The following is a 72089-nucleotide window of genomic DNA, read 5'->3' as shown; positions in this document are numbered from 1 at the left end:
AGCCAGGTGCTTCTCCTGGTCTCCCACGCGGGTGCAGGGGCCAGCCTCCACTGCCCTCCCGGGCCACAGCAGAGAGCTGGACTGGAAGAGGAGCAGCCGGGACTAGAACCCGGCGCCCATATGGGTGCCGGCGCTGCAGGCAGAGGATTAACCAAGTGAGCCACGGCGCCGGGCCCTCTATACATATTTTTGAGCATGTACTCTGTTACTAGCTTAGTGATGAGTATGAAAATTAGCAAGATGAATAGGACAAAGATCTCTGCTTGCAGGAACATGTAGCCCTATGAGAAGGCCAGACATGTAGCAGGTGTAATGACGTTCATAATGGATGCTTTGGGATGCTATGGGAGCACAGAAAATAGGCATCTAACTCAGATGAGAAAAGATGTTAGAAAATAATTTTTGAGGGGAAATTGATCTAGTTCTTATGGGTTAAGATGGAATTTCCCAGGTGAAGTTTGGAGGGAATAGATGTACAAAGACAAGGAAACGTGAGAGAACATAGAACATTGAGGTAGATGCTAGACATTTGAATAGTATGATATAATAGTATATTATATATATATATATATGCCAAATGCAAAGAAATAAAACTAGACAAGAAATTAAACTACTGCTCAAACAGTACTCTATACTTTGTGTGTCTGTGTGGGTGCAGTCTGTTGAAATCTTTACTTAGTATATACTACGTTGATCTTCTGTATATAAAGATAATTGAAAATGAACCTTGATGAAGAATGGGATGGGAGAGGGAGTGGGAGATGGGATGGTCATGGGTGGGAGGGAGGTTATGGGGGAAAAACCGCTACAATTCAAAAGTTGTACTTTGGAAATATTTATTTATTTATTTATTTATTTATTTGACAGGCAGAGTTAGACAGTGAGAGAGAGAGAGAGAGAAAGGTCTTCCTTTTTCCTTTGGTTCACCTCCCAAATAGCCACTACGGCTGGCGCACTGTGCCGATCCAAAGCCAGGAGACCAGTGCTTCCTCCTGGTCTCCCATGCGGGTGCAGGGCCCAAGCACTTGGGCCATCCTCCATTGCCTTCCCGGGCCACAGGAGAGAGCTGGACTGGAAGAGGAGCAACCGGGACAGAATCCGGCACCCCAACCAGGACTAGAACCCGGGATGCCAGTGCCACAGGCTGAGGATTAGCCAAGTGAGCCGCAGCACCAGCCAAAAATTGATATTTATTAAATAAAAGTTGAAAAAAAAGAAATTAAACTAGACAGGAAATGAAACTAGAAACAAAGGCATAGAGAACTTTCTTTGTCATATAAGAAGTTCTTGGATACTCTTACAGAAAAATTTTGAGTTATTTCTTCAGGGAAATAATATAATTGGGTGTTCATTTCAGACTTCTCTTATAACAGTGAAGAATATGGATTACATAGGGACAAGACTGTTGGCAGGAAAACAAATTAAGGGATTGTTGTAGTATACACAAACATGATGACAGCTTGAACTAAGGTAGTAACCATAGGAAGCAGAATTTGACAGGTTACAAAAATAGCTGAAAAAAACTAGAATGATCACTAACATGGTACTGATTTTTTTACTTATGTTAATTTATCATATATATATATATATATATATATAAATTCTTTAAGTACCTCTTTGAGGTAAGAACAAATATTATTCCCATTATATGTAAGACACCGCTATTTGAAGCAACTTTAAAAGATCAAACAGGATTCAAAATCAGGTGTTTTGGCTCCAATTGGTGAATCTTAAATTGATTCTCATAAAATTGTTTAAGATATACTCTATAGAATGTGGTAAGGGGTTGGCCATGGGGAGGGGTTAGATATGATGGGAAAATAGGGTTAAAGATAATTCTCAGATTCCTCACTTGGATGACTATTAAGTTATTTATGAGAGAGAGAGAGAGAGAAATATCTCCCATCTGCTGGTTCATTCCTCATCCTCAAATGCCTGAACTGGCCACAGCTAGGCCAGGCCAAAGTAAGGATTTGGGAACTCGATTCAGCTCTCTCATATTGTAGCAGAGACCCAATTACTTCAACCATCACCACTGCCTCCAAGGGTGTGTTCTAACAGGAAGCTGGAATGGAGAACAGAGTTGTGACTAAAAAATAGGTATTCTGATATGGGATATGGGAGTCCCAAGTGGCAGCTTAGCTGTTGTGCTAAATGCCTACCCCTGTGGGCCTGTGCTATAGTGTATTAGTTTAAGCCTCTGCCTTTGGTACCAGCATCCCAAATGTTAGCCAGTTTGAGTTCAGTCTGCCCTGCTTCTGATCCAGCTCTCTGCTATGGCCTGGGAAAGCAGTGGAAGATGGCCCAAGTGCTTGGGCCCCTGCACCCACATGGGAGACCCATAAGAAGCTCCTGGCTCCTGGATTTGGATTGACCCAGCTCTAGCCATTGTGGCCATTTGGTGAGTGAACCAGTGGACAGAAGAACTTTCTATCTGTCCCTCTCTTTGTCTGCAACTCTGCCTGTCAAATAAATAAGTAAATCTTAAAAAAGAAATTACCTCTTGGGTAACTTAGCTAAGGAGTAGAACAGACGTAGATTTTGGAGTATGCTCTTCAGCTCTGGTTTATACTCAGTACATTTGTGAATTGTCTATGTGAAGCTCCGTCTGAGAGCTTTAGGCTGAAGACAGATGTTTAGATGTTACCAAGCTATATTTGTGGTACATAAAACATAGATAAGCCTACCCATGAACAGCATGCATTAAAATTATAGAAAAGGGCAAAGGATATAAGCCCTGGGATCGCAAGTGTTTAAAAACAAGCAGAATAAGAGGGTCTCATGAAGAAGATTGACAAGGATAGCCTAGGGGTATGAAAGAAAACTGGGAAGAGAGGGATTGTAGAAGTAAAAAGAAGAGAAGGGTGTATTAAATGAGACAAATATTCTACAAGATAAAAACATACTATCAGAAATAGTGCTATATATACTGTCACTGATTGACTTTTTCCAGAATAAGTTCCAAGCAGTGGTAGGATCAGAACTCAGATTGCAATGGATTAAAGACTATATGGAGGAACCAGCATTGTTGTGCGGCAGGTTAAACCTCCATCTGTGATGCCAGCATTCCAAATCAGAGCACCAGTTTGAATCCTGGACACCCTCGTTCTGAACCAGTTTTCTGCTAATGCACCTTGAAGGCAATGGGAGATGGCCCAAGTAGCTGGGTCCCTGGCACCCATGTGGGAGACCAGGATGAAGTTCCAGGGTCCTGTATTCCACCTGGCCCAGCCCCTGCCATTGAGGCCACTTGAAAAGTGAACCAGCAGATGGAAGATCTCTCTTGATTTCTCTCTCTCTCTCTCTCTCTCTCTCTCTCATGAATAAATATTTAAAAAAAGCTGAGGGGCAGCACTATGGTGTAGTAGGCTAAACCTCCACCTATGGCACTGAGATCCCATATGGGCACCAGTCAGAGTTCCAACTACTCCACTTCTGATCCAGCTCTCTGCTATGGCCTGGGAAAGCAGTGGAGGATGTCCCATGTGCTTGGGCCGCTGCACCTGCGTGGGAGACCTGGATGAAACTCATGGCTCCTGGATTTGTTGTGGTCCAGCTCCAGCTGTGGTGGCCATTTTGGGAATGAATCAGCAGATGGAAGACTTTTCTCTCTGTCCCTCCCTCTCTCTGTCTATAACACTGCCTCTCAAATAAAATCTGAAAAAAAAAAAAAAAAACACTGACTAGACGTGGAAGAAATGGAGACATAATGTATAGACCACCATTGCTAGCAAGGTGTATGTTATAAAGCAGAGAAGAAGTTTTGAAGGATAGAGGGCATTGAGATAGTTTTTAAGATTGCAGATATTTGAGCTTTTTTGTACATCAAAAGGCAAGGACCAAGAGAGACAATTAGATATAATACAGATATGAGAATATACATGGTATAGCATTGCAAGAGTAACTAGAATGCAGAAAATAAGTCAGTTAACTTTTAAATTTCCTCTGAAAGATGAGAAAATGAAGGCTTAATGGGAAAATCATGACAATGGTATTTTACCAGTAAACTATGGGAGAATTCAAGTGGTAGTAATGCTTTAAGGATGAAACTTTCTGCGGCAACACAAAGCCAATCTGCCATCTCTAGAGGCTGCAAAACTGCTGGTTTTTATTACTACCATGTTTGGGAGGCTATTGGCTTACAAGGCTACCATGGAGCTGGGGAGAGGGGAATGGGCTTAATCCAAGTAGTCATGCTACAACACACATTGTTACTTTTTATAAAAACAAACACCACCACCAAAATAAGTGGCAATTTTTAAAGAAAAGATTTATTTGAAAGGCAGAGTGACATAAAGAGAGAGATACAGAGAGAGAATCTTCTGTCCACTGGTTCACTCCCAAGTGGCTGCAATGGCCAAGGCTGGAGCAGGCCAGGCCAGAAGCCCAGAACTCCACTCATGTCTCCCACATGGGTGGCAGGGGCCCAATTATCTGGGCCATCATCCACTACTTTCCCAGGCACATTAGCAGGAATCTGAATTGGAAGCAGAGCAGCCACGAGTTGAGTTGGGACTCAAATATGGGACGTTATTGTTGCAAATAGCGGCTTAACCCATTGTTCTACAACATTGCCCCCCTCGCATTGTTCTTAGCACAATTCAGAAATTTTCCTTGAATAAATATTCTTGAAATCATTGCAAGCCTTTGATAAATTTCCAGAGTTCTGACAAAATTTATTTTGACTATTTTTGCAAGTGCTTTCGATTTTTTAGAGGGGCAGAGTTAAAGTGGTCCCCTGCTATTCCACCTTTTAATGATTTATTATACACATTTTTATTCTCCTGACAATTTATATAGATCATTTCTAATAGATCAACTAGAACAACTTATACATTATACAGATGAGAAAACTGGGGCCTTGAGAAGGAAAGAGACTTGCCAGCATTATATGATGTTAATGTTATATCACTGGCTAAAGCAAAGATCTTATTATCCTAGTTATAAAATTTACAACTTCCAAGAAAGACAGGCCATTCATGGTCATCTCATCTGAACCCCTTCCTCTCTCTGGAAGGAAACAGAACTATTTACTCATATTTATTCATTTAGTCAAGTATCTGGCTGAAGCTCACATAGTGAAGCCTAGCATAGCTAAGGCTTGAATTCGTGTTTACTGACTCTTAGTTCAGTGTTCCTTTTTCCTTAAACCCAATTAGAAAAAAGATTCCTCTTTACATAATGTAAAACAAATAAAAATCTCTTTATATTTTAAATTATAAATTTCACAAGAACACATCACACTTCCCTGATGGGCCAGCAAATCTATTAGTTGTTGTCATGACAGTGTAATGGGCTAGTTTATAACCAGAAGTTTTGGGGTCAGACAAGCTGGACATCAAATGCAACTTTTTTACCTACTAGTTCTGTGACCAACGATAGTCATCTTATCTTTCCTTTTCCTCATCTTTAACATGATGTAACAACAACTTTATATCTTTTATTATTATTATGAAATTTCCAAAGATAACTTACATAAGTTGAATAGGCACTCATCATTATATTGTAGTTCTATTTGTTATTGGTATTATCAGTAATATCAGAGACAAACATGATCTCTAAAGTTCTCTAAAATCAATTTTACCCATGAGTACAATGAGACCTGGAAAGAAACATAACTTCTCCATAGCCACCTTGTATTTCTCCCTCCTTGGAACAATGGAGAATAATACATGATACTTCAGGATAGTAACTTGAAAGGTAGTCCAAGATCCCTGAAGAAGCCACTCCCTTCTCCTTCGAGAAACCCAGAAATCCATAATAGAAACAACTATGTGAATTAGTTACTATTAAGAGGCCCCTCTTGCAAATATGTCCTCCCAGTTTAAAAAAAAAAAAACGAAATGCAAGTGGAGGTTGCAGATTAGACCCTGAATAACCCTGAAAAGTTGAGGACCAGAGAGAAGGCTAATGATATTCTCAAGGTGCCCTTGGATAAAAGACCCAGAATTCAATTCTGTATACCCATAGGCCTAAACTCTTAACACAACAGAGTGTTGTCCAGGAACACTCTGAGAGCTCATCTGTGTCTGACTCATGTTTGCGTATCCAGCATGGCATAATCTGGTGCCAAGCCATAGTGAGTGTCCAGTGTTTATCAAGTGGGAAATGAATGTGTTTGAGTGATGTTCATTTCATGGAAGCTACACTGCCACCGATATGATTTACCCTCCCTTCTCCCTACTGCCACCCAAGTTAAATTTTGGGAAATGTTGGGATTCTTTCAAAGTCTCAATAACATAGATCCTTGCATTAGCATGCCCCTGGCACAAGTTCAGCCTGCATGCTTCTTAAAATAAAATTTGTTTATTTGAAAGACAAAGTTACAGAGAGAGAGATGGAGACACACACACACACACACACACACAGAGAGAGAGAGAGAGAGAGAGAGAGGCCTTCCATCCACTGGTTCACTTCTCAAATGACAGCAATAGCCAAAGCCAGGAGCCAGAATTCCATCTAAGTCTCTCATGTGGATGCAGGGGTAGAATGACTTGGGTCATCTTCTGCTTTCCAAGGCACATTAGCAGGGAACTTGATTGCAAGTGGAACGGCTTGGACTTGAACTGATTACCATATGGGGTGCCAGCATGGCAGGCAGTGGCTCAATCGACTATACCACAATGCCAGCCCTCTGTTTGCATGCTTTTTAAGAAGTCTTTTTACAAGTTTTATTTTTGAAAGGCCGAGTGACAGAGACAGACATCAACATCTTCCATCCACTAATTTACTCCCCAAATACCACAGCAGCCAGAGCTTGTTCCAGGGCAAAACCATGTACAAGGAACTTCACCTGGGTCTCACACATGCGTGGCAGGAATCCAAGTACTTACCCCATCATCTTCTGCATTTCAAGTGCATTAGTAGGAAACTAGATCTAAAGTGGAGACAAGATTCAATCCCAGGCACTCTGATAAGGAACACAGGTGTCAAAGGGGGCAGAGTACTTACTGTGGCGCAACGCCCACTGCAGGTTGTCTGCCTTTGGAAGAAGGGAAGACCAGACCTGTGGAATGGAGCCCTGGGCCTTAGCATACTTGTTGCTAATATGCCATTTCAGTTGTACATTATAGCAATAACCCAAATCCTTATCTTTGGTTGTGTTCCCTAGAAATAGAAAACAGATCCCCTCCCTCTGTCACTTATCCTTTTCAAATCCTGGTACAGAATTTTTCCCTCCCTTCAATCAGATACAATGTGTTCTGTTGAGGGTGGAGGTACTAGACAAGGCATGAGGATGCTTGCTTTCTATCAAGATCTAAGGCCTCGAAAATCCCTTTCCTCTCTTGGTCTCAGACCTTCCTGTAACTTGGTATTTTAATAGATATTCTTTAAGGGTCTGTCTAGCCCTTATGTTCCATGGGCCTAATTCCACATTCTTATCAGCCTTTTCACCATATTTACATTTTTCTGTTTCATTCAGAGAGGCCCAAATTAGGTAGCCATACTCTAAGAGGGGTAAAAGTCATTTTAGTATTCCCTATCTAACCTAGACAAGAGTCATACCAATTTGCCTCACCTGAAAAGACTTGAGGTACTAAGAATACAAATTCAAGGGGCCAGCACTGTGGCGTAGTGGGTAAAGCCACTGCCTGCAGTGCCGGAATCCCATATGGGTGCCAGTTCAAGTCCTGGCTGCTCCACTTCCAATCCACCTCTCTGCTATGGCCTGGGAAAGCAGTATAAGACGGCCCAAGTCCTTGGGCCCCTGAACCAGCGTGGAAGACCCAGAAGAAGCTCCTGGCTCCTGGCTTCAGATCGGCACAGCTCCAGCCGTTGCTGCCAATTGGGGAGTGAACCAACGGATGGAAGACCTCTCTCTGCCTTTCCTTCTCTCTGTGTGTAACTCTGACTTTAAAACAAATAAATAAATCTTTTTTTAAAAAAAGGAACACGAATTCAAACAAGATGCTGTTCTAAAAACCCTATTTATGCACAGTTCCAGAACAGATATTAATGAAAAGCAAAGACTGGTAAACCAAAGGAACAAAATATTATATCAAAAGAACAAATAATACAATCAGTAATTCTTATTAGGTGAAGGAAACTATTTGAAGCACAAATGTGCCTTAATACATTAGGGAAACGTAATGAAAAGCTGAATAACATAATGTGCATACAATTGTAGCCCTCAGGGGTAATCTGGTCCAATTTATCTATTTTACAAATGAAGAGACTGCAGTCCAGAGATGTGAAATGAATTTCCCAAAGACACCAAAGAAGGTTAAGGCAAAACTAGAGTCTCCTCATTCTCAGGCCAAAGTTTTAAATGTAATATGTAATTATTTGTAAAAAAGAATACTTCACAAATTTGTGTAATATCCTTGGACAAGAGCTGTAATATTCTACAGGATCCGGAACATTCTAATGCCAAAATCATTCTATAAAGGGGAGAGAAAGTAATTGATACTCAATTAACCTCTCCTTGTTTAAAACTGAAAACATTGTGGGGCTGACATTGTGACATAGTGGGTAAAGCCGATTGCTGTAAAGCTGTCCTCCCATATGGGTGCTGGTTCATGTCCTATCTGCTCTGCTTCTGAACCAGCTCCTTGATAATGGCCTGGGAAAAGTAGCAGAAGATTGTCCAAGTGTTTGGGCCCCTGCCACCCACATGGGAGACCTGGATGAAGCTCTTGGCTCCTGGCTTCAGCCTGATCCAGCCCTGACCATTGTGGCCATCTGGGGAGTGAACCACAGAATGGAACATTCTCTCTCTCTCTCTCTCTCTCTCTCTCTCTCTCTCTCTCTCTCTCTCCTCCTCCTCCTCCTCCTCCTCCCCATGACTCTTGACTTTCAAATAAATAAGCAAACCTTTAAAAAAAGCCCTGAGAACACTTACTGAATTCTGACCACTTTTGTAGCTTGCATTATCTTTATTTCCCAGGCAAGAAAACTGAAGATTAGAGTGGTTAACTGGCTTGTCCATGGTCGAATTCCAAGTTGCTGGCAGAATCAGGTTTTAAACCAAGGTCTGTCTAATCAAAACCTGTGGTTTTCTTAGAGAGCGCCATAGAACTCCCCATATATATGCATGCACCTTTATTGTACAAATGTGGGCACGTATGTGAACATGCAACCAGTAAATGGTGTGCAAGTAAGAGAAGCTTCACAAGTAACTTGATTTTTGGAATATTTATTTATTTTTGTAACTTGCTTCTGAACGTAATGTATAAGAGGCACTCAAAAACTTTTAGAAGCAGTCTAGTAAGGGACAGATTACCAGAGGTGGCCAGAATTCAGCTAAAATTTAGGAAATGACAGCTGTTTTTTTTTTGAACTTTTATTTAAAGAATATAAATTTCCAAAGTACAGCTTATGGATTACAATGGCTTTCCCCTCCCATAACTTCCCTCCCACCCGCAACCCTCCCCTCTCCCACTCCCTCTCCCCTTCCATTCACATAAAGATTCATTTTCAATTATCTTTATATACAGAAGATCAGTTTAGTATATATCAAGTAAAGCTTTCAACAGTTTGCACCCACGTAGAAACACAAAGTGTAAAATACTGTTTGAGTACTAGTTATAGCATTAAATCACAATGTACAGCACATTAAGGACAGAGATCCTACATGGGGAGTAAGTGCACAGTGACTCCTGTTGTTGACTTAACAAATTGACACTCTTGTTTATGGCGTCAGTAATCACCCTAGGCTCTTTTCATGAGTTGCCAAGGCTATGGAGACCTTTTGAGTTCTCCAACTCCGATCTTATTTAGACAAGGTCATAGTCAAAGTGGAAGTTCTCTCCTCCCTTCAGAGAAAGGTACCTCCTTCTTTGATGACCTGTTCTTTCCACTGGGATCTCACTTGCAGAGATCTTTCATTTAGGTCATTTTTTTTTGCCAGAGTGTCTTGGCTTTCTATGCCTAAAATATTCTCAAGGGCTTTTCAGCTGGATCTAAATGCCTTAAGGGCTGATTCTGAGGCCAGAGTGCTGTTTAGGACATCTACCCTTCTATGAGTCTGCTGTGTATCCCACTTCCCATATTGGATCATTCTCTCCCTTTTTTATTCTATCAGTTAGTATTTGCAGACACTAGTCTTGTTTGTGTGATCCCTTTGACTTTTAGTCCTATCATTATGATCAATTGTGAACAGAAATTGATCACTTGGACTAGCGAGGTGGCATTGGTACATGCCACCTTGATGGGATTGAATTGGAATCCCCTGGCATGTTTCTAACTCTACCATTTGGGGCAAGTCCAATTGAGCATGCCCCAAACTGTACATCTCTTCCCTCTCTTATTCCCACTCTTATATTTAACAGGGATCACTCTTTAGTTAAGTTTCAACACTTAAGAATAATTGTGTATTAATTACAGATTTCAACCAGTAGTATAAGTAGAACAAAAAAAAATACTAAAAGGGATAAAGTATTAAGTTGTTCATCAACAGTCAGGGCAAGGGCTGATCAAGTCACTGTTTCTCATAGTGTCCATTTCACTTCAACAGGTTTCCTTTTTGGTGCTCAGTTAGTTGTCACTGATGAGGGAGAACAGATGATATTTGTCCCTTTGGGACTGGCTTATTTCACTCAGCATGATGATTCCTCCATTTTGTTGCAAATGACCAGATTTCATTTTTTTACTGCTGTATAGTATTCTATAGAGTACATGTCGATAATTTCTTTATCCAGTCTACTGTTGATTGGCATTTAGGTTGATTCCAGGTCTTAGCTATTGTGAATTGAGCTGCAGTAAACATTAAGGTGCAGACCACTTTTTTGTTTGCCAATTTAATTTCCTTTGGGTAAATTCCAAGGGGTGGGATGGCTGGGTTGTATGGTAGGGTTATGTTCAGGTTTCTGAGGAATCTCCAGACTGACTTCCATAGTGGCTTTACCAGTTTGCATTCCCACCAACAGTGGGTTAGTGTCCCTTTTTCCCCACATCCTCACCAGCAGAAATGATAGCTGTTTAGTTAGTCAAAGAGACATAAAAAAACGAATCTGGAGAACAGCTTGAACTTTGTTGACTATCCTCTACAACACACACACACACACACACCACTCATGCATAACTCTCCTGATGTGTCCTTTACATTCTGACCATTGATAATGTATCACCCTATATCCCCTGCTCCTCTTGGACTGAAGAAGGGTTGAGGATACCTAAAGTGAACAAAGTTTGAAAATAAGAGTGTGTACAGTGGTCAACAGGAAGGGCAGAATTTACCCACCATCTGACTTTAGTAACAACCACAATAAAAATAAAACCTAGTTTCCCCTACTCATTGTCCCTTCTCCAACATATACCAGATCTTCAGACAAATGAGACATGTGTCTCTAGTAGAAAATTACTTTCAAAACCTTCCTATGAAAGTATAGCCAACACTGTGGTACGGCAGGTTAAGCTACTGTCTGCAACACTGGCATCCATATGGGTACCTGTTCAAGTCCTGGTTGATCTACTTCCCATCCAGCTCCCTGCTAATGTGCTTGAGAAAGCAGAGGAAGATAGCTCAAGTGCTAAAAAAATAGAGTAAGTTTTTAAATAAAAGAAAATATATCCTATAGATCCTGAAAGGGATTTTCCTAATATTATTTTAATTGTACATATTTATGGGGTAGAGTGTGCTACTTTGATAATTGAACTTGATAGATGATCATCAAATCAGGTTAGTTAGTATTTTCATCTTCTCAAACATTCTTTAAAAGTTTTGATTAACACGCCAAAATTGCACATATTGATGTGGTACAGTGTAACATTTCAACATATATACACAAAGTGTGTCAATCAAATCAAAGCAATTAAGTTTTCCTGTACCTGTCATTACTCTATGCTTGTAACCCTTAAAATTCTCCATCCATTCATAAAATGTATAATAAATTATTGCAAGCTACAGTCACCAGACTATCCTGTAGAATACTAGAATTATTCCTTTTATATGTGCTTTGATATCCATTAATTTTTTAAAGATTTAGTTACTTGAAAGGCAGAGTTACAGATAGGCAGAGGCAGAGAGAGAGGGAGAGAGAGAGAGAGATCTTCCATCCAGTGGTTCACTCCCCAGATGACTGCAATGGCTGGAGCTGCACCAATTTGAAGCCAATAGCTAGGAGCCTCCTCCAGGTCTCCCACACAGGTGTAGGGGCCCAAGGATTTGTGTCATCTTCTACTACTTTCTTACACCATAGCAGAGAGCTGGACCGAAAATGGAGCAGCCGAGACCCGCACCGGCGCCCATATAGGAGGACGGCATTGCAGGCAGCAGCCTCACCAGCTATACCACAGCGCCAGCCCCTGGTACTCATTATTTACCTGCTTCTATACTCCTTTCCACTTTCTCAATCCCTAGTAATCACTATTTTATATTTGTATTGATTTTTAGCTTCCACATATGAGAGAAAATATGTGATATTTACCTCTCTGAGTCTGATTTATTACTGCTAATGTGATGCTTTCCAGTTCCATCCATTTTGCTGCAAATAGTAACATAGCATTCTTTATTTTTGTGGTTGAATAAGATTCCATTGTATATATCTAAACACTGTCTTCATTCATTTATCTGTTGATATGCTTAAATTTATGTTGATCCCATATCCTAGCCTTCTTGAATAGTGCAACAATTAATATGGGAGTGCATGTATATCGCTGATATACTGATTTATATATATATATATATATACTTATATATATATATATATATAAAATATAAAGAAGTTGCATAGCTGGATCATAAGATAGATCTAATTTTAATTTTCTCAGTAACCACTATACTGTCATCCATAATTACTTATTAATTTACATTCCTACCCACAGTGTAAAAGAGTTTAGTTTTATCCAAATACCCTCAATTATTATCTTTTTTTTTTTGATGATTTCCATCCCAACTGGTGATAGATGCTATCACATTGTGCTTTTTATTTGCATTTCTGAGATGACAGATGATATTTTTCATATACTTATTGGCCACTTTTATATCTTCTTTTTCTGTTATTTTAAAATTTCATTAACAATAATTGTATGTATATGTTGGTTGCAGTATGACATTTCAGCACATGTATACAATGTGCATTAATCAAAGCAGGGTAATCAACATTTCCCCTCTTTGACATTATTTTATGATTGGAACCTTGGAGCTCCTTTCTTCTATTTTCTCAGCATATAATAATAAGTTTTCATGAGCTATAGTCACCCCACTCTATATCAAGTATATTGAGTCACCCCACTATGAACTGAGTATAACTGTAGTACATGTGCAATCTTTTACTGTTTCCAAATTACCTTTACTTTTGCTAGCTCATTACTCAACACAATATATCATATAAGGAGACAGAGAGGACTAATTTAAATGAGGAAGGGGAGTCTCAGAGAGGCTAAGGGAGATGACCAAAATTACGCTTCCAGAAAATGTGGGGCAGTAAATGTAGAAAGGTAGCTTTTCTTATTCTGAATGCACCATTCCTCCCTTTCTATTTGGTAGGGAAGCCCCTTCAGTCTCACTAGCCTATCTAAAGCTCACAGTTTACTCTGTTACACTTCAAAGGCATTTTCAGTGGTTTTGTCTTAAGTTTCATCATTAATTATCAATACATTGGTGGAAATCAGTTGACAGATTGGAACTAGAGCTGTAACCTGCAGAAGAAAACTTGTCCAAGCACTAAGGGGGGGGGGATAAGCAGAAACCATGACTAGGAGTGAGGAGGAGTGGTAGAGAATGAAAGGTCAGCATGCTGCTACAGCAAGGGGGCCATGGAGTTATTGATTCAACAGCCATTTCCTGCTTCTTGACTCAGGGCTATGACATTATTAAAAACTTCAATTTGGTGACAAATCCCTCAGAGGCTCCCCTGGGGCTGACCACGCAGGAGTGTCAGCTTCATGACAGACTGAAATTGTATTTGTCAGTTGAAGGCAAGCTATGAAGAGTGTGTGTACTCAGAGTACATCCTACCCCATCCTTCTCCCACTACCACCACACACATAAACTCACACGCACAGTCATATGGAGAACATTCTAATATCTCTGGAAAAGATATATTTCCTGAAAAGCTGAGGACTGGAAGGAAGTTGGATGTATGACTTGGGTAAGGCCCCATGAGTGCTCCAGAGAGACAATTAGAGAACCTGATTGATGCTTGGTTCCTTAGTCCATTCCCAGGGAATCTGTCTGGTCCCCTTCAGGCCTTTGAGGTCACCTAAGGGGAGAAGGGCGAGGGCTATAGAATGAATCAGGCAGAGAAGATAATTTATGGAAAACTAAGGAGAGATAGGTAGAGCAACACAAAGGGGAGAGTAAGTAAAGGGAATGGACACAGGGTCTCAGGAGAGAAACAATTGAAAGTGGGAAGTAGAGGAGGGCAGGAAGAAGAGGAAGTGATTCAGGTTTCAGGTGAGAAAGAGTTCATATTCATGGAAGACTTATGAGTGCCTTAGCTTGACCAAAGAGTTGCTTCACAGCCATGCATCTGACAGGGCTACAGAGGCAGGTTCTCTAATGGTCTCTCTGGACCTTTCTTTACCACAGTTTTTCAATCTGTAAAATGGAGACACTAATAAGAATACTTCATGGGCTTGCTTTGATAACTAAGTCAACCAATAACTGTAAAGTACTTGGATAACTTCCTGAGACATAAAAAATGTTAGCTATGAGACTGTGGGCAAGATGGTGGAATAGGAAGGGAGCACACTGATGGTCTGGGAAGAGACAGTTTAATAACAGTGGAGATACTGCAGGTTCAAGGAAGAGCAGGGGAAGAAACAGCAGAGGAAACACTTCCGGAACTAGTGATTCACAGAGGACCTGCATGGAGAGCGTGGGAGCCCAAGTTCGGGACACCAGCGGCAGACTCAACACACCAGCGCTGGAACGCGAGGTGAGCCGAACCTCAATAGCCTGAGACACCAGCGGGCAAGCGGAAAGAGGAGACTAGAGGGAACAAGGCTTGATACTCTGTGGGGAAAAGTTCACCAGGCTAACTAGAAGAGAGAGAGAGAGAGAGAGAGAGAGAGAGAGTGACTGATACGGACACGAGTTTCTCTCTATCCGCTCACCTCTCAAAGGCGAGCAAGACAAAGAGCAGGCGCCATTTTGGACATACGTCATAAGCAGGGCGACCTCAGGTCTGCACCAGCCCTGAGCCTAGCAGAAAAACCTGACTCTGGGGGGAGGGATGAAATAACAGGAGATTAGCATCTAACTTGGCAACCCAGTGGGAGACTGCAGGAGAATTTGAGCCCACGCTGAGGGCAGCACAGATTCCCTGTGTGGTCCTTGGAAAAGAGCTTCTGATCTTTGGCTCCTATGGGTATATCATTCGCCTGCTAACTACCTCCAATTCCTTTCAGCTGTGTGGAATTACTTCCCATTTGAATCAAAAAAAAAAAGAAAGAAAGAGAGAGATTTACCACGCCTAACCTGGGAGTGTCACCTTTGGCATACCCTCAACCCCGAGGAACCAAACAGAGCTCTCAGGCCACACTCATATCAAGCCTCTAAGGCTCCATTGAAAGCAGACAGCCCACTTAATCTATACTCACAGTATACCAAGAAAAAACACCACAGTGAAGAAACCAATTATCTCCAACATGCCAAACAACAAATGCAAAAACCGAGGTAACAAGAACAAGGAAGACACTATGACGCCCCCAAATGAAAAAGACACCCCAATTCAAGATTATGAAGATGATGAGATAGAAGAAATGCAAGAAGCAGATCTCAAAAAACTGTTAAGAACATTAAGAAGTTCTCAAAAACAAATTCTTGAACTACAGAAATCCTTAATGGACAAGATAGAAAATCTCTCTCGTGAAAATGAAATATTAAGGAGGAATCAAAATGAAATGAAACAACTAGTAGAACAAAAAACTGTGATGGGGATGAGAAATCATAATGAAAGGAAGAATTCAATAGATCAAATGACAAACACATTAGAGAGCCTTAAAAACAGAATGGGTGAAGCAGAAGAGAGAATATGAGACTTAGAAGACAGAGAACAGGAAAGGAAACAGGCAAACCAAAGAAAAGAAGAAGAAATTCGAAATCTAAAAAATATTGTCGGGAATCTACAGGATACTATTAAAAAACCTAACATTCGGGTTCTAGGGGTTCCTGAAGGCATGGAGAGGGAGAAACGATTAGAAGGCATTTTTAGTGAGATACTTGCAGAGAACTTCCCGGGTCTGGAGAAGGACAGAGACATCCTAGTACAGGAAGCTCATAGAACCCCTAATAAACATGACCAAAAGAGATCCTCACCACGACACGTTGTAATCAAACTCACCACAGTGAAACATAAAGAAAAGATTCTAAAAGGTGCAAGAGAGAAACGTCAGATTACTCTCAGAGGATCTCCAATTAGACTCACAGCAGACTTCTCATCAGAAACCCTACAAGCTAGAAGGGAATGGCGAGACATAGCCCAGGTACTAAGAGAGAAAAACTGCCAGCCCAGAATATTATATCCTGCAAAGCTCTCATTTGTGAATGAAGGTGAAATAAAGACTTTTCATAGCAAACAGAAATTGAAAGAATTTGTTGCCACTCGTCCTGCCCTGCAAAAGATGCTTAAAGATGTGTTACACACAGAAACACAGAAACATGGTCACCAATATGAAAGAAGGTAAAGGAAGGAAACCTCACAGCAAAAGCTCACAGGAAGCTCAATTTCTCTTTGACATAGAATTAAACTCTGATGCTCTGTTAAAGCAATGTGTTAAAGTAATCTATTATGTTCTCTTGATGTCTGTTAAATTCTAATTGTTCAAAAACAGCTGAATTTCTATTAAGAGCTATGGGTTATTTAAATATGTGCTTATTTTCAAAGATTTGAATAATCACCTTATAACAATGATCAAATTTGGTCTATGTTATGTCATGATTTTAAGGAATCTTATTTCAAGCAGATATTTTGGATTTTGAGCCTTCTTGGCATTCTTGACAGGCATTCAAAAAATCAAAGTTTCAAACAATCTGGACTCTAAAATTTCCAGTAAATCTTGGACTTTGGTTTTTCCAGTTTGGGCCCAACTAAAAAAATCGAAGGACCTATGTCTCTCATCTTATAGAGACACCAACTAATCAGGCTATTTGGATTATATTAGAAGTACTGTCAAGATGTGACATGGTACTAAATTTTAAGTTTCTATAATGGAAAATGCTATTAATACAAAAGTTTGAGAAATAAAAAGTCTAATGATTTTGTGTTACTATTAATGAGAAAGCCCAAGAGGCCTAAAGGGTTAAATACTTGTAAAATCCTACAGGTGCTTTCAAAAATACTGTGAAGTAAGCAAGTGCCTCTTATTGGGCACTATTGATGAGTTTATAATTTTAAACATGGCGACTTAAAGTCTTTTGTCATCCACAGTTATATATGATTTGCTGCTCATAAAATTAAAGCGTTGTTGGTTCTGTGTTTAGCTGTCCTCCTATAGGTTCTAAGGACTTTTTCCAGCCACTTCTATTGTATTCAGTACTTTGGGATGGCTCTGTAAACAGATGAAGCCAATAATGTATTAACAGTACCAACTGAGAGAAAGTATAGTTAACTGAGGTTACTAAAAACAAAAAGCAATTCAAATCAATTGACAATCAAAAAAAAGAGTTAAAGATTTTAAAAGCTATTATTAAAATTGCTATATTGGTCTATTATGTTAGGTTATATGTGTGTACATATTGTATGTCCACATGGGAAAATTTTATTAAGAATTTTATTTTAATTGGCTTCTAGATAAGATTGTCCATAAATTTAAGCTGCTAAAATTAATCAAAGATACATTTTAATTCGTGTGACCTGAATCTCTTTATCATATGTTTTAAACTTGTTGGCAGAAAGAAACTAAAAACATTTTATATGGTTGTGCTTAAGTTTACTGGTTAAACAAACTACACCATGTTAGATATTTAAGAGGTATTTTCAAATACATGATTCTTAAAATTTATAGAAGGCATTGGACCTTCTGGTAAATGTTTTCTTAAGTTGTTATCTAACGGTTGAAACTGTTTGCTAAGTATTCATGTGATATTGCTATTGTCAGCAAGCGATCTAGGACTTGCTCCCTCATTTCTCTATTCTAAGCCCAACTTGTTCTTCATTTCTCTATTCTCTTCAAGGTAGGAAACTAATTCTATTATGAAGGAATCTGTAGGACGCACAATTTAATCTTTAGACCTTATAAAAGAGATGGCTAACATTTTTCTGTAATAGCATAGCCAAAATAAGAGCTTAAATAATAATCTCATAGCTAGATTCACTTCGCCATCAGCGAAGTATACAGTAAGTAGAAAAAACATCCCTTTCAGACCAAAGGGAAAGAAAGTTTCAAAGTGAGAATATAATTTTCTTCATGGGCATTGTCTACCTTAGAAAAACTACTACAGAACATGCCTGTGACTATAGACTTGTAGTTCAGGCCACTGAAGATTAGAGATGGGACTTGGGCACTCCATTGACTTGCACCCTCTGGTCTGCTTTGACAAAAACCAGGAGGGAAAGAAAGCTAGGCATCAGAAGCAATGGGTGGCAGGCCTATTAATGGCTGATCTGTACAGTGATCTGCCCTCAAGGAGAACCAATAGGCCAGTCCACTGCAGTGGCTTTCAATGTGGTAAGCCTGGGCTTCAGCAGAATTCAGCTTGTGAAGAGCCCTGGCAGCTCTGCCAAGAGTTGGATCACTGGAAATGGACCTGCCCTGGAGTCGAAGGATGCCCAGGTCAGAGCCACAGATCTCATTGGCTCTAAGCTGAAAAGCCCTTCACTCAGCCCAACTTCCAAAGTGACCACTGCAGCTGAGGGGACGGCCAAGTAGGGTCAGCAACATTGCAGGCAGAACTGTAAATTTCTTGTTAGAGATGCCCCCTGCCTTTACCTGGCCAGCTCTCCTCCCAGGCCAGCTAAGTCATGAAAGTCAACAGAGTGCCTTCCCCCAGGAGGTTCACTCCTCCCTTAGGATATACCCCATGTGAAGAGATAGGTCTGGGCCTCTTTACTTACAAGGCCTAAAGCCCAACAGATTATTATCAAGCCCCTTCTGTCAGGTTCTATTTGCCTCTCAATCAGAAAACTTAATTGTAGCTTAGACAGCACCTTTCTTAGCTCCTCTAATAATGACTCTGTCCTTTGTTTCTAGACCCTGTCTAGTGCACTTGGGCCTCATTCCTTCTTAATCATAACCTCTACTCTACCTCCAATGGCTCTACTCCCAACCTGTGTGTACTGATGGTCCTCTTCCCCACTTAATGCTGTATAATTGTTCAGACCTGGTTAATGCCACTCTTAGGATCATTGGTTACTATCCTCACCCTGTCCTTTATGACCTTGTCTAAATATGATCAGAGTCGGTGAACTTGGAAGGCTTCCATAGCCTTGGCAACTCATGACAAGAGCCTAGGGTGGTTACTGGCACCATAAACTAGAGTGTCAATTTGTTGGGTCAACAACAGGAGTCACTGTGCACTTGCTCCTCATGTGGGATCGCTGTCCTTAATGTGCTGTACATTGTGATTTAATGCTATAACTAGTACTCCAACAGTATGTTTCACTTTGTGTTTCTATGTGGGTGCAAACTGTTGAAATCTTTACTTAATATATACTGAATTGATCTTCTGTATATAAAGAGCATTGAAAATCAATCTTTATGTGAATGGAAGTGGAGAGGGAGCGGGAGAGAGGAGGGTTGCAGGTGGGAGGGAAGTTATGGGAGGGGGAAGCCATTATAATCCATAAGCTGTACATTGGAAATTTATATTCATTAAATAAAAAATAAATAAATAAATAAATAAAAATTTAAAAAAGAAATATTGCATTGTACCCCTTAAAATGCGCAACTATTACATGCTAATAAAAAAATTAAAGTATTTGAATAGAAGGAAAGAAAGAAAATATTTTGAAACTATACAGAGGTGGCATTTGTGCAACACTGAAAAATTTACTAAGTTTCATGGAATTTTATACTTTAAAAATGTTAAATTGTATGATATGTGAATTTTACTTCAGTAAAAATAAATGCAAGAAAAAAAAAAACTTCTGTTTTTCTTTGATGCTGCATTACAGCAGCGAGAACTAAGACAGGAATTTCCTATGACCTTCTATTACTCCGTTAAGAAATGAAATAACTTCTCACAAAGGGTTAGTTTGTGGATAATTGAAGTGCTCCAAATCCTTTTTTTCATTTTTAATGAAGTATGTAATACTTTATAACTTAACAAGTATTTATTAAACATTGCTGGCAGATGTATAAAATACTACATACACTTTAAGAAACAGCTGTGGCGCAGTGGGTTAATGCCCTGGCTTGAAGCACCAGCATCCCATATGGGTGCCGGTTCTAGTCCTGGCTGCTGCTCTTCTGATCCAGCTCTCTGCTATGGCCTGGGATAGCAGTAGAAGATGGCCCAAGTGCTTGGGCCCCTGCACCCACATTGGAGACGTGGAAGAAGCTTCTGGCTCCTGGCTTCAGATTGGCGCAGCTCCGGCAATTGCAGCCATCAAGGGAGTGAACCATCCAACAGGAGACCTCTCTCTCTCTCTGCCTCTCCTCTCTCTTTGTGTAACCCTGACTTCAAATAAATAAATAAATATTTAAAATAAGAAAAAAATGTTAGCTATGGGGTGGTCATTTGGACTAGTAGTGGCCTCCAGTTCAAATGCCTACATCCCATATGGTTCCTGTTCCAGTTCCAGCTCCCAAACTTCCTGCTACTCTATCCTAGAAGGCAGCAGGTGATGGCTCAAGTAGGTGAGGGCCCTTCACTTATGGGGAAACCTGGATTGAGTCTACAGATCCTAGTTTTGGCCCCAGCCCAGACCCCATTGTTGCAGACATTTGGGTAATGATCAAGCAGATGGGAATACCCTCTCCCTCTCTTTCTCATTATCTCCCTCTCCCTCTCTCCTCCCTCATCCATCTCTCTTTCTCCCTCCCTTTCTCTCTCTCTCTTTTTCTCTCTCTCTTTCTCCCCATCTGCATCTCAAATAAATAGAATTAAACATTTATTTTAAATATTAGCTGTGTTTTTTAAAGGTTTATTTATTTTTCAAGTCAGAGTCACAGAGAGAGAGGAACAGCGAGAGGTCTTCTATCTGCTGGTTCACTCCTCATCTGGCCGCAATGGCCAGAACTGGGCTAGGCTGAAACCAGGAGCCAGGGAGCTTTATCCAGGTTTCACACATGCATGGCAGGGTCCCAAGCACTTGGGCCATCTTCCACTGTTTCCCAGGCCATTAGCAGGGAACTAGATCATAAGTGGAGCAGCTGGAAGAAGAACCAGTGCTCATGTAGAATGCTGGCTTTTCAGGAGGCAACATTACCCACTATACCACAATGCTAACCCTAAATGTTAGGTGTTTTTATTTTTCAGATGAGAAAACTAAAGCACAGAGGCGTTAAGTAATGCTCACTAAGTTTTACACTGATTTAGTTACAGAAGCTAGATTTAAACCAGGTAGCTTCTCACTCCACCTGAGTAGAGCCACACTCTACTCAGTATCCTATGCTACTTCTCAATGTTGGAAATTGCATATGTGTATTCATTCTTTCACAGCTTGTAGGAAGTAAAAATGGGCTCTACCAAGATTTCTCTCCCTTCTTTCTCCATGAACCAATGGCAAAAATCCTTCCCAAGTGGACAAGCCATTTTATTAATGCTGGTTTATCTAAGTTCCTCTTTTAAAAATCTTGACCCTTCTATTTAGTCATGCAATAATTTTAGTTATGTCTTGAGTTTCCTACAAAATTAGTCCAATGACAATGAGAATTTAAGACAACCTTTTCCTCAAATCACCACCTGCAGGATCTAGGAGGCTGGTCATAAGCTAAGGATCTCTGACCTTTTCTGTAACATGACAGTCCTTTACCTGTTCCTTGTATTCCTGAAATAATTTCTAAATCAATTTTCCTGCCTTCATTCACCTTCCAATCATCAATTTTCCCCTACTCAACTGCCAAGCAGAACTTTCTGTGGTACAGATACCCCCACATGTCACTCTTCCTCTAAAAACTCTTCCATGGTTTTCAATTATTTCTGTGGTATTCAAGAACCTACATGATCTAGTCCTTGACTGCCTCATATTCTACCTCCTTTTACTTCCATAACACTTATCAAGCTCTATTGTCAGCAATGAGTGATTATTACTGGGAGGAGAGACAGGAGATGGTAAAAGGTCATGTTTCCACAGTGCAGTTAGAGTTCCTCAAGGACAATAATTATACCATGTTTATAATTGTATAACATATATAATTTAATCTCTATATCCCTGATGACTAGAACAAAACCTAGTATGTGGTAGAATTCAGTTAATGTAGAATGAATGGGTAAGAATAAAATATCTAAAAGGAATAGATAAAAATGACTATGAAATTTCCTTTTAATGAGCAACGGGAAATCCCCTGGATTCACTGTGATGAGAGGTATGCATAAGGTATGCACAAGATCTTGCTGAGTTTTGTCAAGTTGGACATAAAAAATAAGGCAAATGTTCCTTACACTGAAGGACAAGATTGAACAGTAGTATAGCAAAAGTGCTATGCACCACTGATGGAGTGATAAAAAAAACTGTGGGGCAATCAAAACTCTTACTTTCATAAGAAGTTACAGTCTGTACCAGAATGCTGCAGGAGTTTTAACACCTGCCAAAACATAGTAGGATTTGCAGAACCATTCGGATGCCCTGACAAGTTCAGACAAGATTAAAGTGACTGGTCAGAAAATTTCACTTTCGTGCTATTAGAAAATAAAGATTATATCAAGCAATTATTTTTTAAAATGAATATAGAAACATCTTTATTTATCTTGAACATTAGCTAGTTACATGAATATGTGGAGAGAAAGCAAATTCTTCTTAACAGTATATGATTGAGAAAATTACAATGTGCAAAATATTACTGCTTGAAGGGCAATAGTGTAATTAGCACAACATAAGAATATGTTTCAAAAACTTTACTAGTACTTCCATCTTTCTCATAAATATTTTTGGGAGTTTTTGTTAATGTTATTTGGCAAACTTAATTTCAAATAAATAATTGAAAGATCCCAACGTAGATTATCAAAACTGTATCAGATTAATTGTGTGTATTCTTAATTTTCTTTTTCTTTTTTTTTTTTTTTTTTGACAGGCAGAGTGGATAGTGAGAGAGAGAGACAGAGAGAAAGGTCTTCCATTTTGCTGTTGGTTCACCCTCCAATGGCCGCTGCGGCCGGTGCATCATGCTGATCCGAAGCCAGGAGCCAGGTGCTTCTCCTGGTCTCCCATGCGGGTGCAGGGCCCAAACACTTGGGCCATCCTCCACTACCTTCCTGGGCCATAGCAGAGAGCTGGCCTGGAAGAGGGGCAGCTGGGATAGAATCCAGCGCCCCAACCGGGACTAGAACCCGGTGTGCCAGCTCCACAAGGCGGAGGATTAGCCTGTTAAGCCACGGCGCCAGCCATGTATTCTTAATTTTCAATAGTTTCTAACTCAACTCAGAATTACCAGTTTTAGTCTCAAAACGCTCAAGTGAGAATTCACATGTGAGAGCCTTTTATTGCTCCTGAACAGTGTGAATAGGCAGCCAGGATAGATGTTTCTGTAGACCTGCTGTTCCCCATATGCTTCTTTGCTAGGATCAAATTCCTGTTGTGGGGATTATCATCTGTTGCCAAGATATCACCAATGAGTTGATGATTCTAATCAACCCCAAATACCATCCATTTACAAAATCATCTGTATCAGTAAAATTGGCCAGAAAAAAAAATTCTGAAGCACTATTTAAAGAAAAAACAAGTCCAAATGCAGTGTGTAAATTCCTTTAAAAAGTAGTTGATTTTTTTTAACTTTTATTTAATAAATATGAATTTCCAAAGTACAGCTTTTGGATTACAGTGGCTTCCCCCCACCCATAACTTCCCTCCCACCTGCAACCCTCCCCTTTCCCACTCCCTCTCCCATTCCATTCACATCAAGATTCATTTTCAATTATCTTTATATACAGAGGATCAATTTAGTATATATCAAGTAAAGATTTCAACAGTTTGCACCCACACAGAAACATAAAGTGTAAAATACTGTTTGAGTACTAGTTTTGGCATTAATTCACATTGTATAACACATTAAGAACAGAGATCCCGGTCAGTGCCGCGGCTCAATAGGCTAATCCTCTGCCTGTGGTGCTCGCACACCGGGTTCTAGACCCGATCGGGGCACTGGATTCTGTCCCGGCCGCTCCTCTTCCTGTCCAGCTCTCTGCTGTGACCCGGGAATTCAGTGGAGGATGGCCCAAGTGCTTGGGCCTTGCACCCGCATGGGAGCCCAGGAGAAGCACCTGGCTCCTGGCTTTGGATCAGCACGGTGCGTAGGCTGCAGCGCGCTGGCTGCAGTGGCCACTGGGGGTGAACCAATGGAAAAGGAAGACCTTTCTCTCTGTCTCTCTCTCTCTCACTGTCCACTCTGCCTGTCAAAAAATAAATAAGTAAAATAAATAATTAAAAAACCCAGAGATCCTAAATGGGGAGTAAGTGCACAGTGACTCCTGTTGTTGACTTAACAATTGACACTCTTATTTATGATGTAATCACCCAAGGCTCTTTTCATGAGTTGCCAAGGCTATGGAAGCCCTTTGAGTTCTCCAACTCTAATCTTATTTAGACAAGGTCATAGTCAAAGTGGAAGTTCTCTCCTCCCTTCAGAGAAAGGTACCTCTTTCTTTGATGGCATATTCTTTCCACTAGGATCTCACTTTAAGAGATCTTTCATTTAGGATTTTTTTTTTGCCAGAATGTCTTGGCTTTCCATGCCTAAAATACTCTCATGGGCTCTTGAGCCAGATCCGAATGCCTTAAAGGGCTGATTCTGAGGCCAGAGTGTCAAGCAATTATTAATACCTGATAACTAGAAGGAAGATGCTGAATTGTATCAAGGTATGTACATTTCTTTAAATTCTGCTTTCACCTTTATATTAGGATTTACTACATGCAATTTTTATGCCCAGAGGTTCAAAGAAAAATACCTATTTTTTATAAGTGACAGAGCTAACCTAGTATATCCTATCTTTGTCTAACTATAAAACATTTCCAGGAGAAAATTTTGGGGAAATGCAGGTTTTGTTCAGTGATAACAAATCTTTTCAAGTGTGCTTGCTTTGTAACTCTAACTGTAGACAAAAATTCTTAAGGGAGAGAAATAGGATCTGCATATCCCTATCACTTGGCAGAGTACATGCCATGGATTAAATGAATTAATTAGTGTGTTTTACAAAGAGTATACTCAGTTGTTGGGATGAAACAGTTCTTTCAAACTCGTTTATCCAGTGCAAGAATTTTTGAAAAATAACTTTGTAACATATATTTTACCATTTTTATATTGCTGTCCAGTTTAATACAAGGATATTGTAATAGCTGACTATGTCAACTTGACTGAGTTAGGGATCTCAGAGAGTGGGTAAAATATTCTTTCTTCAGGTGTGTAAGTGAGAATATTTCCAAAAGACATTAACATTTCAATCATTAAAGAAGTTATGCCTTCACCAATATGGTCTTGCACCATCCAATCATCTGAGGGCCCCAGATAGAACAAATAAGTGGGGGCATCCCTATTCTCCTAACTTCTGACATTGGAGCTCCTGGTTCTTGGGCCTTCAGACTCCAGAACTTATACCAGCACTTCACTCTCCATTCATACCTTCACCTTTGAAGTGAATTATACCACCAGCTTTCCTGGGTTTCCAGGTTACAGATACCAAATCTGATATTTCTTGGCCTCCACCATAACTTAAACCAATTCCCATAACAAACCTACTCTTTTTAAAGATTTTATTTGTTTGAGAGATAGAGTTACAGACAGTGAGAGGGAAAGACAGTGAGAAAGATCTTCCATCTGTTGGTTCACTCTCCAAATGGCAGCAATGGCCAGAGCTGGGCCGATCTGAAGCCTGGAGCCAGGAGTTTTTTCCAGGTCTTCCACGAGAGTGCAGGGCCCCAAGGACTTGGGCCATCCTCTACTGCTTTCCCAGGCCATAGCAGAGAGCTGGATAGGAAGTGGAGCAGCTGGGACTAGAACCGGCACCCATATGGGATGCCGGCACTACAAGCAAAGAATTAACTAGTGCTCCACAGTGCCGGCCCCCAAACCTACACTTAAATATCTATAAATATCCTATTGATTCTTCGGAGAACCCTGACTAATGCAGATGTTTCTTCTCACCAATTTCATTATGCCTAAAATGCAGGGGCTATATGCAGGCTATAAAGGATTGTTCTGGACTTAGAACTCCTTCCCTTATCTTCATCCCTTTCATTGCTTCTATGCTTCTACACTTAACAAAATCTTTCAACAAGAATTGTCCCTATTTCATCTATGTAGCAATATATAACACGCAAAATAATGCCACTCCAATTCAGAAAAATATTATGAGTGGGAGATTCCTAAAAAATCAAATAGTGCACCTTTCTACATATTACTAATGCTAATAACACACACATTGCCTGGGGCACTGAAAGGGAAAGTAACTAGAACTGAAGTCTCTGACAAATAGCTCTATGCTTTTTCATAGCACTCCATGTTGTCTTTCTTTTTGAGTAGTTGTTTTCTGATTGTTTTATGTCTACCAACTTTGTCCAGATCAGTTTCCTTGCTGTAATTGATGGGTAAGGAAAATCTTGAGTATTGTGGCATCAGGCCTATGAAATCCAGTTTCCATGGCCGGTGCCATGGCACACTTGGTTAATCCTCTGCCTGTGACGCCAGCATCCCATATGGGCGCCAGTTCTAGTCCCGGCTGCTCCTCTTCCAGTCCAGCTCTCTGCTGTGGCCCGGGAAGGCAGTGGAGGATGGACCAGGTCCTTGGGCCTTGAACCCGCATGGGAGACCAGGAGGAAGCACCTGGCTCCTGGCTTCGGATCGGTGCAGCGCGCCGGCCATAGTGGCCATTTGAAGGGGTGAACCAACAGAAGGAAGACCTTTCTCTCTGTCTCTCTCTCTCTGTCTAACTCTGCCTGTCAAAAAAAAAAAAATCTAGTTTCCATACAACAAAGCAGAAAATCTTCATTTTAGTAATACTGAGGAAACCTCAAGTAACGATCAAGATTCAGTCAGGTCTAATATTAGTAAACTTGAACTCAAAAACAAACTGAGCCATCACCACAGGGAAGAAGAAATGTGCAGGAGAGAGTGAGAATCATTAGACTCACACAGGCCCACTGTGATCAGAGTCCTGTGAATAAGGCATTGGCCAGATAGAGAGTAATATAAAAGTACTCAGATAACCAGAATTTTTTCTGTACCACGGGCTAATAGAAAATATATTGCAGAAGTTCACTGAACTGATTTTATGAACCATTTAGTCTGTCATTAATGAAAAGTGATTCAAATATAATCAACAGGATTTCTTTGGCCTGGCAGAAGCCTGGCTAGTGAGTTGGTTACCTTTCTTTGACAGTTTGTTACAAATTGAGTGGCTAGTTTATGGACCTTGGAAAATATTTGAGAAACTTGCAGGACCAAAAGAGCCCAGAAAGTCATTACTTTAGCCTAGAAAGCAGCATTGAAGGACACCCAAAAAAAATTGAACATTGGATGAAAGAAAGGTTAAATGATACAAGTGGCCTTTGTTTACAAAAGAATCAGTTCTCACTTAGGAAGAATGGCTAGCTCGAGAAAAAATAAGGTTAAGTTATGATAATGATGGTTCAGAAAGGTCCAAATATGATGGACGTTTACATAAAGGCTCCAGATCCATGAAAACCACAGAAATCACATTATAGATATGATGTATACAATGTGTGTAGAAATTGTCTGTTCGATTTTATTTCTGCTTTATGTCATTTGATCCCCCTACCAAGTTCGAGGAAATTGACAAGCAATTTTCCAGATAAAGAAATGAAGCCTCTGAGAATTTAGGGTAATTTCTCAAAGTCATACTTTTAATGAAAGTTAGAACTTGAACCCTATGTATTCTAATACTGTAAGTCATACTTCCAGTGATGGACAGGTAGGAACAACAGAGGAAATGATACAGTCAGCAGGAATGGAACTAAGGGCTTCTTTCTTGCATCTTGACTTTGGGAACTCAGAAGATAAGTTTGTAGTATTGAAAGCAATGTCGACAGAAGAGTTGCAAATATTAATGCGTTCCTTAACCCACATGAATCATTTACTTTGTCAACTATCCATTGTGAAATTCTAATCTTTTATTTATTTGAGAGGTAGAGTCACAGACAGTGAGAGGGAGAGACAGAGAATGGTCTTCCATCTGCTGGTTCACTCACCAAATGGTCACAATGGCTGGAGCTGCACTGATCCGAAGCCAGGAGCCAGGAGCTTCTTCCCAGTCTCCCATGTGGATGCAGGGGCCCAAGCACATTGGCCATCTTCTACTGGTTTCCCAGGCCATAGCAGAGAGCTGAATTGGAAGAGGAGCAGCAGGGACTCGAACTAGCACTCATATAGGATGCAGGTGCTGCACCACAGTGCCAGCCCCATGAAATTCTAACATTGCTTTGACTATTTCCCATGCTTCAGTACAGATGGTACCTTCCGCCACCAATCTGGTTTAGAAAATGAAAACCAAATTACCAGGTAAACTTCTTCTGCTCTTTGTCACAGAATATGCTCTTAAGCTAAAGAAAATGATTTACTATTATTTTAAGGAATTCTCTGCAAGCACAATCTCTACATGACTATTGTCTGCATAGCAAAATGTATTTAATTCATACCTCATTCATTTGGTCTGAGTAATCTTTCCTTTTTTTTTTCTTTTGGACAGGCAGAGTTAGACACTGAGAGAGAGAGAGACAGAGAAAGGTCTTCCTTCCGTTGGTTCACCCCCAAAATGGCCGCTGCAGCCGACGCACTGCACTGATCGGAAGCCAGGAGCCAGGTGCTTCCTCCTATTCCTCCTAGTCTCCCAGGCAGGTGCAGGGCCCAAGCACCTGGGCCATCCTCCACTGCACTCCCAGGCCACAGCAGAGAGCTGGACTGGAAGAGGAGCAACCGGGACAGAGCCTGGCGCCCCAACCGGGACTAGAACCTGGGGTACTGGTGCCCGCAGGCGGAGGATTAGCCAAGTGAGCCGTGGTGCCGGCCAATCTTTCTTTTTAAGACTTATAAAGAGATGGAGAAAGAGAGAGGGAGAGGGAGAGGGAGAGGGAGAGGGAGAGGGAGAGGGAGAGGGAGAGGGAGAGGGAGAGGGAGAGGGAGAGGGAGAGAGAGAGAGAGAGAGAGAGAGAGAATCTTCCTTCTACTGGTTTATCTCCCAAAATGGCAACAATGGCAGAGGGTGGGCCAGGCTGAAACCCATTCGGATTTTCCACGTGAGTAGAAAGGGCCCAAGTACCTAATCCATCTTCTTCTGCATTCCAAGGTGCATTATCAGGGATTTGGATCAGAAGTTTAACGGCTAGGTCTCGAACCTGTACTTATATGAGATGCCGGCATTGCAGGCAGGGCTTAACCAGCTGTGTCACACTGCTGGTTCACAGCCTGAGTGATAATTCACATTACAGCAAATATTTTTGCTCATCTTGTATTAAAGTGGTTGCTATGGGAAGTGATAGTACAGACCAGATTTTAGGGAGATAATTGGGATATTAAAGAGAATCTTTTTCAAGCTTTTTTGGAAGGACTTAGTTAAAAATGATTGGTATACTTATTAAAACCCATTCTTATGTAGTCATTTAGGAAGATTCCTTAATCAGCTTTTTGCAGCAATTTTTAAGATAGGGGAAAGAGTAATAAAGCAGGCATTTTTGTCAGCATGCTGTAATTCAGACTACACCAAGTTATACTCATGTGTATTGCACAATATCTTATTCAAAATTTATATACTGCTTATTGAATGGATTTGAGTGAATTAGAAGTGCATTAGACATATCAGAAATATTTGGTTCCTCACAAGTATTCCTGGCCTACCATACAATCATCATAAGTGTGGAGGAGTCTTTTAGTGTGGCCTACCATACAATCATCATAAGTGTGGAGGAGTCTTCTAGTGTCTTTAACAAGACGAATGAAACCCCTCTCCATTTCCTGTGCTCTATAGCTCCTTGTACAAATGACTCATAGTTATTTCATGCTTTCAGGTTGTATATACAGAGGAGAAAACTTGAAACAGGAACCCTTAGCCTAGGGTCTATCCACACATCACCTCTTGCCTGGTCTTTCTAGCAATCTGGGTTCTCTTTATTTTAAATTCCATAGCTCTTTGGCTTGGCTAATCTAACATTCCCTTGTTAATGTCTTCATTTTCTTCTCAGGCTCCTATAGTTACCTCTCAATAGGAAGAGAGAGTTCTATTATTCATGTTTTGATTATCCCTTACTCTTTTATTTATTTATTTTTAAAGATTTATTTATTTACTTGAAAGGCAGAGAGGGAAGGAGGGAGGGAGGGAGAGAGAGAGAGAGAGAGTGTGTGTGTGTTCCGATTTGCTGATTCACTTCCCAAATGGCTGCAACTGCCAGGCTGATCAGAAACCAGGAGCCAGGAGCTTCATCCAGGTCTCCCAAGTAGGTACAGGAGCCTAAGCATCTTGACCAATTCTACTGCTTTCCTGGCCATTAGCAGGGAGCTGGATTGGAAGTGGAGCAGCCAGGACTCAAACTGGTGCCCATGTCATGGCTGTAGGCGGCAGCTTTATGCTCTATGCCACAGCACCAGCACCCCTCCCCCATTCCTTTTGCTTTTGATTTTGCTTTTGCTTTTGCACTGCAGCCTGAAGTTCCTCAGGGCACACAGTCTTCCAACCCCAAAGCCATTTGTTTCTTATCCACCAGAGATAGCAAAATATTTCATCAGGGAGCTTGGTAGCCTTTACAACATTCTCCTAGACATCCATTGGATTACACAAAAGATATTCTACCCAGAGGCTCTGGTAATAAAAGACAATTCCTCCATTCTTCAGTATTTTGATCTGAATACACTTGGATAGAGTACAGTTGTTTTGTTTTGTTTGTTTTCTGTTTTGCAGAGAAAAAATTGTTGGCAATTTTTGCAGGGCTAGGTTAACACATAGATCTTTACATATGCTGAAGGGTGCAATATTGAAGCAGAAGTAGTATATTAAGATCAGGGAGTATGAGGAGACTGAATTAGGGAATTTGGAGGATATGTATCAGACTGAAATACTAGAATTATGATTAAGAAAGAGGACTAGAAGTTCTCGTCCTATCAAGTATAGCAGAGTGTTTGTTCAGCTATTTGTGTATGACAGTATGCTATGTGTTGTGGGGAAACAGAGATGAAAGAGACCCAGATCCAATCCTCAAGCCATCTTTCCCCTCTCAGTCTATGAAAGTTTCCACGTTTATTCTAAGTTAAAGCTCATTAAATAAATCTTGTGAAGCAGAAATGATCACCCTCATAGGATAGGTAAATGGAGGTTCAGAGAACTTAAGTAACTATTGTTAGATCATACAGCGAATCTGTGTCCACACCAAAATGTGACTCCCTAGAGTATTAAGACATTGTCCCTGTGGTACAAATGCTACTGAATTAACAAAGGGTGAACAGATATTTTTTCCTTCTCACTTTAAGACTCCTGAATCTAACACCAATCTCCAGGCTCAAGCGCTTCCTCACTTCAAAGATTTTCTTACTGACTTCCTTCAAAGTTGGTTCTCTACCTTATCCCCTGTGACTCCCTCCTGTGGACTAAAATGAAATTTCCTTGAGTACTCAGACCACAACCCCGGAGGAAGAAGGTACTAATCAGGGTTGGCCCTGCCCTGACTCTGAGATGCAGTTGGTCAGTGCTTGGATCTCTAGTCTCTCTTCTAGATCCAGAGTCTTGTTAACAAAATTGCATTGAATGGTACTGTCCTCTGCTCATACTCAAATATCTATGTTCCGCTTTCATCTGTTGTCTGTCCTTTCCACCCCTCTGCTCACCAAATTCTTAAATTAAATTGTTTTTACTTAACATGCATGAGGCAGCTTCCAATGCTTCATTCTCTCAGGCTTAGAAAATGAAGAAAAGTACCTTTCATCCCTTCTTTCCTCCCATTGGATTTGAAAGGACAACTAGATAGGCTCTACTCTCCTTACAGAGAGATACCCAGTAATAACTGCATGGCACCAATTTCATTAATATGCCAAACTTGTTACTTCTTCAGATAGTCTTCTCTTAGCTTCTGATGAAGGAAAGTATGTGCAGATGTTCAAATTTATGTGTTCACTTTCATAATGAAAACAAAGATGTGAGCATGGAAGTTTAAGGACATTTATTTACCATCTATATGTCCATGTGAACATCAAACACAAATAAACAATGCTAAGGATCCACTTCAAGCAACAAGACAATGCCATTGACCTTTTGGAATCAGTTTGAAATTGATGAAGTGTCACTGATGTGGTTCCATCCTATGTGGCTGTCCTTTGCAGCAGTGGGTGTCCCATCTCCGTCCGCCTTCTCTCCCACCTAGGTTCGTCCCTCCACCCCACGGAAGACTCGATGGACATGAACCCCCTGAGGCCCCAGAATTATTTTTCTGGTTGTGAACTAAAGGCCGACAAAGATTATCACTTTAAAGTGGACAATGATGAAAATGAGCACTAGATATCTTTAAGAACTGTCAGTTTAGGCACTGGTGCAAAGGATGAACCTGCACAATGTGGAAGCAGCAGCAATGAATTAGGAAGTTGGTCCAATTAAAGTAACACTGGCAATGTTGAAAATGTCCGTACAGCCAATGATTTCCCTTGGGGGCTTTAAAATAACACCACCTGTGGTCTTGAGGTTGAAATGTGGTTCAGGGCCTATGCATATTAGCAGAGAGCATTTAGTAGCTATGGGGGAAGATGCACAGTCACAAGGCAAATAGGAGGATGTGAAGCAGCAGTGTACCACAGCAAAAAGTAAAGTTTGCAGCTTGATGACGACAAGATGATGAAGAAGATGATGACACATGGGGCTGGCGCTGTGGCGCAGCGGGTTAACAACCTGGCCTGAAGCGCCGGCATCCCATATGAGCACTGGTTCGAGACCCGGCTGCTCCACTTCCAATCCAGCTCTCTGCTATGGCCTGGGAAAGCAGTAGAAAATGGCCCAAGTCCTTGGGCCCCTGCACCCACATGGGAGACATGCAAAAAGTTCCTGGCTCCTGGCTTTGGATCGACGCAGCTGTTGCGATCTGGGGAGTGAACCGGCAGATGGAAGACCTATCTCTCTCTGTCTCTCCTCTCTCTGTGTAACTCTGACTGTCAAATAAATAAATCTTTGAAAAAAAAAAGTTGATGTCACTGGTGATTTTGATGATGAGGAAACTGAAGAAAAGGCTCCAGTGAAGAAATCTATATGAGATACCCCATCCAAAAATGCACGAAAATAAAATCAGCTTGGCAAAGATTCAAAACCACCAACACCAAGATCAAAGGGTCAAGAATCTTTCAAAAACCAGGAAAAAAATCTCCTAAAACACCAAAAGGTCCTGTAGAAGACATTGAAGCAAAAATGCAAGCAAGTATAGAAAAAGGTGGCTCTCTTCCCAAAGTGGAACCTAAATTCACCAGTTAAGTGAAGAATTGCTTCCACATGACTGACCAGAAGGCTATTCAAAATCTTTGGCAGCAGAAGAAATCCCTTTAAGAAAGTAGTTTATACAATTTGTAAATATTTTCTGTCTTATTTTGTTCCTGTAACAGTTGTTATCTGGCTATCCTTTTTATATTGCAGAGTGAGAACTTTCCCTACCATGTTTGATAAATGTTGTACAGGTTTCATTGCCCAGCATGTGTTGTCCAAAATACTCATTTAGTTTTTAAATATGGAATTCCACCCTTTGCTTGCTTTTAAGTATGTATGAATGTTATGACAGGGCATAGTAGTAGTGATTGTCACACGTGGAAATTGTGAGGAGACAAACATACTTGTGAAATAAACTCAGTATTTTAATAAAGTGAAAGAAAAAGAAATTGATGAGGTGTCATATTGAGGATGCATTTTTCATTCTATCTTGAGGATACCCAAATAAGTCTTGAGAGTTTACTATGTTACTACTTCCTGAGTCAATAATGAAATTGAGGCTCTCTCTGAAGTATTGAGTCAGTACTGAAATTAAGCCCTCATTTTGGAGGGATCTCATACTCTTTCTCTTTTTCCTTATCTCACCTTTACATTAATAAATTTATACATATCCAAAATCTTAGACATTATCTCCTTGGTGCTACACAATTGGGAGAAGCCATTTGAAAAAGAATAGGAATTGAAGGTTTGAGAATAATGGATAGGATATGTTTGAGACAGAGATAGAGTAAAGAAAATGAATCCACAGAAATAAAGAAGAAAAGTAAAATAAAGTGGGAGAGAAAGAGAACATCACGATGACCAATCTATCTCATTTTGTCTGAGACTTTCTCAATTTTAGCATGGAAAGTCTCATGTCCCAGGAAATTCTTCAGTCCTGGGAAAAACAGAACAGTTAGTCACTCCAGGGAATACCAAAATGGCAAGAAACTATAGGATTTCTGAGAATAATAGCCACACCACCGTAGTCCCCAACACATAGTTGGTACTCAATAATCAACAGTCAAATATATATCCATTGCTTTGGGTAAAAATCTAAATTTTGTACTTGCCATTCAAAAGGAATAAATTTTCTGTTCTTCCTTTCATTCTTACTTGTATCTAGTGTAATTTCACCACTTTACTCTCCTTGTAATTCACTTTCCTTCTTACATAGTTACCCTACTTCTCATACTTGCTCTGCCTGCCTCTTCTTTCTCTACACCAACCTTTAAACCATTCCTAGTCTCCAAGAGTTGTATTGGATCCCATTTTCTCTATAGTACTGTTCTGTTTCCATTTGACACTCATATATTTCTCCCCTCTCTGAATGTCTATAGTCCAACCAGTCTGAACTACTCATCCAGCTCTTATTCATTTGCTACCTAGTATTATCAGTTCACTGCTTCAGTAGTGCAGGCCTTAAAATCCCAATAAAGAGAATGAAGTAAACAGGTGCTGCTGCTACTTGTCCTCACCAGCAAGTCCAACATGGTCTTGCTCAGAGTTGGGTAAGCAGCAGATACTCAATTAAATCTTTCAGGTGGGGTGAGAGTTTGACCTAGTGGTTAAGATAATGCATTCAGATCTCCATGTTCCATGTCATAGTGCCTGGGTTTGATGCCAACATCCAGTTCCTGACTACAGTTTCCTGCTAAAGCAGACCCTGAGAAGCAGTGATGATGGTTTAAATAATTGGGTTCTTGTCATCCATGTGGGTCACATGAATTGAGTTTCTGGTTACCAGCTGAGACCTTGGCCCAGCCCTGGCTATTCTGAGCATTTAAAAAATGAACCAGTTGTTAAATTGGAAATTACATAGAAAATTAATCAATTTTTTTAAAAAAAATCATGTAGGATCTCTGTCATTAATGTGCTGTACACTGTTATTTAATGCTATAACTAGTACTCCAACAGCATTTTTTTCACTTTGTGTTGCTATGTGAGGGCAAACTGTTGAAATCTTTATATATACTAAACTGATCTTCTGTATATAAAGAGAATTGAAAATGAATCTTGATGTGAATGGAAGGGAAGAGCGAGTGGGAAAGGGGAGGGTTGTGGGTGGGAGGGAAATTTTGGGGGGGGGGAAGCCATTGTAATCCATAAGCTGTACTTTGGAAATTTATATTCATTAAATAAAAGATTAAATTTAAAAAAATGAACCAATACATATGGGAGAATTCTCTCTCTTTCTCTCTCTTAATTTTTTTTTTTGACAGAGTGGACAGTGAGAGAGAGATAGAGAGAAAGGTCTTCCTTTGCAATTGGTTCACCCTTCAATGGCCGCCACGGCTGGCGCGCTGCAGCCGGTGCAGCACTCTGATCCGAAGCCAGGAGCCAGGTGCTTCTCCTGGTCTCCCATGCGGGTGCAAGGCCCAAGCACTTGGGCCATCCTCCACTGCACTCCCGAGCTACAGCAGAGAGCTGGCCTGCAAGAGGGGCAACCGGGACAGAATCCGGCGCCCCGACCAGGACTAGAACCCAGTGTGCCGGCGCCGCAGGCAGAGGATTAGCCTATTGAGGCGCGGCGCCGGCCTCTTAATTTTTTTTTTTAATAAATCAGAAAAATTCGCTGGAAATAGAGACTAGATGATGACTTCTTCTTGGTCCTCATCAGAAAGTTCTCCCTGGCCCTTCCCAAACCTTTGCAGAGTTTTCAGGTATTTTGGTTATCCTGTGGATAGAACTGGTTTGGAATGGTTTCGTGCTCCCTGACTTCACAAAGGGATTACTGACACCACAGAAGGGCTTAGAGCTAAGCCAACAGTCTATCTCTAAGAGATAGATGGGCAACAGGAGAACTCAGAGATCTATGGATTCTAGTCACCATCATGAGAAGTCACCAGCCTTCCTTTCTCTCCATCTTCCATATCTAGAGACCAAAAACTGACACCCCAGGTCACCAACGGTGATCTCAGGTTCTCTCTGTTGTATTTCTTCCTCTTCAGGCAGGTCCATACATATCTGGGACAATTCTTTATGTGTATCATAGGTATTCAGTGACTTGATTTTGTGGTTAGGTGGAAGAATTTGATTAAATATTTGTCTTTCCAATGTCATCCTGTCCCCTAACCCTACCCCAATACCTAATCCAGCAAGAAAGAGCATCTTTCTGGATTTATATACCTAAGTCTAGTCATTCTTCAAATTAAGCCTCATTTTTCTGCCTAATTCTAATCTTATCCCTTTGCTAAGACTACCTAAATTCTTTGTTCTTTAAATGCTATGCTTAAATACCATCTCCTCTCAGAAGTTTTCTCTGGTTTCTTTAGTCTACTGACTAAACCTACACTGAACATTATACTTTAATACCTTAATATATCCAATTAACCATCTGTGAGGCATTTTAATATGATAGTTTATCTATTAGCCCTTGGGGTAAATAAAATAGGGTTAAAGTTTAAGTTTTTAAATAAATTGCTTTATCAATTTATTTCTCCACATCTTTAAGTTTCTTGAAATCGGGGGCTAAACCACATATAACTGTCTACCTCTATATGACACAAAGTTGTCACGACTTGATACTCATCTCTGCAATCTTGGAAAGTTCCCAGGAATTGTTCAGTACATACACGCTATTAAGTGGTCCTTAAATTCACACAGCCCAGAATGAATAAGCTCTTAACCATCCTAAGCTATGAACATTTCTATTAGCTCTCAGAAGAATGTGGCATTTAAACCATTATTCCAAGTTTTTAAGGAGTCATCTAATCAGTCTCCAAAGCTTCTTGTGCCTACTTGCCCAGAATCACTTTAGTCCTTCACCATTTTCTACCCCCTCTGTCACTGCCCAAAACCAGGCCCTCATTATTTATCTCTTAGAAAATAGTAATAGTTTCCTTCTCACCAGCTTCCTTGCCTCTGGTATCACTTTTGAAATCTGGTTCTTCATTCTTCAGTCAGTTGCTCTTTCTCAAGTAATTGTGTTGATATGCTATTCAAAAACATGTTATGATGCCCCACTGTCTACAGAATGAAGTCCCAAATCTAGCAGTGTGGGTTTCAAAGGGTTTTCATAATTTGGACCAGACCATTTTTTTTAACCTGCCTAATTTAGATGCTGAAAGCATACATTTTTCTGTATAATATATTCATGACTGGGCTCATTTTCCTCTACTCAGAATATTCCCTTTCCTACTTGCCAATATCAGAACCTGACCCACACATCAAGGTCCAGATTAAATGCCACTCCTGAAAACATAGAATATCAAATAGTGCAGAGATCACCTCCTCACTGAAAGGCAGAGAGAGAGAGAGAGAGAGAGAGAGAGAGAGAGAGAAACCTAGACTGTTTCCAGAGTATATTTGCTCATTTATTTTGACACTGATCATGTGACGCCTTCTTTTTAAGTAATATTCATATCTGTCTCCTTACATTGAGGAAAATTGAGGGTTAAGGGATTGGGTCTGATTCATCACTGTATCTTTCTCCTCACTGTATCCTTCTCTTCACTCCTATTCACGACTGAAGATGTAGTAAGTGCTCATTTAACAGCCACAGTACTAATTTGACTGATGAAGAAGCAGTAGGAGAATAGCTAGTTTTTCTACCTAGGAGAGGACTATGATTAATACAGAGAGGATACAGCCAACATAAAACATATATAATAACATGCTACATTTTACAAAGCACAAGTCTAAGAAGATAAGAAAGATAAAATGACCTCTAGATTGGTGATGTAAGGACACTTACCCTAGGCAAACAACCATACCTTAAAAAAGCTTGAAACAAACCAAAAGCAGTATTTTTGGAAACTGTCCTAACAGCATATGAGGGAACATTTATTCAAGAAAATCTACTAGATCTTATTCACTAAAATCTTGAATAAGTCTTAGTAAGAACAGTGAGAATCCACCACATTTGGCCTATGGCTTGCTACTTCTCTTAACACAGCTTAGCCTGATGGAAGCGCAACCCTGGAAAGATATGGTAAAAACTATGTCTCCCCTTCTCACAAGACCCTCATCTACAGCTATAATATATTCCTAGTTGAGGCAGGCTGACATCATTTCTCATTTCTCCAAGATCTCTGTTTTAGAAACTCCCATTTAGGTAAGAGCTGCTAAGATTTTGGGGGCTCCTTTGCTCCACTCAGCCGCTAAACATAAGGTAAAAATTATGTCCAATACAAAGAAGACCAGAAACACTTTCTCTTCTAGGATGATTGTAAGGGTGAGTTTTCTTTTAATTCATAAAGCAGGGATGCTTCTTCAAGAGAAACAGGACACTGTATCTGCCTTAGAATCTGAAATAGTGGCAAAGAGAATTTATTCAGGGGGAGAGGTAGTATTTAAGATCACAATGCAATAGCCCTCCCAAAGATAACTTTATTTGGAATAGAACATAGGGAATCTCAAGCTGTAGGGAACTGTTGAAAACTATGGGAGATTTGGATAGTAAAGAACAAAAATAAGGCTGACAACTTCATGAGAACAGCAATCTAAACTTTAGGTTATCTAGAAGACTAACAACAAGAATCAGGCAAACAGTCAACTAACAAGAGTCTTCTGCTTGAGGTTTGAGGATGCCTCAAAGAATGGGATTCAACTGGATTACTGTAGAGTAAGTTATGCTATGTGGCATTGTTGAAAACAATATTGGAATCATAGAGCAATTACTGGAGGCTCATAACTGGGTATGATAGCAACAAAGTAGACAGCTTAAGAGAGAGATATCAGGGAAAAGGACAAAGATAGTTCTGCTCAAGCTAATGTCATCCCAGAGTGACCATGTTATAACCAAGACTGAACTATTTGAAGAGCAACATCAGAGGCTGCACAATATGGGAGAAATAGATTTCACTGAAATTGTCCAGTCCAGTTGCTAAATAGACATGCAAACACTTAACTCTGATTTTGTTACAGAGCTCCTAAAATAAATCAGCTAAAATATCCATTTTTCAATTTTCAACAAAAAAAAAAACATAAAACATGCAAAGAACAAGAAAGTGTGATGTATTCACAGGGAGAAAATCAGGCAATGGAAATCCCTTGAGATGCCTCATATATTGATCTAGTAGACTGATTTTATATAAACTATTTTAAATATATTCCAAAAATTAAAGGAAATCATAGTTAAAGAACAAAGGTAAGATGGCAATGTCTTATCAAATAGAAGATATGCATTTAAAAACAGAAATTACAAAAGAACCAAATGGATATTCCAAAGGTAAAAAGTACTATAAAGATATCAATCTATCTTCAAGTTCATTGATTCATCTACCAGTTCAAACCCACTGTTGATTAGTGAAATTTTTGTATCTGTATGTATTTATATTTTTTGACAGGCAGAGTTAGACAGTGAGTGAGAGAGAGAGAGAGAGAGAGAGAGGTCTTCCTTTGCCATTGGTTCACCTCCCAAATGGTCGCCATGGCTGGCCCACTGTGCCGATCCGAAGCCAGGAGCCAGGTGCTTCCTCCTGGTCTCCCATGCAGGTGCAAGGCCCAAGCATTTGGGCCATCCTCCACTGCCTTCCCGGGCCACAGCGGAGAGCTGGACTGGAAGAGGAACAACCGGGATAGAATCTGGCGCCCCAACCGGGACTAGAACCCGGGGTGCTGGCGCCACAGGCAGAGGATTAGCCTATTGAGCCGCGGCGCCGGCCTCATATCTTTATTTATAACGTTTATATAATTGAAAGGTAAAATTATAGAGAACAGGAGAGACAGAGGGAGGCAGGTAAGGAGGGAGGATGGAAGGGAGAGAGAGAGAGAGAGAGAGAGAGAGAGAGAGAGAGATCTTCCATCTGCTGGTTCACTCCCCAAATAACCGCAATGAAGAGGACTGGGCCAATCCGAAGTCAGGAGCCAGGACTTTCTTCTGGGTCTCCCACAGTGGGGGAAGGGGAAGCACTTGGGCCATCATTGCTGCTTTTTTGGGCACATTAGCAGGGATGCTGGAACGGAAGCGGAGCAACGGTGAATTGCAGTCCACAGCCTTACCCTCTGTGCCACAACGCAGGCCTTACAGTACAAGATTTCATGCTGGCTATGCTTCGTTGGATCATACAATAATAATAAAAGCGAATGTATGCAGAAGAGCTCCCTTCACCGTGAGAAAACAAGTCTGTATGTACACGTATTCTTCTCATTATTTATTCTAGCAAGATTTTTCTTTGGATCCCAATCGCCATGAACTATCCACTACAAGTGCTCTTATAGGCGACCAAGAGAACTCCTTTACATCTCTCTTTTGATAGGCTGGGGCTGTGCCTTGGAGAACTGGGGTGAGGGGAGAGAAGAATGTAGAAATTTTGGCTCGATTTGAAGCTGAACTTCGAAAAAGAATCGATTGGAAAACCGAGTGCCAGCTAAAGCCTTCATAAATGGCACTGCGTGGGCGGCAAAAAAAGGAGGCGACGCAGAGCCCACAAGACAGCACTTACCTCTCCCCCCAGCACCTCGTTCTATAACCAATCGGCTAGAGCGCCGCCCTCTTCCTCCCTCCCCGCGGAACACTATAAATCGGTTACTAGGGGGCCTCCAGCCAGCTCTCAGTGGCAGACCGCTCCGGAGCCAGGGCTCTCTCGCCTCCGCTCTTGATTGGCTGGCTTGTGCTAACTCTCCGAGAGCCCCACGTGCAGCCGCTGCATTTCTTGGGAGAGAAGAGGACTTTGGAAGAATACCAAGTAGTGCGGAAAACCCCAGAAGCGGTCGGAGGATCCTGAGCGGACTCGCGGACCCTTAAAGGGCTGGGGCGCTCTGCCCTAGCGAACCTAACTCCCTGCGGGGTAGAGACTTCCCATCAATTCCTCCAGGTTAGTGATGGTGCGTGGAGCCTTCCTTGGTTAGGAGTGGTGAGGGAGCGAGCTGTTGGTGGGGCTGAGGGTCTTGTTGGTGGTGTTTTGGATAGATGGAGTTCTGGGAATTTCAGGCATGCCCAGAGGGCTGCGTAAAGATGTTACCTTACAGGTTATTTACCGTAAAGACGTCGAGCTCACTTTTCTAAATCAAACGCCGGCATTCGCAGGTCAGAAATTCGAGTATTTTTCCCTCCTTATTAGTGATGTCAGTCTGGAGATGTGTGCAAGTGCTGAGTCCAGCCTGTGCTGTTTCGTTGCCAGAAAGGGGATCTTGCGCTGTCAGTTGAGGGATTATTGGTGTCCTCAGAGGAGTTGTGCACCTATGGGCATCTGTTCATGACTCTTGGAGCTAAGGCTGAGGAGGTGATGTTGGGATTTAGCAAAATAGAGAAACGACTGGTAAAATTTTCAGGGCTTTTGATGCCTTTTGGGTCTACAGCAGACTGTCTAGGTACTTTGAAAGACAAAATATGGGGTTAAGGGAAGATGATGGCTGTTTTATAATCCAGAGACAATTTGGGTAGCACAGGGGAAGATAAGGGATCCCTGGCTTTGCCTGGGATAATTTTTGGCTGTAGGAGAGTTGTGGGGTGCCCTTTGTCTATCTAAAGAAAATTGGATGTTCACGAGAGGGGTAGCGTCCCTTGGCCCTGCCTGTGGTAAATTTAATGTGCGTAGCAGAGAGTTCAGTGTTGCAGCACTGACCACCGGGTGAATGCGGATGCTGGGAGAATGGGCGCTTCCACACTGACTGGGGTAAATTCAAGGTGATGCTGCAAAATTTCATCTTCAACAGAGGTTTGAAAATATTTCCAAAGCTTCCAGGAAAAAAGGGAGTGTTAGGAGAAATAAGGAGGTATCCCTGCCATGAATTTAGATTTTTATTTTCTCAGGAGATAGCTGGGGAGCTACCATCAAAACTCATAGAAATCTGGTCTGTGAGGGTCTCCCGAAGCCTCCATAGCAAATACAGGGTGCATAGAGAAAATGGGTGACTGTCACCAATCACGAAATTTGAAGAAAGTGTACCCACCCTCTTTAGCGGAAAACCGACTAGGTGCAAGGGGAAAACAGAGTTCTTTTACTTTCTGGGGGAAAACTAGAAGTTTACGGAAGAAACCTGCAGTGCTTGCATGCTGTTGTAGGAAGATGAGATGTACCACCGGAGATCACAGTGCCCCTGTTGTATCCAGGAGGCAGTCAGTGCGTCATGAGTTTCGGAGTGTTTATGTGTTCCTTCTAGAAGATTCGAGGTGCAAGGGGAATGAGGAGTCCATTCAGGAAGTTGAAAGATACATTATCGGATTCTTTTTTCCAGATGCGCGCGCACACACACACACACATACACACGGAGAAAGAAAGTAAAACATTTCGAAGTAAAATAATAGAAACTCAGGTGTTTCAAGGAAAGTCTCCAAGAAACGTCTATCTTTGCTGTGCATTTTAAGCCAGGAATTACTCTATTTCCCTGTTTGTCCACTCTTTCTCCTTTCTCCCCATGTTCCTCCCATTGCAGTCTACATTGCTTTCGTAGAAGAAAATATTTATTTCACATATGCTGTTTTGCGTCACTAGAAGCATAGTGGTGGGCAGCTTTCCAAAGACTTCTTTTTCTCAAACTGCTCCTTTAACCCCTTCCACCCATCATTTCCATCTCTCTATTTCAAGCTCCCACTGTCCTGAGGGTGCACAGTCCTCGTGCGGCCCCGACGGGATGTAGATCAGAGAAATCGAAATAAATCCTAAAGGCCGAGAGGCTTTGGGAAGCCAGCCGGAATAGCAGAGATGAGGAATGGAGGAATGGGAGCAGCGGGGAACATAATGCTAATTACCTGATGATTGGTAAATTGCATTGGGTACAATTAGATATGTGGGGCTTAAAACTGATGCATGCGCACCGCTGGCGACAACCACTCCGCGCATTGAAAAGCTCTATCTGGTATGGCCCCACAAAATGCCTGTGCCTTGAAAAGGGCGACCCAATCCCCAGTTACACAGTTGGCATCCCCTCCCATGGAAGCCACCTGTGCCCCCCTCTGCGTTGCGGACCCAGACAGCATCGCGTGGCACAGGCAAAGTCTCACGCAAAGCTCTGCCCGCCCTCCCCAGGCCCCGCCCCCCGCCGCTGAGGGTCACTGCCCAGTCCCCCTGGTTCCCGCGAACGCGCTGGCCACCTTGGCCGCAGCAGTCTTCGGCGGTCCTCAGCGCCCCAGAGACCTTCCTGGCGACAAAGCAGTCCTGGCTCCAGAAGGCAGGTGGCGAGCCGCCCCTTTCCCCTTTTTCCCAACCACAAACTGAGGCTGGGAAGCGCTCCGTTTCCCAGTCATTCCTGGACTACAGCGCTCCAAGGTAAGACTAACGCCTGCAGGAAAGGCGGGAGAAATCCGCGAGGGAGCCGCCGCCTCTGCGATTGGCACCAGGTAAATAGGCTGATGGGCAGACCGAGGGCCCTCCACTTTTATGCTCAACTGGGCTCAGAGTGCCCACCCAGGGGAAGGGTTTAGGGCATTGGCAACCCCAGGTCCACAGGGCACTCGCAGTTCCCGAGGACTCAATGCATGTCTTCCACAGGTTACCTGGGCTTTCTCGCGAGCTCTGGGGGAGTCCTTAGAAATTCCCTCTTTCTTGTCTGTTCACAGCAGCTATAGTAGCAGTCCTGAAAAGCCTCTGGGGTACCCACTCTCCCATTCCCTACACCCTGTCTGCGTCTTCCCAGAGTCTGGTGGCTGCTTCTACTGGCTGCTTTCATGTCTGCCTTTCCCCCACCACCACACTAATACGCTTAAAAAAAAAAATACGTGTTTGTTTGTTTTCACCAAAGTGCACACAAACTCTTAGACTGACCCCAGCACCGTAGTCTTGGAAAGCCAAAGGTCAGCACCCTCTTTGCACTCCCTCCCAGGTCCCTGACTCCCCAGCCTCCTCCCCACCTTGCTCTCCTGCGCCTCGCTGGGCTGGGTAGGACTCCCGTCAGAGCTAAGGCTCCTCTCCTGAGAAGCCCCTCCCTCACTGGAATCCCTTGCTCAAGGATTGGGGAGGGGGCTATAACCTAGGATGTAAGTAAATTCATCTATTACATCCGTTCTGCCAGCGAGATAGAAAAGACCAAATCTCGCTAATCGGAGCTCTCTCTCACCCCGGCCCTTCTTCCTGGTACTGTCCAAGCAGCAAGTCGGGAGGATGGGGAATGGGCTGGTACAGCCTGAGGGGACCCCTGGCTTCCTAGGCGCTGGGAGATCTTAAGGTAACGTGGTTTCTTTAAAGCCACGCCTTCCTGAAATTTGAGGAGGGGGCTAATGTAAGAGGATGTATTCCTCTTCACTGCCCTCTTCTGTCTGCTTGGCTAAACAGAAGTCCTACTGAGGAGCATCGGATCTTCAAACTAGGTAAACTGAAGTTCCTTAGCCCCTTTTCCACCTTTGAGTACAGGAAAACGCCAGAAACGATGCTGTGCTCCCTCCTCTCAAACAGACTCCGCAACAACGCGGGCAAAGGGGAGGCTGTAACCTTTTTGGTGTCTGCGATTGCGGTCGCCCACCCCTCCTCCAGGCAGCTGCCACTCAGAAAAGCCACACACCAGCCCACAGCCTGGGAAGTCATTAGGGGAAGGAATGAGGTCCAGACGTAGAGGGTATGCTTCTCCATGTGTCCATTCCTATTCTGCAATGTTGATTCTGTGCTAGTGATGAAGTCCTAGATGCTAATCGTATTCCTAGCCCTGCCTCAACTTGGCAATTGGGGAAGGTGTTGTAGTTGGAAATTGTGGCTCCACTCCTTGATCTGCCCTCCCCTCTGGGAGAGGTGTGGGGTCTTTTCAGTAAGATGCAAGGGAACAGAGCTGTAACTACAAAACTGGGGTGAGACTCCTAACATCTTCCAGCATCCAGATTAGGTGGGGAAACACAGACTTCCATTGCACAAATATGTACCACACAGACCATGCAAAGTACACCATACAAGCTTTTACAGCAGAGAAATAGTACCACATATATACACACACTCCATGCAAATATGCCACACACAAACATAAACTTTGTTTGCTGTATAGCAGATAGACACCATCCAAATCTACACCATGCAAACATATAACAAACATGCTCCACACAAATTCACACAAGTACAACATGTCTCTCAAATATATATCACACACATAACCACTAAAGTACACACACACATGCACACATATCATCTAATTGCACATACACAAAAATATTCCATTTGCTCCCTTTCAATGTGAGCTAATTGATTTTAAATAGCAAAAAATCAATTACCCATAGAAGTGGACTGAGGGATTTTTCTACAGTAGAGGAGTTGATTACAGTGAGGGGGTGAGGGCTGTCAAGAAAGAAAAATAATATGGTTACAATAAAAATAAAATTATCATAAAGACTTTTTATTTGAATAGCATATATTTTTGTGCAATTCACATCATGCTAGCTTAATCCTCACTACCACCTTGTAAGCATATATTATCTCCTTTGGACAAGGACAATTGGAGAAAACAAGGCACAAAAAATGGGTCTGTTCAGTCACATTGTAATTTAGTGGCAGAGCAGGGAGGAGGAATGCAAATGGAAACTAAAGACATGTGAAATCGGCTCTTTTTATATAAAAAATAAATAATTTTAAAAAGATCTTCTGCTTCTAAATCTATGATATTATGACAACACCCCACTCTTCCATACATATGCACACACACATTCACGCTAGTTATTTCAGCCTTTGTGTGTGTGTACGTGTGTGCGTGTGAATATTTATTTGAAAGGCAGAGTGACAGGAAGAGACAAAGAAAGATTTTCTGTCTGCTGATTCAGTCCCCATTGGTCACAGTGGCCAGGATTGGGCCAGATCAAAGCCAGGAACTTGGAACTACATGTTGATCTCTTATGTGGGTGGCAAGGGCTCAAGTACTTGGGCCATCTTCATTGCTTTCACTGGTGTGTTAGCAAGGAGCTAGACCGGAAGTGTAGCAGCCAGGACTGGAACCCGTGTTCTGATATGGTTGCCTATGTAACAAGTGTCAGCTTCATCTGCTACACCACAACACTGGAACCACTTCATCTTTTATTAACTAGCTCCCACATTCTAGAGTTAGAGACTAGTTAGCTATTCAGAGACTCAGTTCTTCTGGCTTAATCTTTTTATTTATGTCCTCCAGCACAAGGAAGAGTGGGACAGAATGGCCTTTACTCTAAGATGAGCTAGAAAGTTCCCACTCCCCTCACTCTCATCCTAGGACACTCAGGATGGATCCAAGACCAGAAACCAGATGTACATAGCCTACTAGTCCTGACAATCTTTGATTAGGAAATAATTTATTAACTACTTAATTAACGCTATATGGATTAGGAAGCAATAGCACCTCAACAGAAATCCTGGGGCATGAGTTGATGAACATTGTAATGATGAGAAACCAGGCTTGTGTGTTTGCCAGTTTTACATAAAAATCTACATTTGATTTTATCCTCTCTCAAACCTCCTCTGGCTAACTCAGCCCCCATCGATAGCATTCTCTTCTCAAAACTGAGAGCATTTAAACCATCTGTATTTTAAACTATATTAATTTTCTAGCTTGGATTGTACTGAAATTAGTTGCTGTTAGACGTTTCTCTATGACTTATAAGTAATTGATTTATTTTACCATTCTGCAGGGCCAGTAGCCTAGCTTAGTTTCAAGGATTTTGGGTAACACTTGCTGATGGATTGATTGATTATAAACTTGTATAGATAAATCTTGATGAAATAAAATGAGTCACACATCAAAACAATCAGCTTAGAAAACAGATGGTGTCTAAGGATTATCTGAATTCAAATGCTAAGTATTGCCTAGTGAGCACGTAGCATATAGGTAAATGGTACTCACAGTGGCTAATGTACAGTTGTTTAAAAATAACAAATTGCTGTTTTTGGACAAGTTTGTAGTGGAAGAGGGTAGGGACTAAAATGGTTTTCATCCAAAAGCCTTGGAAATGAATTTATGCATACTTCTTCCTCTTAAATAATTTGAATGGGTGGTGACAGCATTCACAGCCTATATATTCAAACTGATTGCTACCCTGGTGTTTGGATGTCAATCACATTTGTTGATAAGGATCTCACTTTGGCACTACCTGGCACAGGGGAGAAATTTAGTTTTTGTATAGGGGTACATTTCTTTAAAAATATATTTTTTAAAAAAAATTTATAAATAAAAAAACAGCAAACTAAATTACAAAGATGATTATTTGATTTTAAAAAATTATTCTCTACAGAATCCCTTTAGCAATTTCCCAGTGAGTGCTAATTGGAGATTAGTCCTAAATAAAGCTAAAATATATCTCGGAGATGAAAATGTAAGCAAAGAACATTCAAATTTTAAATTTTAAAAATGTGAAATGCACCCAGAATCTTAATGTACTTTACTATTGTGTCATATTTAACATGGCCATTCCTCTCCTACTCTATGACCCCGATCTGGAGACTCCCAGCAGGGCTCCCGGAGAGCACAGGGCCCCTGGCCTTCAGCCTGGACTACAGAACGCTACTCTTTTCTGACTCGAGGAGGACAGAATGATGTCATTCTCTAAATAATGTGTCAAGGTTATTATTTGCCCCTTCCCATGATGATGATTTGGGAGAAATCAAATATACTTCAAATACACTTAATAGGTAATGACTGCAAATGACTTGACAGAATTTCATGCTCCTTAACAGAGATGGAGAGGAGGAAAAACTCAGTAACTCAGTTCCATGAGTAAACTGTTGTTCTGGTTTGGCTCCACAGATTCCTTCATCTTGGTGAATGTAAGCTGATGAGCAAGACTCCTTGCTTCTCTTCTGCAGGAGAAGTGAAGACTTAGCTCCTGGCTCCTCAGGATCTCACTTTATAACGAGCTCTGTGAGATAGCGAATTCTGATCTTCAAATCTAAGGCAGATCCAGGAGTTTCTGTTTGTCAGGCATAGGAGAAGGATTTCCTCACCTATCTTTTTTGTAGCCCCTTAGAGTAGGCTTAATTTGTAACCCAAAACAAAAATGAACTATTCATTTCAAGAAGCATCCCCTTCCCTATTACAAGTACAAAGTACTGTTGATTGGCTCGTCCAAAATTTCACTAAGATTCCACTCACTGAGGATCAAAGCTGGAATGGCACAAATGCAAATGGAACCAGTGTTGTCATTTCTGAATGGGAAGGGCCAACAGAAGCTGTCAGAAAATGGCTGGTGGGCAAACCCCACGTCGCAGCGAAGATAGTACTGACTGTAGCATATGCAGTCATCATAATGATATCCCTCTTCGGCAACTCGCTGGTATGCCAAGTTTTTATCAAACACAAGGAAATCACCAAATCAACAGGCCTTCTCATCTTTAATCTGGCTGTATCTGACATTTTGATAATTATATTCAACAGTCCGTTTGCTTTGGTGAGTGACTATATCAGGTTGGTTCCAGTTCACGGGGAAGTTGCTGCTCCAATCCAGGGATGGGTGATGGGGCAAGAAGAAGAGGGATGTAAGCTTGCCTTAAGCTCTGTTTCTAGAAATTTTCACTTCAGCAATGCATGAGAAACTTACTTGAGTAATTAGCTAACCTCTCATTGCTTCCTTCTACCAGGCCCGGTTCCTGAGTGGACAGTGGTTATTTGGCAGGATCATGTGCCATGTGAGTCGATTTGCTCAGTACTGCTCCCTCCACGTCTCAACTCTAACGCTGATGGCTGTTGCCATGGACCGACACCGGGTAAGGTCTCTGGAGGGCACTTCAGAATAAAAGGACAGGCTATACTCAGGCAAATAGATATCTCCTGAACTTCAGGATGTAATAGGCCTTGAGGATAGAGTATGTTTATAGAATGACACAAACACAACACTTCACATTGCCTCCTTCTTCTTTGGGAACCATTTGGAATTTTTAATATTTTCCAAGACACATTTTTAATGTATTATTCTTTTTTTCTAAATTACTTTCAATTCAACCATGTTCAGACTGGAGTAAGGTAAATGGTATTAACAGACCAAGTAAATTATATAAAAGGTACAGGTATGGACACGTCAATACAAACAACACAAGATCTAAATTGATGTAAAGATTGGTGCCTCTCTGTTCTAGGTAATTCTGCACCCAATGAAGCCAAGGCTAACTTATTTCCAAAGCCTGTTGACTGTTGCCCTGATCTGGAGTCTGGCAGTGTTCCTTGCTCTCCCACATGCAATTTATCAAAACCTGTTTTCTTTCATGAACAGGTAAGTCTGATTGGTTACTTAATATATAATTTTACCTTCCTCTTTCCAGAGACCCTCAGGAAGTTGACATTTGAAAAATCCTTACCTGTGTTCTTGTTCCTTTATAATTTTCCTCAATGGAGGAAATTTATCTAACTCTAATCTATATTGCTGGAACTAAGAAGATGAGCATCTTTGTTAGAAACACTGGTGATCAGGAGTCTAGTCAACCTCAGTTTGACCACTGCCTGGACTGGGTCACTTAAGAAAAATAAATTACTGTTTAATGTTAAAATTGAAAAAACTTTAAAATTGAATAAACTGGGGCTGGTACCATGGCTCACTTGGTTAATCCTCCGCCTGCGGCACTGGCATCCCATATGGGCTCCAGTTCTAGTCCCGGCTGCTCCTCTTCCAGTCCAGCTCTCTGCTGTGGCCTGGGAGGGCAGTGGACGATGGCCCAGGTGCTTGGGTCCTGCACCCATGTGGGAGACCAGGAAGAAGCACCTGGCTCCTGGCGTCGGATTGGCGCAGCGCTGGCCATAGTGGCCATTTGGGGAGTGAACCAACAGAAGAAAGACCTTTATCTCTGTCTCTCTCTCTCATTGTCTATAACTCTACCTGTCAAATAAATAAATAAATAAATAAGATTTTAAAAAGCAATCGTTTCTAGGGATACTTTAAAAAATTGAATAAGAGGGAGGAGGAAATTTACAATTTGGGGCATGCTCAATCGGACTTGCCCCAAATGATGGAGTTAGAAACGTGCCAGGGGATTCCAATACAATCCCATCAAGGTGGCATGTACCAATGCCATCTCACTAGTCCAAGTGATCATCTTCAGTTCACAATTGATCACACTGATAGGTCTAAGAGTCAAAGGGATCACACAAACAAGACAAGTGTCTGCTAATACTAACTGATAGAACCAAAAAGGGAGAGAATGATCCAACATGGGAAGTGGGAGACACAGCAGACTCATAGAATGGCAGATGTCCTAAATATCATTCTGGCCACAGAATCAGCCCTTAAGGCATTTGGATCTGACTCAAGAGCCCATGAGAGTATTTTAGGCATGGAAAGCCAAGACACCCTGGCAAAAAAAAAAAAGACCTAAATGAAAGATGAGTAATGAAAGATGAGCAAGTGAGATGAGTAATGAAAGATGAGCAAGTGAGATCCCAGTGGAAAGAACGGGGCCATCTGAGAAGGAGGTACCTTTCTCTGAAGGGAGGAAAGAACTTCCACTTTGACTATGACCCTGTCGGAATAAGATCGAAGTTGGCGAACCCTAAAGGCTTCCATAGCCCTGACAACTCATGACTAGAGCCTAGGGAGATTAATGACGCCGTAAACAAGAGTGTCAAATTGTTAAGTCAACAACAGGAGTCATTGTGTACTTACGTCTCATGTGGGATCTGTCCTTAATGTGTTGTCCACTGTGAAGTAATGCTATAACTAGTACTGAAACAGTATTTTACACTTTGTGTTTCTGTGTGGGTGCAAACTGATGAAATTTTTACTTAGTATATACTGAATCGATCTTCTGTATATAAAGATAATTGAAAATGAAAAAAAAAGAAACCTGGTGTTAAATTGGAAATTGCATAGAAAATTAATCAATTCTTAAAAAAATCATGTAGGATCTCTGTCCTTAATGTGCTGTACATTGTGATTTAATGCTATAACTAGTACTCCAACAGTATTTTTCACTTTGTGTTGCTATGTGAGGGCAAACTGTTGAATTCTTTACTTAATATATACTAAATTGATCTTCTGTATATAAAGAGAATTGAAAATGAATCTTGATGTGAATGGAAGGGGAGAGGGAGCGGGAAAGGGGAGGGTTGCGGGTGGGAGGGAAGTTATGGGGGGGGAGCCATTGTAGTCCATAAGCTGTACTTTGGAAATTTATATTCATTAAATAAAAGTTTAAAAAAAATTGAATAAGCTAATACCTAGAGAATGGGAGAGGTGGGATTTACTTAAAGACATACTAGAATCTATATCTCTTAAAGTTCCTTCTACTGGTCATGTTATCATAACCTACATTCTCTTCTGCTGTAGGGATGGCATTGTCAGGAGTCATTGCCTCCCTGCTTTTCCTGGCCCAAGCAAGCTGATTGTGAAGTATGTAGACCTTGGTACATTTGGTCTGCTGTACATCCTCCCGCTGCTGGTGATTGTCATAACCTACTCTCACCTGGGGAAAAGGTTGTGGATACAGAATGCTGTTGGTGATGCATCTTCTAGTCAACTCTTGGCACACTACCAGAAGCGGAAGAAGAGCATCCGAATGCTAATTCTTATTGTAATGATCTTTGCAGTATGTTGGTTTCCCTCAATTGCTATATGGTTCTTATTTCCAGCGCAGATATAGAAGCTGAGAGTGTAGTTTTCTATGCCTTCCACTGGTTTGCTATGAGCAGTACCTGTTACAATCCTTTCATCTACTGCTGGCTCAATAGGCGCTTCCGTGCCAAACTCAGATCTATTACATCCTGGTGTGAAAGATTTATGCCATTATCCAGGCGTGCCCGGGTTCAGCAGCAAGATCAAGTGCAAGAGAGTCATGAGCTCCAGGAGCTCCGGACATCTGCACTGCCACAGGTACCTCTGGCAATTCCAGAACCCCAGGTGTTGGAGGATATCAGTTTAGCTACAGGGGAGGGGAATTCCCAGATCTCTATCCATGGGGATTTGGAAGATCCAGATGTTTCCCTGGATCAAGAGGAGAAACAATGTTCAACCCACGATGGCTATTTCTCTGTTCAGGTGCATACGGTCAATCGTTAAGGCAGGCACCCACACAGAAGACCGACTTACCCCTTGGGATTTTGTTTAAAGGAGTACCTGGGCATGTATAACTGTTGCATGCCATCTGACAGTATCCCTGAGGCTCAGGTCATGATCCTTCCATTCTCTGCCCAGGAAAATTAGGCCCACATCCTTAGCCTAGGTGAGATGTTCCTACTCAACATGGTAACAACAAGTCAGGTAGAGATGGTAAAATCCTTAAGCCGCATGTGGTGATCCAACATTTTCCTGTCATGGACATCTCTGCAGGTCCAGCTGCAGTCCCCTCTGGTTGATGATTCTGAGTGCTGAAACACTGTGCCACCCTAAGGGCAGCTGGTACTACATTACATCCTGCAGAGGTCTGTTAATTCACATACCTCTCCTTGGAGATGGAAAGAGTGAGAACTAGATTCTCTGATAGAGACTCATTTAGACTCCAATTTTTGATCCGCAAAATTACCATTAGTAGTTGGTGATAGCAAGTTGGAGTAATACTGGATGAGGGAGGGCATGAGTGAAACATTACAGGGAAGACCATGAATAGCTCTCTCTCAACAATAGAAATACCTTCTTTTTCTTCAATGTATCCTGAGCACCAGCTTGGTGCTTTAGTGTATTGGCTTTCTGCCTCAAAATAGCCTGAGACAAAATGTCGTTTTAAGGAGCAAGGGCTACTTGTCACCCCATTTTCTCAAATGTGACCCCCCAAACTCAGTTTTGTAGGTTTCAGATTTCCCATCTTATTATCCAGAACCTCGAGCTTTCTCATCTGGAGGAGCCCATTGATATTACATTTTACTAACATGCACTTGCATAGTGGTTCTGTTTCCTGTCTGAATCCCTGATCCCAGTTGGCTGTTGTACTGGCTCAAAGTTAGTGCTCTTCTCCCAGTACTTGCATGCCAATTAAATCAGCCTTCCCCAACCCTAACTATTCCCTATAAACTACAATTTATTGCATCTTAAATTGGAATGAAGACATGATCAGGTGCATGTGTGCACACACATTCATACACTTTTTATGTTCACACAGCTATAAGCATGTATATACTGCCTCTTGTGACCTCTCATGCTACTCTCTTCCCTGGTGCTCTCACTTATTTCTTCCTGTAAGTTCCATGCTAACTGAGCCTAGATGTGATTTCATGCCTTAAAGTGAAGTCGTAGAGGCTCTCAGATTGTGAATCTTGTTTTTTGCCCCAGTATTCAGGGTTTGTGTATGTGTGTGTATGTGTGTGTGTTTATTGTTGGTGCTTCACTGCCTCTTTCTCTTACTTTACTTTTCTTGATGTGTGTGCTTCCCTGTGACAATTCCATAGTTGTACAACTTAAATTCCTGTGCTTTTCTGTGCTTATGCTATTTCTATGCTAATCTATTCTTCTACCCCAATTATCTCTGTGGTAAATGTATGTCTTTAACCTAACTTATCTCTATCTATGATGGTTCTAATATTTTTACATTTTCTCTCACATCTCTTTCATTACAACTCCAATTCATACTCTGTAAACTCAATCACATCTTCTGTGAACTTGTTCTGTTTCATCCACTCATTTCACACTGCTACTCTGACATGGACATGACATATACACACACATTTAGAAGCATCCTCATACGGTGCAAAACTGCTTCTCTCTCCTTCCAGCATTTCATCCAGGTGCTCACTTTTCCATATCTGTTTGCTCTGGGCTATTCAGGCTTGGATTTTGGTCATTGCCTTAACCTGAGGCTCATTATTTTCTCAGTAATTAAGGTTTCCCCATTTCGGTGCTTTGTTCCACTCTAGGTTCTAGCTCTAGCCCTTTTCTCTTTGTAAGCTTTTCTACTCCTCTCCTTTTTTCCTTCCTTCCTCCCTTTCCTTCCTTTCTCTTTATTCCCTTCTTCCTCCCTCTTCCTCCTCCTTTTCACTTCCCCCTGCTTACTCCTCAGTGTTAATGCTCTCTTTGGTGTTGAGCTACACTTAATGTTACTTCAGTATTACTACTCTCTATTTTTCCTTGTACATAATCCTCCCTCTTTCAGCTATTGCCCCTCACATATACAAACTCATGTGTGCACATGCAGCCAATCACACACTTGAATATGTATTTATTTTTATCCCACAAATTTTTGGATATTTATCTTGTTTCTGAAGCAAAGAAGTAGAACCAAGAGACTTTGAGAGAACTCCTTGATGAACCTGTGGTTCAATGAGGGGGGCACACTTTCTGGGTCTTCAGGGGAGGCTGTCTTTATGATGGCATTGGTGACAAGAATAATGAACAATATTTTTGTTTTAAGCATCTTGTTTGTGACATATCTTTCCTCCTTGCCCTTTAGAACACCAAATGTCACTATACTCATGATTTTTTTGAACTAAACATCCATCAGAGGGCGCTATGCACAAGGACACAGAGAAAAGTATCACAGTTTCCTTGTGATCTCAGCATTCCTTGAGGAGATTGTTCTTTCTAGCTAAACTTTTTGCTTATATCTTCTTATAGATTAATTCTAGTTTGATATCTGCTTATACAGTGAATTTAAGAATATTAACTGATTTCAGATTTCTTTGGAGAAAGGACAGCTTTGTCTCCTCTAACTTTACTATAAATTTTTCTGACCTTTTGGACCTGAGAATGTCCAGTTTCTATGACAAAAACACTATCTGTACCATGTAAAAGACAGCACTTCTATGGATTGGTTTAACTATAGAGGCAGGATGATAGGTGTGATGGAAAAAGGACAAGATGCAGAATCATGTGACCAAGATATCTTTTCTGACCCAACCATCTGTATGACCTTGGGCAAGTCATTTGACTTTAATATGCTTCAGTTTCCTCATCTGTAAAAATGGGGATAATAATACCTACCCATCTTACAGGGTTGTTGTAAGGGTTGTCTGTGAAAACAGATAACACATTTGGAAGCATTTTTTACATCACAATGCTTTCTCAAATGCAAGGTATTATTAGCATTGTTGTTAATAGTTTCAGTTTTGTGTTATTTATCTTGTGATAATTGTTATTACTATATTACTACTGTGATTATTCTTACCAATGCTGTTACTACTAATGTTGTTGCATTCCCTTCCAAATGCTGACCTTTCTTTAGACAGGCTAGAGGACAACGAAGATATTTATTACTTGAGATACCTTACTGTGATAAAAAAGAAGCTTCCACTCTCTGGATGACTGAATGCAAAACAATTGCTTCGATAGAAAGCCAACTTAGGTAGGAGAAGACTGCTGAGAGGAAAGGAGAGGTTCCAGGGCAGTGGCAGAGAGACTAGCTGTGAATGGCAGATTTATCAAAAAACAAAAGAAGCATAAACCAAGTTAGAGGTAAATGTGTATTTTTGAGTTAATCCCTGAGATGGGTTTTCAGGTATCTTTAGCAGTTCTGTTCTCAAACAGGTGTCAGGTACGAAACAAAGGAGAAAACTTGAAGGAGCTTAGGTGGTGAAAATTAGAGCATAAACACTGTACATTATTCCTATTCTGCACCTCATCTATTTTGTAAGAACCCTGTTTACGTATGATTCTATTTAATTCTCTATAACTGTATTACATGTTCATATTTATTAATGTCTTAGATATAATAGTAAAATATTAGGTGTGAGTAACAATACTAACTTAAGGTGCTCTTCTACTGTGTGCTTAAAGTGTATAATGGTGTTAAATTTAACTATTTATCTAGTAAAATGGCTCTCGAAGAAACAAAAAATCACACACAAAAAAATAAAACCCTCCACAGTGTTCTCAGAGTGTTATTTGTGTATTTCTGTTTATGTAAAATACTGAGACATCCCCAAGAATGAACTCTTATGGTGGCTTTCTGAATGGTGCGCTACTCTTCAGTTCATGCCGTACAGGCTGTACTTGCTGGAAAACCCTAACCGGAACACAAAGACTGCTTCTGAAATGATGTTCTGCTTGACAACAAACAAGTACGGTTTGCAAAAATTTTGGAGCTCCAAGTCCAAACTGTACTCTGGAGCCTTCCCAGAGTCTCTGTTCAGAGGGGCACAAAAGAAGGGATTAAAATAAATTGACTCTCTGTGATTATATGTGTCAGTTGCTTTTTGTACTTGAGTAAATCTTGACTAAGGTAATTTTCAAGTACTTCAAACTGTATTTCTTTGTTAATACTTTGTGACTGTGTACAAGTTCAATTAAAAATAAATAAAGTTTATCTTGGTGGAGAAATCCCTTTAAGCTAATGCTGATATTTTCTCCAATGCAGAACCCCTATGGTACCCTACCCAAACCCTTTCCAACCCCGGAGAAAGCAACTCAGTAGTCTGGCAAGGAATGCACAGATTTTAGAAGAAGCAGCCTGTGAATGAAACTTTATTACCCAGAGCCTCTGGATGTCGCATTTGGGTCTTTGCTTCTGAAGGAGGCATTTTGGGAATAAAAAGTGCTCTGGAGGCTAAATTCTCCTGTAAGTGCCAGTGCCAACAGAGAGTGAGTTCTTACAAAGTGGACTAGTGGAGTAGAGAATGCCTGGGGAGAAAATGGACAAGGAGAAGCGGCACAACAATTTCAGATAGTCAGAGTGCTTATGAACTTCTCCAGGGATAAGCCTTTGATTCTCTCTCTGGAAGGACATACCATAGGGAAACATGCTTAGAAAGAGAAAGTAACTTGTAACACAAGGAACAAAACCTGGTCAAAACAGGAGGGTGAGTAAGGCCATCTTGCTACCTCTCAAATCCTGAGACTACCTATACAACTCCATACAATAAATCCAATTTCAAAGGGTCGTCGTTCAATATAATTAATCAACCAATATGGCCTGGGTATTAACCACTCAGGTCAGTCACGGTTGTGAAGGTTGGAGCCAGGTCTTAAGGGGCCCTCTGCAGTTCATGGCATCAACACATCAGTTACTGGATAATGGAAATATGGGGTAAGTAGGGCTGGAGCTGGGGTTGGGAAACCAAGAGATAGTGGAACCAAGTCTGGTTTACTAAACCAGTAAGGAAGTATTTTATTGTTTTAACAACTGGTGTTGTCAGAACAATTCATATCAGCCAACTCTCATCTCTACCAATACAGAGGTAATACCCCCCAACTAGATCAATAGTTTCAATATTAATAATTTTGCAATTTCATTTTACCTATTCCTGTCCATTTGTTTCATTTTAATGGAATATATTAAAATAAATAGATATATTTCAGCCACAAACACTTTAGTATGAATCTTAGTTGAAAACTCATATTATTTCTGAAAATGTTTGAAATATTCACTTTGCCAAGAGGAAAGAAATTGGAACTATCAAACCTACATTTTGTGTGTGTGTGTGTGTGTGTACTTTATATATGAAAAAACCAAGTACAGGCCAGCACTGTGGTGTAGTAGGCTAAGCCTCCACTTGTGGCATCAGCATCCCACATGGGTGCCAGTTCATGTTGCAGCTGCTCCTTTTCCTATACAGCTCTCTGCTTATGGACTGGCAAAGCAGTGGAAGATGGCCCAAGTACTTGGGCCCCTGAACTCATGTGGGAGACCCAAAGAAGTTCCTGCCCCTGGCTTTGGATCAGCCCAGCTCTGGTTGTTGCAGCCATTTGGGGAATGAACCAGCAGATAGAAGACCTTTTTCTTTGTCTCTTCCTCTGTCTGTAACTCTACCTCTCAAATAAATAAAATCTAAAAATAAAAGTAAACCAAGTTCAAGACTTCAGAAACACCATGAGGACTTAAAGAAATGGTTTCTGGCAGAGGCAGAGCCAAGTTAAGGTTCTCTTGAAGGTTAAAGTTCTCTTGAACTTTTCTTTGATAACTAGCATTGATATTGCCTCTTGAACTCAGCCTGGGAATATAGATACCCCACAGATAAATAACCCACAGGAAAATAATGCATATCCAACAGAAAGCCCACGCCACAGAAACAATCTCAGTAAATGGATTAATAAAGTCATGGCATTTCAATGTTAGACCTCAGCGACCATAAAGTTAATTCCTTGCCTCACTTAACAAACTAAAGGTGTACTTAGCCAAGAAAATACAGCCAGGTCATAGCAGAACTGAGTCTCTTGCCTCACATTCACTGTAAATAGTGGATATTCTGACTTCATGTCACCCTGTCATAATGGCTATATGACTATAGCTACTTCACTATAGATACATTTCCATAAAAGAGTGATATCTCTCTAACTGAGCAAGTCAAATAACAGAGAACATATCAGTGAAGAAGACCCCTCTCACATTATCCCCTTCCCTCTACACTCAAATGAAGACATGTTAACGTCCCATTTTAAAGCTTAACTCCTCTACATGTTTTCCAAATTCTGGTTAATCATATGGAAGCTAGCTTTACCTATTGTGCGGAACCACAGGCTGGCCACCTGTGAGAACCTCCTCATCTGCATAGCTTGCAGCAATCAGTCGACCACAAGGCCTACGAAAACAGCCAGGTGAAACAGATGAAACAGAATGGAGTCTGCATAAACAACTAGGAAGAACCAGGTGAAACGGATGAACTTTCGACCTGAGGCTATACATGCCCTTTCATCTGATTGGACGATACCAGCGTGAACTGCACGTGAAGAGAGCCGCTATTGGCTGTGGAGCGGATGCTCCACGGGACTTGGGGTATAAAGGGACATTGGGAATTGGGCTTGGAGCTCCTCCTTCTCTTTTCTTCTCCACCCCCCCCACTCTTTCCTTCTGCCCCCACAAGTAAAAGTTCCTTGAGAACCGAGAAACAGTGACCATGTCATGACTATGTTGGACCATCGCTGGCGAGGGTCCGACACCTATTTCAAAACTCTGTCTATATTTCACTTATTCTCTCTCTACAAATTTCTTCTGTCCTCTGAATTTAAATATGTTCTGCTCTTTCCTATTTTAATAAATATATAAAATAATAATAAAATCAAAATGATACTGAATCCTCTATATGCTATCTTTCTTCCCCCATCTGAATCCAAGTTCCATACTCACTATCTTTAAATCATTATCTTCTCATTCCACTGCAGTATGGTTTCCTCTTCTAGTTTTGCCCTATAAAAGTTGTCACTGACCTTCTTGTAATTGCTAAATCAAATGGACTTTTTTCAGTTTCCATTTAATTTGACCTTTCTTCAGCTTTAACTGTTAATCACTTTTTTAATTTCTTTTTTCCGAGGTTGCTGAGAAACTGCTTGTTCTTTTCTTTCTATTTCTCAGTACATTTGCCTTCAGTCTCCTTTAATTCTAGCTTTCTCACCTTACCCTTTATCCCTAGGTGACTGTACCCCTGATCAAGGCCCCAGCTACCTTCTAAATATGTATCTCTAGTGTATCAGAGCAATAGAGGCAATTGCTTCCTGGGTATACCCTATCTAAATTATTACATTTACCTCCAAATAATTATGTCTGAAGTTAAGTTCATTGCACTTTCTTTTATGCAGTTGTTCAAGAAGAAAATCAGGATTTAATTCTTCCTACATTCATTCTCTATAGAAAACAGTCCTGTCAACTGTACTTTAAACATCTATTTATGAAATGTATGAAGTTTGTATACCTTAAATAAAAGGCTTCTGCAAAATTAAAATAAAATAAAATACCTAAAAACAACAAACAAACAAAAATACTCTCCTTTCTATCTCCACCACTCTAGTTTTGACCTATGCTGTCCATTTTGGTAGTCAGCATATATAGTTACTTACATTTAATTTAGTTAAAATTAAGTAAAATTTTTAATTCTGTTTCTCAATCACTTTAGTCATATTTCAAGTGATGAATAACCACAGAGGTTACTGTAGTTGACAACAGAGTTTTTCATCATTTCAGACAGCTTTGTTGGATAGTGATAGTTTGGACTACACTTATTTCATCATCTCTCACCAGAAAATTTTCAATGTTTCCATAAACCAATTTACTTGGACTCCAGTTTTCACCATCCCCACTCTAGTACATCCTTATACTACTACCAAACTCATTACTATACAAACTAGATCTGACCACATCAATATTCTAACCAAAACTCTTTTTTAGGCCCTTCTCCCATGCCCTAAAAATAAATTTTGAATGTGCATGCATAGCATCCAAAGCCTTCTCTCATCTGACCCTTCATTTATCTTTTTCTCATGACTTGCCACTATTTGACTATCTGGTTACACTCTCATGTGAAATTTGTTACAGTTCTGTGCCATCTGCTTCTGCCTATACAACTTTGCTAGCCTTTTCTGTTTTCCTAGATAGCTTTAGGTTCTCTCTGTGTCTTCCTGGAGAACAGATATTCATCTTTAATAGGTCATCTGAAGAATCAGCTTTTCTTGATTCTGAAATATTTAAATTCAGACTACATTTTAAAAGTAAAAAAATTGTTTCAAGAAGACTTTGTAATGATTTAAAGTAAAATAGAATTTCTGGCATACAGATTTAACTATTAGCACTAATGTACATGATATGCATGATTTGATAAAAATAACTTTACTTTCCCTATAAAATAATCAATTCTATTGAAGACTTTCTGAACCCTCCAAGTAGAACTGATAACTCTATTCTTTTACTTCATTGTAACTAAATACATCTCTGCCATTAGCAAATGTAACAATTATTTTTTGTGATTTCCTTTTTCTCATAATTTTTAAATTTTTAAAAAATTTTATTTAAATTATACAAGTTTTATATACTTGATAGATTTAGGAACACAGTGCATTCCCCCGCCCTCCCACCCTCCTTCCTGTCCATAATCCAATCCTTCCTCCTACTCCATTTCGGATTCCCAATCTTAATTTTTACAATGATCTATTTTCAGTATATTTAGTGATCGCATAGTTAACTCTACACTAAAAGAGTTCGACAAATAGTATGAAGAAAAAGAAAATGAAACAAAACAAAACAATATTCCTCAATGGAAGACACAAGGGCTATAAATAATCATTGACTCTCAAAATGTCTATTTCACTACATTACATTTCAGGAACTCTTAGTTACCTCAGATCAGGGAAAACATATGATATCTGTCTCTTGGGGACTGGCTTATTTCACTAAGTATAATGGTTTCCAGTTGTGTCCATCTTGTTGTTATTTTTTTTTAAATAATTCCTAAAGATATATTGATTTATTTGGAAGGCAGAGTAAAGAGAGAGAGAGAACCTTCCATCCACTGGTTCATTCCTCAGATGGACACAGCAGTAGGGGCTAGACCAGGCCAAAGTAAGGAGCTAGAACTCCATCTGGGCCTCCCATGAGGGTGCTAGGCATCCAAGTACTTGGGCCATTTCCACTACTTCCCCAGGCACATTAGCAGTAAGCAGGATGGAAAGTGAAGGACCTAGAACTCCAATGGGCATTGGATATGAGATGCCTGTGTTGCAGTCCTCAGCTTAACTATCTGAGCCAGAATGTCAGCTCCTATGCTGGAGAATTCTTAAGAGCTAAGACAAGTACTATTATTTCCATTATCAGGCACTGTGCCTGATACAAAGCAACTACCCTATAGTTATTGGTTGAGTGAACAAAATAATGAATTAGTGCCTGCTAATAATAACTGATAGAATTTAAAAGGAGAGAACAATCCAACATGGAAAGCAGGATACACAGCAGACTCATAGAATGGCAGATGTCCTAAACAGCACTCTGGTCTCAGAATCAGCCCTTAAGGCATTTGGATCTGGCTAAAAAGTCCATGAGAGTATTTTAGGCATGGAAAGCCAAGACTCTGAGACAAGAAAAATGAGCTAAATGAAAGATCTCTGTGAGTGAGATCCCAGTGGAAAGAACCGGCCATCAAAGAAGTAGGTGCCTTTCTCTGAAGGGAGGAGAGAACTTCCAATTTGATTATGGCCTTGTCTAGATAAGGTCGGAGTTTTTGAACTCAAGAGGCTCCATAGCCTTGGTAGCTCATGACAAGAGCCTCGGGTGATTACTGACTTCATAAATAAGAGTGTCAATTGTTAAATCAACAATGGGAGTCACTGTGCACCTACTCCCCATGTAGGATCTCTGTCTTTAATGTGCTGTACTATGTGAATTAACTGCAAAACTACTACTCAAACAGTACTTTATACTTTGTGTATCTGTGTGGGTGCAAACTGTTGAAATCTTTACTTAATATATACTAATTTGATCTTCTATAATATATAAAGATAATTGAAAATGAATCATGATGAAGAATGGGATGAGAGAGGGAGTGGGAGATGGGATGGTTGCAGGTGGGAGGGAGGTTATGGGGGAAAAGCTGCTATAATCCAAAAGTTGTACTTTGGAAATTTATATTTATTAAATAAAATTTTTTAAAAATAAAGAATGAACAATTGTCCTAAAATACAAATTTAAAGGATGTTAGAGTTGTTGTGACCCCAGAAATGGATCATGTTGGACAAATTTACAGAAATAAGAGGCTGTGGGCCGGTGCCATGGCTCACTAGGCTAATCCTCCACCTGTGGAGCTGGCACACTGGGTTCTAGTCCCAGTCAGGGCACCGGTTCTGTCCCGGTTGCTCCGCTTCCAGTCCAGCTCTCTGCTCTGGCCCAGGGAAGACAATGGAGGATGGCCCAAGTGCTTGGGCCCTGCACCCACCTGGGAGACCAGGAGGAAGCACCTGGATCATGGCTTTGGATCGGCACAGTGCACTGGCCATAGCGGCCATTTGGGGGGTGAACCAATGGAAGGAAGACCTTTCTCTGTATCTCTCTCTCTCTCTCTCACTGTCTAACTCTGCCTGTCAAAAAAAAAATGAAATAGGAGGCTGTGATCTAGAAACAGGCATAATATGCCTAAGTTTATATATTCCATTAATTAAACATAGGTCAGTGGCACTATTTATGACAACTTTTTGTCATAGTTTGCAATCCTGAGACTTCTTTGCAAGATCCCTAAGAAATCATAACATCCTCATAGATTCATTTTTCAGAGATAGTTCTAATATTTCCCTGTTATAGGTTCAAATTCTCAAATATTTTGAGCAATTCATTGAACAATAGTGTAAAAAGAAGTGTTTGCTGTAATATAACCATTGTCCTTATTTTTAAAAGTTAAATAAATTTAAGCTTGATATATTATTGATGGGATGAAAAGTAGACCGAGGTCTTCTTCCTCATGGCCTGAATGTGATTCCTTAATATCAAACAACTCACCTATTCTGGTGATCATCCCTCTAATGTAGATTCTGAAACCTCTATATTTCCAGACACTTTTTCTATAACTATGTCCCCACCATCTGAACTTACTTTTTATTGAGATATAATTCAGTAACATAAAATTCACCATGTTGAAGTATATTTGTACTATTACGTTGTTTTAGTACATTCACAAGGTTTTGGAACCATTATTACTACCTACTATGAGAAATTTCCATCACCACAAATACAAACTTGTGGTCATTATCAGTCATTCCTTTTTCTGTTGTCCCCTCAGTCCCTGGTAACCATATATCCACCTTCCGTTTCAATTAATATCAACATGGCCTATTGTGTCTGCTTTTACTCATGATAAGGTTTTCAAGGTTCATCTGTGATACAACATGTATCAGTACTGCTCTATCTTTGGCTGAACAATATTTCATTTAGTGGGTATAACACATTTCTTTATTCACTCATAATCATCAGTCAACAGAAATTTGGGTTGTTTTTATTTTGGGAGTTCTTATAAATAATGCATAAATAATGATGCATAAAGTTTTATGTGGACATATGTTGTAATTTTTCTTGGATATAGACCTAAAAGTAGAATTGCTAGGTTATTGCCAGGTGTTGCTGGTGCCTGTATGTTAAACTTTTGGAGGAATTGCCAAAAATTTTTTTCACAGCAACTGCATCATTATATATTCTTATGTACGATGTATGGTCATTCAAATTTCTCCATATCCTCACTAGCAATTTGTATTTTCTGTTAAATTATAAATATTCTAATTGATATAGAGTGGTCTCTCCCACTGGTTTTAATTTATATTTCTGTAATTATTATCATGTTTGGAATTATTTCATGTGGTTTTAGGACATTTTAAAGATTATTTACTTATTTATTTGAGAAGTAGAGTTATAGACAGAGAGTGAGAGACAGAGAAAAAGGTATTCTATCCACTGGTTCACTCCCCAAATGTCCGTAATGGCTAGAACTGGGCCGACATGAAGCCAGAGCTAGGAGTTTCTTCCAGGTCTCTCATGCAGATGTAGGGGCCAAGCACTTGTGTCAGCCTCCACTACTTTCCTAGGCCATAGCAGAGAGGGGGATCGGAAGTGGAACAACCAGGACTCAAACCGGCGCCCATATTGGATGGATGCTGGCACTGCAGGTGGTGGATTTACCTACTACACCACAGCATCAGCCCCCCAGACGTTTTATCTCTCTGCTGAGGAAATGCCTGTTCAAATGGTTTGAATATTTTAAATTAGATTATTTCTCTTTTTCTACAGATTTATTTATTTATTTGAAAGACAGAGTTACAGAGAGAGATAGAGAGAGAGAGAGAGAGAGAGGAGAGAGAGAGAGAGACCTTCCATCTGCAGGTTTACTCCCCAAATGGCCACAGGGTCAGGGTTGGGCTAGCCAAAGCCAGGAGCCAATAGCTTCATCTGGGTCTCCCACATGGGTGCAGGGTCCCAAGTACTTGGGCCACCTTCTGCTCCTTTTTTTTTTTACAGGAAGAGCAGACACAGAGAGAGAGAGACAGAGAGAAAGGTCTTCCTTTTTCCATTGGTTCACCCTCCAATGGCCGCTGTGACCGGCGCACTGTGGCTTGCGCACCGTGCTGATCTGAAGCCAGGAGCCAGGTGCTTATCCTGGTCTCCCATGCAGGTGCAGGGCCCAAGGACTTGGGCCATCCTCCACTGCACTCCCGGGCCACAGCAGAGAGCTGGACTGGAAGAGGGGCAACCGGGACAGAATCCGGCGCCCCGACCGGGACTAGAACCTGGGGTGCCGGCACCGCAGGTGGAGGATTAGCCTATTGAGTCACAGCGCTGGCTCTCTACTCCTTTTCTAGACCATAGCAGGGAGCTGGATCAGAAATGGAGCAGCAGGGGTAGAAACCAGTTCCCATATGGTATATCAGAGTCATAGGTGCAGTTTGTATTTATAAGATAGATATAAATTAAAAAAAGTAAATGCATAGATATGGAATATCTATACAGTGGAATATTATTGACCCATGAAAATGAACATATTCATACCATGCTATAAAATGGATAGATCTCAAAAACTTTATGCTAAGTGAATGAAATTGAACATAAAAATTATGTTTGTGATTCCTTTTAAGTAAACTATTCATAATCAGGAAATATATATATTTTGGTGGTTACTGGAGGATGGGAAAGAGAAAGAATATGAAGAAAGAATATTAAGCCAATGTCTTAATTGATACAGCATTTCTGAGGTGATGAAAATAATTTGAGATAGAAGTGGTAGTTCCGCAACATTGTGAGAATATTGAATTCTACATAATTATTCTAAAATTTTTAATTTATGTTGTTAAAATTCAGTTCAACGAAATTTGTTTAAAAACTCTCTTGATGAGTTTTTTGGCATAGAGGATAAAACCGATACCTGTGATGGGGCATCCTGCTTAGGTGCTGATTTGAGTTCTAGCTGCTCCACTTCCAATCCAGCTCCCTGCTGATGACCTGGGAAAAGCATTTGAAGATGGTCCAAGAGTTTGGGCCCCTGCACCCGAGTGGAAGACCCAGAAGAAGCTCCTGGCTCCTGACTATGCCCTTTCTCTCTCTCTTTTTCTCTCTCTCTCTCTCCCCCTATAATTCTGACTTTCAAAAAATAAATATTTTAAAAAATCTCTATTTGTGATTTTGTGATGTCTTTTTGCTATGTGGTAATTTGTTGTTTGTTGCTCAAATACATTTTTGTCTTTTTTTTAACTTTTATTTAATGAATATAAATTTCCAATGTACAGCTTACGGATTAAAATGGCTTTCCCCCCCCCATAACTTCCCTCCCACCCACAACCCTCCCCTCTCCCGCTCCCTCTCCCCTTCCATTCACATAAAGATTGATTTTCAATTCTCTTTATATACAGAAGATCAATTTAGTATACATTAAGTAAAGATTTCAACAGTTTGCACCCACATAGAAACACAAAGTGAAACATACTGTTTGAGTACTAGTTATAGCATTAACTCACAATGAACAGCACATTAAAGACAGAGATCCCACATGAGGAGCAAGTGCACATTGACTCCTGTTGTTGACCCAACAAATTGACACTCTAGTTTATGGTGCCAGTAACCACCCTAGGCTGTTGTCATGAGTTGCCAAGGCTATGGAAGCCTTCCAAGTTTGCCGACTCTGATCATATTTAGACAAGGTCATAAAAGACAGGGTGAGGATAGTAACCAATGATCCTAAGAGTGGCATTAACCAGGTCTGAACAATTATACAGCATTAAGTGGGGAAGAGGACCATCAGTACACACAGGTTGGGAGTAGAGCCATTGGTGGTAGAGTAGAGGTTATGATTATGAAGGAATGAGGCCCAAGTGCACTAGACAGGGTCTAGAACAAAGGACAGAGTCATTATTAGAGGTTCTAAGAAAGGTGCTGTCTAAGCTACAATTAAGTTTTCTGATTGAGAGGAAAATAGAACCTGATAGAAGGGGCTTGATAATATTCTGTTGGGCTTTAGGCCTTGTAAGTTAAGAGGCCCAGAACTATCTATCACTTCACATGGGGTACATCCTAAGGGAGGTGTGAATCTCCTAGGAGAAGGCACTCTGTTGACTTTCATGACTTAGCTGGCCTGGGAGGAGAGCTGGCTATGTAAAGGCAGGTGGCATCTCTAACAAGAAATTTACAGTTCTGCCTGCAATGTTGCTGACCCTACTTGGCCGTCCCCTCAGCTGCAGTGGTCACTTTGGAAGTTGGGCTGAGTGAAGGGCTTTTCAGCTTAGAGCCAATAAGATCTGTGGCTCTGACCTGGGCATCCTTCGACTCCAGGGCAAGGTCCATTTCCAGTGATCCAACTCTTGGCAGAGCTGCCAGGGCTCTTCAAAGCTGACTTCTGCTGAAGCCCAGGCTTACCACATTGAAAGCCACTACAGTGGACTGGCCTGTTGGGTCTCCTTGAGTGCAGATCACTGTACAGATCAGCCATTAATGGGCCTGTCACCCATTGCTTCTGATGCCTAGCTTTCTTTTCCTCCTGGTTTGTGTTAAAGCAGACCAGAGGGTGCAAGTCAAGGGAGTGCCCAAGTCCCATCTCTAATCTTCGGTGGCCTGAACTACAAGTCTATAGTCACAGGCATGTTCTGTAGTAGTTTTTCTAAGGTAGACAATGCCCATGAGGAAAATTATATTCTCACTTTAAAACTTTCTTTCCCTTTGGTCTGAAAGGGAGGTTTTTTCTACTTACTGTTTACTTCGCTGATGGCGAAGTAAATCTAGCTATGAGATTATAATTTAAGCTCTTATTTTGGCTATACTATTACAGAAAAATGTTAGCCATCTCTTTTATAAGGTCCAAAGATTAAATTGTGCGTCCTACAGATTCCTTTATAATAGAATTAGTTTCCTACCTTGAGGAGAATAGAGAAATGAAAGAACAAGTTGGGCTTAGAATAGAGAAATGAGGGAGCAAGTCCTAGATCGCTTGCTGACAATAGCAATATTACATGAATACTTAGCACACCGTTTCAACCATTCGATAACAACTTAAGAAAACATCTACCAGAAGGTCCAAATTTTAAGAATCATGTATTTGGAAACACCTCTTAAATATCTAACATGGTGTAGTTTGTTTAACCAGTAAACTTAAGCACAACCACATAAAATGTTTTTAGTTTCTTTCTACCAACAAGTCTAAAACATATGATGTAGAGATTCAGGTCACACGAATTAAAATGTATCTTTGATTAATTTTAGCAGCTTAAATTTATGGACAATCTTATCTAGAAGCCAATTAAAATAAAATTCTTAATAAAATTTTCCCATGTGGACATACAATATGTACACACATATAACCTAACATAATAGACCAATATAGCAATTTTAATAATAGCTTTTAAAATCTTTAACTCTTTTTGTCGATTGCCAGTTGATTTGAATTGCTTTTTGTTTTTAGTAACCTCAGTTAACCATACTTTCTCTCAGTTGGTACTGTTAATACATTATTGGCTTCATCTGTTTACAGAGCCATTCCAAAGTACTGAATACAATAAAAGTGGCTGGAAAAAGTCCATAGGAACCTATAGGAGGACAGCTAAACACACAACCAACAACGCTTTAGTTTTATGAGCAGCAAATCATATATGACTGTGGATGACAAAAGACTTTAAGTTGCCATGTTTAAAATTATAAACTCATCAACCAACAAGAGGCACTTGCTTACTTCACAGTATTTTTGAAAGCACCTGTAGGATTTTACAAGTATGTAACCCTTTAGGCCTCTGGGGCTTTCTCATTAAGATAACTATCATGTCTAGTAACACAAGATCATTAGACTTTTTAATTCTCAAACCTTTGTATTAATAGCATTTTCCATTATAGAAACTTAAAATTTAGTACCACGTCACATCTTAACAGTACTTCTAATATAATCCAAATAGCCTGATTAGTTGGTGTCTCTATAAGATGAGAAAGACCCTTTCTCTCTGTCTCTCCTTTTCACTGTCTGTAACTCTAACTTTCAAATAAATAAATAAAATCTTTAAATAAAAGCTTTCATACTATAAAATCAATTTTTTTCATATGACCAGATTAAATAAAGCAATATCTAGGAAATTACTGGACCCTCAACTCAAAGACATAGTTTCTCATTCCATGCTCCTAAATTTCATGTGGGAACTAAAAGGACCCCAAATAGCCAAAGAACTCTTAAACAATGAAAAAAAAGCTATATGCATCAACAATACCAGATTTCAGGACATACTACAAGGCTATGAAAATTAAAACTGAATGACACTGGCATATAAATAAACATGTAGAGTGATGGAACAGAATAGAAACACCAGAAATAAATCCACAAATCCACAGCCAAATGATTTCTGACAAATTTACTATGAACATTCTCTGAAGTAAGAGTCTTCAACAAATGGTGATAGAAAATTTCAATTTCCACATACAGACATTTGAAATAAAAAACTTACCTATAACCTATGCAAAAATCAACTCAAAATGGGTTAAGGATTAAGGATTAAGACCCAACCCTAACAACTCCCAAAAGAAAACAGTGGAGAAAAACTCCAAGAGACTGGCATAGGCAATGACTTTTTGAATAAGAACTCATAAGCACAGGAAATAAAAGCAAAAATAGACATATGGGATTATATCAAGCTATGAAGCATCTGCAACAGCAAAGGTTACAATTAACAATGTGCAGAAACAGCTAACAGAATGGAGAAAAAATTTGTAAACTCTTCTTCTGAGAAAGGATTAATATCCAGAATGTATAAGGAATTCAAGAAATGGAACAACAAATCAATCCAGTTAAGAAATAGACAAAAATCTATAGACATTTTCCAAAAGAAGAAAAAAATTGGCAAAGACAGGGGTCAGTGCTGTGGAGCAACAGGATAATGCCACCACCTGCAGCTCATGCATTCCATATGGGCACTAGTCCTGGTTGCTCCACTTCTGATCCAGCTCTCTACTATGGCCAGGGAAAGCAGCAGAAGGTGGCCCAAGTCCTTGGGTCCCTGTGCCCACGTGGGAGACCTGGAAGAAGCGCCTGGCTCCTGGCTTCAGATGGGCTCAGCTCCAGCCATTGCAGCCATTTGGGGTATGAACCAACGGATGGAAGACTCTCTCTCTCTCTCTCTCTCTCTCTCTCTCACTCTTTCAAATAAATAAAATAAATCTAAAAAAAGAGCAAATGGGCCCCTAGAAGATGAATAATTTAAAAAAGGTAAAGATACAAATGAAAAAGTGTCCAGTATTGCTAGCCAACTGGGAAATGCAAATAAAAAACAATGAGGTATCATCTCACTGCAAATAGAAGGGATTTTATCTGAAAATCAAAATATAGCAAATGCTGGCAAAGTTGTAGAAAAAAAGAGTTCCCTAATATACTGTTGATGGAAATGCAAATTAGTACAACTATTACAGTAATGAGTTTGGAGGTTCCTCGATAAACTAAAAATAGATCTATTATATGACCCAGCTTCCACACTTCTGGGAATATATTCAAAGAAATTGAAATCAGCATATGAAGGAGATTCATGCATTCCCATGTTTATGCAGCCCAATTTACAAAAGCAATTAAGAGGCCAGCGCCGTGCCTTAACAGGCTAATCCTCCGCCTTGCGGCGCCGGCACACCAGGTTCTAGTCCCGGTCGGGGCGCCGGATTCTATCCCGGTTGCCCCTCTTCCAGTCCAGCTCTCTGCTATGGCCCGGGAAGGCAGTGGAGGATGGCCCAAGTCCTTGGGCCCTGCACCCGCATGGGAGACCAGGAGAAGCACCTGGTTCCCGGCTTCGGATCAGCGCGGTGCGCCAGCTGCAGCGCATCGGCTGCGGCGGCCATTGGAGGGTGAACCAACGGAAAAGGAAGACCTTTCTCTCTGTCCTCTCACTGTCTACTCTGCCTGTCAAGAAAATTATTAAATCATAAAATTAAACAACAAATTAAAAATAAATAAATGAAAATAAAACATTTTTAAAATTTAATTCTAATATAGCTTAAATTCCAATTAAAATATTTTTGATGTGAAAGTTGAAATAAAAATGTTCATCAACTAATATTTTCTCTTCTAAAAGTTAAATATTTCAGTATATAGTATTTATCCCAATTTTATACCTATGTGTATTTGGTAGAATTGTGATTGTACTTCATGGGTAGTTTGTATCCCTTTAATCATTGGAAAATCTGGTAGTAGCATTTTCTATTTTAAAAACTCTTTGTGATTTAAAAAAATACCCCTTGTGATCATTTTACAAATCCCATAACAAATATCCTCTTAAAATTGTCTTAGGATATGTTTATAAGCAGGGAATTAATGAGTTAAAGGCATGAGCACTTTAGTAATTTTTGTAAAATTGCTGGTCAAAAAAGTTATACTGATTTATTTGCATTTACATCTATAATGTATGCTCATGCTATCACTAAAATTAACAGCAACATCTTTAAAAAAATTTGCTATTTTTATAACACAATTGTATTTAGTCAATTAATTAATTTTCTACAAATCAGGTTGCATATTTTCCTGTAGACATTTCTACCTGTCATAGTTACTGATTATTTAGGTAAAGGAAACAATCTAAAATGTTAATTTTTTGCTACTGTAAAAGTAATATATACTCATCATTGAAAACTTGAACAATACATAAGCACCTGCAGTCATATTCTGTGATTATTCCATAATATTGGTGTGTATGTATATGTGTATATATATACATATATATGTACACATGCATGTGTATGTGATATACATACATATTTATCCTCATTTAATAATATATTTTATAATGTAATCACATTTTCTTTGTAAACAGTTTTTCAGCTTTAAGAAAGATAGAGTGAACAGATTTTTTCTTTTTCACCAAACATAAGAAAATTTCTAAATTGGAGGAAATAGATCATCCTGAGATCTACGGACCTGAAGAAGGACATGGCAGTGAGTTTGCTGACTAGCTTTTTGCCTCATATCCCATACTGCATTCTGGAGATTAGTTGTACATTGCTCACATGCAAAAAAGCAAAAACAAACAAAAAAAAATCCCAAGTAAAAGCCTAACCCCTGTAGCCAAAAGACCAATCAAGGGGGAGGATTAGAAGCCAGACAACTTCCAAGCAGTATACTCTACTCCAGCTGGATACCACAGATAAAACTGCCCACCTTCGTTCTAACTACCATAGGCTAAGTGAAGAGCTTACATTTCCACTCTTGTGAAGATGTGATGAAGCGTTCAACTTATCTGTATCAGAGTGGTGTCCTAGATGCATAAGGGGGCACCTGGGGCCATCATCCCTGTCCGGAGGTAACAAGGTGCTGCTCCCTGTGCCTGTTAGGT

At 40.5% G+C, this 72089-nt stretch overlaps 1 protein-coding gene and 1 pseudogene across 1 annotated transcript; both read left to right on the top strand.

Moving 5' to 3' along the window:
- Positions 1-13676: 13676 nt before the first annotated feature.
- LOC133752741 (nucleophosmin-like) lies at positions 13677-33502 on the top strand (annotated as a pseudogene).
- Positions 33503-48236: 14734 nt separating this feature from the next.
- On the top strand, positions 48237-52220 carry LOC133752740 (G-protein coupled receptor 83-like). Its single transcript, XM_062183089.1, is given in 5 exon segments — positions 48237-48626; positions 48817-48942; positions 49312-49445; positions 51492-51763; positions 51766-52220. Coding segments are annotated over 5 exon segments (1377 nt in total).
- Positions 52221-72089: the final 19869 nt, after the last annotated feature.

Source organism: Lepus europaeus, chromosome X (assembly GCF_033115175.1).
Source record: "Lepus europaeus isolate LE1 chromosome X, mLepTim1.pri, whole genome shotgun sequence".
NCBI classification, from domain to species: domain Eukaryota; kingdom Metazoa; phylum Chordata; class Mammalia; order Lagomorpha; family Leporidae; genus Lepus; species Lepus europaeus.
The sequence above is the reverse complement of the archived record's forward strand: the minus strand, read 5'-3'. Positions and strand labels throughout refer to the sequence as shown.